Raw genomic sequence first — 72,089 nt, forward strand, 5'->3', positions numbered from 1 at the left:
AAAACAACGCAACAAGACACACAACTACATAAAAGTTAACATAAACACCCACCTCAGTGGATTCCCCACGTTCCTCACTGTGATGGAAGGCAATAAAGTCTAATCTTCCCTCTTTATTCTCCCGTGGTCGGGGCGATGGAACCATCTGCAGTTGGGGCGATCGAAGCTCCCACGTTGCGGCGGTCGAAGCTCCTGCGGCCTGGAGCCCCCGAAGTCGGTCTCTAACCAGGGATCGCGAGCTCCACGATGTTCAGTCCGCAGGCTCCCGCGGTTGGAGCTCCCGAGGTCGGTCCCCAGCAGAGGCCGCCAGCTCCACGATGTTAGGCCGCAGTGCGGACGGAGATACGATACGGAAAAAGTCGCATCTCCGTCGAGATAAGATATTTAAAAAAGTTTCCCCCAACCCCCCCTCCCAAAGACGTGCAGGTTTGTCAGTTAGTTGGCCTGTGTCAATTGTCGTTAGGGTGCATGTGAGTGGGTGAGGCAGTGGGATAACGCAGATCTAGTGGTGAATGTGTGATCGATGGTCGGCGTGGACGCGAGGTCTAGACTCGAGGTTTGGTTTAGTTCACGCCTCGGCATGGACGCGAGCTCCAAAGGGCCTGTCTCTGTGCTGCATCTTTAAAGTGAACTAGACCAAACAGCTGAAATTGCATAGGAAAAATAAAAACTGCAGATGTTGGTTAATACCAGTCTGAAGACCCGAAACGTCACCCATTCCTTCTCTCCAGAGATGCTGCCTGTCCCGCTGAGTTACTCCAGCATTTTATGTCTGTCTGAAATTGCATGCATCTTTGCCGTGCTCATCACGTACCTCTGTCTGTCAAAGCAGTAACCTGGTTCTTTTGTGGCCCCACAGTGTGTGATAGACTTGGAAAGGCAGGTACTGTCGCTGGGCAAGTCGCAAACACAGCTCCAGTTCATCACCGACCCCGGGGAACAGCAAGCCAACGAAGAGGAGGAGAAAGAATGAGGACAGGCTCAATCAAGCGTCTGGTCTATAGAAGAGCAAGGCTGAAACAACAAATGAACACCACGAAGCTAAGGCTCTCCCCCTCTCCCTCTTTCTCTCTCGCTGAGTCTTTGTGCCTGTGCTGTGATCTTCGCCTTACATCGCTGCAGGGATTCGACAGGGAAGACGACGACTATCCCTCACTATGGCACTGGAGGAGGCCCATGACAGAAAGGTCAGACTGGGAATGGGAGGGGGAGTTGAAGTGCCAGGGAGAGTTGAAGTCTCCCAGTGGCCGAGCACTTCAACTCCCCCTCCCATTCCCATACTTGGCCAATAAACTTATTCATTCATTCATTCATTCATTCATTCATTCATTCATTCATTCAAGATGTGACCTTGGCGTATATGATCACCACTCAGTGTTCTGTCAGTGCAGCAGTGTTACGCCAACTAAATTGTGTACTTGCAGTGGATGGAGCATTAGTTTAGTAATACAGCGTAGAAACAGGCCCTTCGGCCCACCGAGTCCACACTGACCAGCGATCCCCGCACACTAACACTATCCTACACACACTAGGGATAATTTACATTTATACCAAGCCAATTAGCCTACAAACCTGCACGTCTTTTGCGTGTGGGAGGAAACCGGAGCACCTGGAGAAAACCCACGCAGGTCACAGGGAGAACGTACAAACTCCGTACAGACAGCGCCCGTCGTCAGGATCGAACCCAGGTTTCAGTTTCATTTTAGTTTATAGTCATGTGTGGAGTGAAAGGTTTTGTTGCGTGCAAACCAGTCAGCGGAAAGACAACACATGATTACAATCGAGCCATTTACAGTGTACAGATACATGATAAGGGAATAACGTTCAGCTATTCTAACAAGGGAGCTCTGGTGTTGTAAGGCAGCAACTCTACCGCTGCGCCACAGTGCCGCCTCTATTCAGGAAATGACATTTCAATGCTATATCTCCATCTTGTATAACAATCATCCAAACACAGGCTTGCCGATCGTTTCGCTACCAAAAGCAGGCTCGCCGATCGTTTCGCTCAACTCCTTCGCTCAGTCCGCCTTAACCAACCTGATCTCCCGGTGGCTGAGCATTTCAACTTCCCCCTCCCACTCTGACCTTTCTGTCATGGGCCTCCTCCAGTGCCATAGTGAGGCCCACCGCAAATTGGAGGAACAGCACCTCATATTTCGCTTGGGCAGCTTGCAGCCCAGCGGTATGAACATTGACTTCTCCAACTTTAGATAGTTCCTCTGTCCCTCTCTTCCCCTCCCCCTTCCCAGATCTCCCTCTATCTTCCTGTCTCCACCTATATCCTTCCTTTGTCCCGCCCCCCCTGACATCAGTCTGAAGAAGGGTCTCGACCCGAAACGTCACCCGTTCCTTCTCTCCCGAAATGCTGCCTGACCTGCTGAGTTACTCCAGCATTTTGTGAATAAATACCTTCGATTTGTACCAGCATCTGCAGTTATTGTCCCATACTACCCCTCTCCCAGATCACTGCTGCACTCCAACCTTGCATCCACGTTGGAACAAGAAACCTGTTCCTCTCCATCAGCTCTCCTGGAGTTCTGCCCTCTGCTCCCAGAAAACATTTGCTTTTAATAGAATCATCTCTGCGTTGAATAACTAAAATGACTTCTAGCAGTGGGGTGCATGAAAGATGACTTCCTCTCGAGGCTGTTTTTGGCATCAAGACCTACATGGATATTTGAGATGATGGTGTCTCAACAAGGCTGGGGAAGCGGAGAACAAAGAATCTGAATATTTTTGAACTGTTGCTTAATATTTCTATCCTGCATCAATGTTCATCAAATAAGTTTTGATTTTAAAAACACTAATCAATTCCTGTAAATCTTTCTATTTAAAAACAAAAGCTTGCTATCATCAGCAGGGGCATCTTTTAACAAAGCTTTGGCTTCACTGTGATCTGTCGAAAATGCCAGCTCGCGCTAATAACCATTAGAAACATAGAAAATAGGTGCAGGAGTAGGCCATTCTGCCCTTCGAGCCAGCACCGCCATTCAATATGATCATAGCTGATCATCCAGAATCAGTGCCCCATTCCTGCTTTCTCCCCATATAGACAATAGACAATAGGTGCAGGAGGAGGCCATTCGGCCCTTCGAGCCAGCACCGCCATTCAATGTGATCATGGCTGATCATTGTCAATCAGTACCCCGTTCCTGCCTTCTCCCCATACCCCCTGACTCCGCTATCCTTAAGAGCTCTATCTAGCTCTCTCTTGAATGCATATCCTTTGATTCCACTGGCCCTAAGAGCTAAATCTAACTCTTAGAAATTTGAAAACATCCAGTGAATTGGCCTCCACTGCCTTCAGTGTCAGAGAATTCCACAGATTCACAAGTCTCTGGGTGAAGAAATTTTTCCTCATCTCAGTCCGATATGGCCTCCCCCTTATTCTTAAACTGTGACCCCTGGTTCTGGACTCCTCCAATATTGGAAACATTCTTCCTGCATCTAGCCTGTCCAATCCCTTTCGGTCTGGCATCAGTAATTGAGAGATGGCAATCAGCTTTCTCTAACTTCTAGTAACTGCTGCATTCCATCCTCCACCCTCCCTACACTAGTGGCCAACCAGTCCCACTGTTCGTATCCTTGTGTCCCTCTCGTTACCACATCGTCCCCAGCCAACATTGGCCCATTGTGGACTCCACCCTTCCTGAGGTCACTTGTTGCTGGTCCTCTTATGTTTTGGCCTTTTCTTGCTCCCAGTTTCCCCCACCCCACCTCGATCTGTCAAACAGAAGAAGAATTCTGACCTGAAACGCCACCTAATCCTTTTCTCCAGAGATACTGCCTGAACCACTGAGTTACTCCGCCATTTTGTGTCACTCATTCCTTCTCTCCAGAGATGCTGCCTGTCCCACTGAGTTTCTGAGTTACTCCAGCATTTCGTGTCAAGCTAGAATGCTCTTGCATATGGATTAGTATGGATTAAATGGGCCAAATGACCTCCTACTGCTCGCCATGCCATTATTATCTGTTGGAAAATAACTGCAGATGCTGGTTCAAATCGAAGGTAGACACAAAATGCTGGAGTAACTCAGCGGGTCAGGCAGCATCTCAGGAGAGAAGGAATGGGTGACGTTTCGGGTCAGTCTGAAGAAGGGTCTCGACCCGAAACGTCACCCATTCCTTCTCTCCTGAGATGCTGCCTGACCCGCTGAGTTACTCCAGCATTTTGTGTCTACCTGCCACTATAATCTGATCAGCCTACACTGGAGGTGTATGATTGGGTTTTGAGCTGCATCTTGTATTAAAAAGGTGCAGTAATGCCCTGGAAATATTTAAGGGACATTGCAAAAGACTCCTCCAATAATCCCCTGAGTACACAGATTTCAGTAGAGTGCCTGTTTTTGTAGACATTCCTACAAGCCAATTTAAAGCCAAGCTTAAAACTGCAGGATAATATTTTCATGAGTGAGACATTAAGAATTAAAAATTCAGGGTTGGCACGGGTGCTTGGGCTGACAATAAAATGATGCTTTTCTGTGGCTGAGATATTGACCCCTGTTACCACATCTTTTCATGCTCCATGATCCACTTTCCATTAACAATAATGGCAGCACTGTGTTGGCACAGCGGTAGAGTTGTTAGGTCACCGCGCCAGAGACACGGGTTCGATCCTGAACCTATAGATATGAACCTGCAATTAGGCCAATTAACCTACAAATCCGCACGTCTCTGGGATGTGGGTGGAAACCCGAGCAATAGACAATAGGTGCAGGAGGAGGCCATTCGGCCCTTCGAGCCTGTACGCACCGCCATTCAATGTGATCATGGCTGATCATTCTCAATCAGTACCCCATTCCTGCCTTCTCCCCATTCCTGCCTTCTCCCCATACCCCCTGACTCCGCTATCCTTAAGAGCTCTATCCAGCTCTCTCTTGAATGGATTCAGAGAATTGGCCTCCACTGCCTTCTGAGGCAGAGAATTCCACAGATTTACAAATCTCTGACTGAAAAAGTTCTTCCTCATCTCCGTTCTAAATGGCCTACCCCTTATTCTTAAACCGTGGCCCCTTGTTCTGGACTCCCCCAACATTGGGAACATGTTTCCTGCCTCTAACGTGTCCAACCCCTTAATAATCTTATACGTTTCGATAAGATCTCCTCTCATCCTTCTAAAGGATTCATTCTTCATTCTAAAGTTTCATTCTTCCACCCGGATGAAACCCACGCAGTCGCGGGGAGAACGTGCAAACTCCACACAGACAGCACCCGAGGTCAGGATGGAACCCGGGTCTCTGGCGTTGAGAGGCAGCGGCTCTACCCGCTGCACCACCGTGTCAATCTGAATAAAGGGACTGCTGTTATAATTAACAAAGCCCACCAATAACAAACCTATAGTTGTGCTGTTTGAATGATTTAAATAACCAAGTGTTTGCTTCAACGTTATATATAATCAATGCAATTCCCACTTCTGTTGTCTTTTGATTTTTATATATCATAAACATTGGAAAGAAAAGTGGAAGAAAAGACTAGAATGAAAAGAAGTCACTGTTGGCTTTGATCTTTGGGGAGGAAAATTAAATGCAAGATTTCCTTTACTTTTCAGTTCATTTGTTCCACAATTAGTAAGTATTGAGATAGAAAGAAAAATCAAAATTACTTGAAAAACACATGATGCCCAGATGTCATGAAGAACACAAACCGCTGGAGTGACTTGGCAGGTCAGGCAGCATCTGTGGAGGGAACAGACAGGCGATGCTTCGGATTGGAGCCCAATCAGCCCCGACCCGAAATGTCACCTACCCATGTGCTCCAGAGATGCTGCCTGACCCGCTGAGTTACTCTGTGCTCTACGCAAGATTCCACCAACTGCAGTTCCAGGTTCCCCCATGCCTACGTGCCAGTGGGTTTAGTCTAGTCTAGTTTAGTTTAGTTTAGAGATACAGCACGGAAACTGGCCCTTCGGCCCACCGAGTCCGCACCGACCAGCGATCCCCGCACACTAACACTATCCTACACCCACTGGGGACAATTTACACTTACACCAAGCCAATTAATCTACAAACCTGCATGTCTTTGGAGTGTGGGAGGAAACCGGAGATCTCGGAGAAAACCCACGCAGGTTACGGGGAGAACGTACAAACTCCGTACAGACAGCACCTGTAGTCAGGGTGGAACCCGGGTCTCCGGCGCTGCAAGCGCTGTAAGGCAGCAACTCTACCGCTGCGCCACCGTGCCGGGCATTGGAGGCGATGCTAGGCAGCACGTACTTGCTGTGTTTTACTTTGCGTTGCTACCCAGGCCTGTTGTAGCTAGCTCCTGAACAACTGCCCCGTTGCACAATGTATTCTGGCGGGGCGGACAGGGCACCATGCACAGGTCAACTCAATATATATTCAATGAGCACTGTCTCCTTACTGTTGTTGCATGTATTCTTGCTATTCTGGTGTACACTACTGTTCACAATAAACTGCCGCTGTCAAAGAGCTTCTGTCTTTGAATAAATACACATGCAGTCCCAGGGAGGACGTGGAGACTCCACACACAGGCAGCGCCCGAGGTCGGGATCGAACCCGGGTCTCTGGCGTTGTGAGGCAGCAGCACTACCAGCTGCGCCACTGCTCCGCCCCACTGTGGGGTGACACAGCCTGTAAAGTTTCAACCACTGCACAACTGCATTCTGCTGGGTAGGGTCGGCAACTGTCCCATATTAGCCGGGACATCCCGTATTTTGGGCTAAATTGGTTTGTCCCGTACGGGACCGCCCTTGTCCCGTATTAGTAGGGTTGCCAACTTCCTCACTCCCAAATACGGGACAAAGGGTGACGTCACCGCCCCGCGCTCCACGTGACCTCACCCAGCCAGCGGCCACCATTGGTGGAGCGGGAGCGCATGGCCGCTGGCTGGGTGGGATCACGTGGGGCGCTTACGTCACCTTGTCCTGTATTTGGGAGTGAGGAAGTTGACACCCCTACTGTGCTGTGTCTAGTGTGAATTATTACACTTTAGGAAATATGAAAGCCCTGGAGAATGTACTGACAAGATTTATTAGAAAGGTGTCTTGGACGTGGGATTTACAATGTGTGGGTGGACTAGAATATCGAGTTGTTTTCCCAAAGGCATAGTCACTGAGACACTAGTTTGACGGATTTACATTAATTAAACAGAAGGTAGACACAAAATGCCGGAGTAACTCAGTGGGACAGGCAGCATCTCTGGAGAGAAGGAATGGGTGACGTTTTGGGTCGAGGCCCTTCTTCAGACTGATGGGACCTTTACATTAAACAGTTTCCATTAACAAGAGATGAAGGATCAGAGAACAGCTTTGCAAAGGATTGGTGAATGATCAAAGGCGATGTGTGGAACAAAATCCTTTACATTGCAAGTGCTTAAGTTATGTTGTGTGTCATCTGAAATGACGGTGAATTCTAGGTCAACTTTGACGTTCAAAAGGAATTTAATACATACTTGAAAGTTTTTTAAAAATTGAAGAAATAGCAAGGAAAATGAGTGGTATATCAAGACCAGCATGAGTCCGGAGAAAGGTCTCGACCCAAAATGTTGCCTCTGCTCCCAAGATGAGACTTTCCATTCTAGGACATCTAAGATGTCCTCTTTTATTACCTATCCCTGTTCTCCAGAGATGCTGCCTGACCCGCTGAGTTACTCCAGCACTCTGTGAAACGTCACCTGTCCATGTTCTCCAGAGATGCTGCCTGACCCGCTGAGTTACTCCAGCACTCTGTGAAACGTCACCTATCCATGTGCTCCACAGATGCTGCCTGACCCGCTGAGTTACTCCAGCACTCTGTGAAACGTCACCTATCCATGTTCTCCAGCGATGCTGCCTGACCCGCTGAGTTACTCCAGCACTTTGTGTTTTTTTTGTAAACCAGCATCTACAGTTCTTTGTGTCAGCGTGATGTAACTCAGCGGGGCGGGCAGCATCTCTGGAGAGAAGGAATGGGTGACGTTTCGGGTTGAGACCCTTCTTCAGACTGAAGGTCAGGGGAAAGGGAGACTAGAGATATGGAAGGGTAAGGTGTGAAAAGGACAGATCAAAGCAGACGATGCTTAAGGAAATGTAGAATTGTTCATTGTGTTGACTGAGGGGAAGGTGGCAAGGAGGCAATACAATCAGTAAAATTAATCAGGCGGACAGTGAAACTAGTTGGGGAACTGGGGGGGGGGGGGGGGGAAGGACGGAGAGAGAGGGAAAGGCAAGGTTACTTGAAGAGAAATCAATATTCGTACCGCTGGGTTGTGAGCTGACAACTTTGTGGCTTTTTTTGCAATTGGATAGGTATAATTGTAAATTGTCCCTAGTTTTTATTATTTTGTATCATCACACAGCTGTTTGCCAACAGCGAGCAAATGTTAGTGCCACGTGGTTGGCCTCTGCCAGATCCTTTACAGTGCATGTGTCATGCAGCACGTCACAGCTCAGATGTTCCATAGTCTGGAGGCCCCGTCCACACTCGTAGTCTGCTGCATCTTCAGTATATCCCCACTTCAGCATGTTGCTCCCCCCCACGCCTGTCCGCCTGTTGAGACTGCGCCAGGTTATCCACGGTTGGTCGGAACCTGGCGGGAGTTTCTCAGAGGGATCGATTGCCATCTGAATGTCTTCCGGAGATTTCTCTAATCTCCTTTCCCAGAGTTTGAGCCTTCTGGACGATGCACTGCAGTCCAGAGAATGGACAGAAGAGGGGAAACTTCTGCGTGATTTCAAACGCTGAGGTAGCAAAGGGTGGTTGTCTGATTGTCTGAGGCGTTCTTTTTGACAGGCTACAGCTCTTCTGATTCCAGGAGGTGCAATGCCAGAGAGTAGGTGGATGTTGTCAGTCTTGGTAGGTTCCATGCACCCACTGATGCAACGACAGCTTGTGTTTAGCACAGGATCAATCTTCCTTGCATGAGCTGAGGCTCCCACACTGCACAGGCATACTCGGCAGTGGAGAGGCAGAGAGCCAGAGCTGGTGATCGAGTTGTCCGTAGTGTGTGTAGGATAGTGCTAATGTGCGGGGATCGCTGGTCGGCGCGGACCCGGTGGGCAGAAGGGCCTGTTTCCGCGCTGTATCTCTAAACTAAACTAAACTAAGCACTTGATTCCCTCCTGAGGAAATGTGGATTTAGTCTGAAGGATTTGTCATTTGTGGGAGCTTTCAACAAAGATAATGGAGCGTTTTTGTTGTTCTAAGAAACATCAGAGTGTGCTAATACTGCAACGTCAGGCTGTTCACATTCACTCACGGTCAGATTAACAAGCATTGAGGCATGCATAACCTTGGGGAGGGAGCTGCTTACTCAATCATAGGATAGTTAAACAATCACATCTCTTTCACCCCAGGACATTGTGAGTCCAGGAATAACAGCTTCAGTCTCTGCACACTTCTCTTCCAGATTCCAGATTCAATTTAATTGTCACGTGTACCAATTAAGGTACAGTGAAATGTGAGTTACCGCACAGCCACACTAAGTGAAAAGCAGCAAGTCACACAGCCACATCAAATAAAATAATGTCATAAACATCCACCACAGCGGGTTCCACATTCCTCACTGTGATGGACGGTCTTAAGTCATTTGGGTGCAGATGCACAAGTGTAAATTGTCACTGGCGTTTGTGGTTTTGTCACTAATGGATACAGGGGATGGTCTGCCTTAAAATAAACCTGCACAGTTCTGCTTCCAAACCTTGTGATTTCAAGTAATCGTTTCTGAATTAAATGGTCCGGAGGGCTACATTTGTTCACTTGGAAATAAATTCACCGTGTCAATGGAGTTGAGCATCAGGAAATTAAAGGACATTCTGCGTCAACAGCAATGATGAGAAACGGATTCACAGTCTGGGGATGGGAGAGCAGAGAGTCATTGCCTGTCAGGGGCTTCTGAGGAGAAAACTCCTGGCAATGAAACAGTCCAACTAGATTTTGCAAACATTGTAGATTATGCTGTCTCTGGAGAGGGTCCAGAGAAAGTTTTACAAGAATGATCCCAGGAATGAGTGGGTTAACCTATGATGAGCGTTTGTCGGCCCTGGGCCTGTACTCACTGGAGCAGCAAGTCTACTCTGCCATTCAATCATGGCTGATCTATCTCTCCCTCCTAACCCCTTTCTCCTGCCTTCTCCCCATAACCTCTGACACCTGCACTAATCAAGAATCTATCTATCTCGGCTTTAAAAATACCCACTGACTTGGCCTCCACAGCCTTCTGTGGCAAAGAATTCCACAGATTCACCACCCTCTGACTAAAGAAATTCCTCCTCATCTCCTTCCTAAAAGAACATCCTTTAATTCTGAGGCTGTGGCCTCCAGTCCTAGACTCTCCCACTAGTGGAAACATCCTCTCCAGATCCACTCTACCCAAGCCTTTCATTATTCTGTATGTTTCCATGAGGTCCCCACCTCATTCTTCGAAACTCCAGCGAGTACAGGCCCATTGCCGACAAACGCTCATCATAGGTTAACCTACTCATTCCTGGGATCATTCTTGTAAAACCATCTCTGTACTTTTCAATGAGGTCCCCCCTCTGGTAAATCCAGTAAAGTCCGATCAAAGATAGCCAGAGGGTCACCAATGAGGTAGATAGTAGTTCAGGACCTCCTCTCGAGTTATGGTTTGGGCTTTATCCCGGAAAAGAAAAGGAAATTACTCCAATCATCCTGAGGTGCCTCAAAAATAGTATTTAAAGAACCTTAAATACAGGTTACATTCTGACTAGAAATGGCCCTCACAGAACTCTGAGAGGGTAAGGACAAAGATGCCATCAAAGTGGGTCTCACTTAATTCAAATGAAGCAATTCTGTTTGGAATGGAGAAGTGCTCAGAAGTTGAATTGTTTCCCAACTCAGATCACTGGATCGATGCTGCATTGTTAATCTCTCCCTAATTTATGCTGCTGCAGTTTCCACACAGTTTTTGCTTGTGATGTGTGTGAGCTGTTTAATGCAAGGGCTCACCATACTGAGCTGAAGGAGTGTGTACAAAATCATGAGAGGAATAGATCAGATAGACACACAGAATCTCTTGCCCAGAGTAGGGGAATCATGAACCAGGGGACAGAGGTTTAAGGTGAGGGGGGAAAGATTTAATAGGAAGCTATGGGGTAACTTTTCCACACAAAGGGTGGTGGGTGTATGGAACGAGCTGCCAGAGGAGGTAGTTGAGGCTGGGACTATCGCAACGTTTAAGAGACATTTGGACAGGTACACAGATAGGACAGGTTTAGAGGGATATGGACTAAACGTAGGCAGGTGGGACTAGTGTAGATGGGGCATGTTGTTTGATGCGGGCAAGTTGGGCCGAAGAATCTGTTTCTACACTGTAAGACTCCATGACAGCTTACAGTATATTTCTGAGTTGCAATGGCTGCAAAGGGACCTCCTCAGTAGAGTATGTGCCCACAGTGCCCCTCACACCCTCCCCACATCTTGTAACTGAGGTTACAAACTATTCTTCCTTGGTGAAGCACGGAATGTGGCTGGGGCAATTGTTCCTCGTTACGTTTCCTGTTCTTTAACTGATACAGCAGGGAAACAGGACCTTCAGCCCGCTGTCCATCAAACGCCCGTTCACACTATTTCTATGTTATCCCACTTTCCCATCCACTCCCGACAAAGGCCAATTAATCTACAAACCCGCACGTCTTTGGGATGCGAGAGGAGACCCGTGCGCCCGGGGGAAACCCACGCGGTCACGGGGAGAACGTGCAAACTCCACCCTGCCAGCACCCGGGGTGGGGATGGAACCCGGGTCTCTGGCGCTGTGAGGCAGCAGCTCTACCCGCTGCGCTACACTAGGCCAACAGGCCTTCATGATCAGGTCAAGAACCCCGCACTTACAACAACTGGGACTCGAAAAGGTCGCCAAAAACTGGCGACTCTGTATACTGACTCAGTGTACTACCGCTGTGCACTTGTAGTACTGCTGAGATATTTATGGAAGATGTATCTAAGTGCTTATGTATAGTGATACTGTATATTAAAATGAATTTCACTCCCTTGGTACATGTGACAAATGAAGAAGGGTGGTAGCTCCCATTCACATTCATATTTTCTGATGACATAGAAAGTGACCATTCAGTCCATATGATCGCTGCTAGCTCCCACTCCATTCCCATCAATCCCCTCCTACCTATTTCCATGCACAAAGCTCATTGCTCAGAACCATTCTAGGCATATACTCCACAGTCAAAAAAGGCCCAACAGAGGATGTACTTCCTGCGGCAACTGAGGAAACACAATCTGCCACAGGCAATGATGGTCCAATTCTATACTGCTATCATTGAGTCCGTCCTCACCTTCTCCATCATGGTCTGGTTTGGCTCAGCCACCAAGCACCACATCCGGAGGCTGCAACGGATCGTTCGCACAGCTGAGAAGGTTGTTGGCTGCAACCTTCCCCCCCCCCCCATTGACGAACTGTACACTGCAAGGGCCAGGAAGCGAGCGGGCAAGATCATCTCTGACCCCTCTCACCCTGGCCACAAACTCTTTGAAGCTCTTCCCTCTGGAAGGTGACTCCGGACTGTCAAAGCAGCCACAGCCAGACATAAACACAGCTTTTTTCCACGAGTGGTCGTTCTACTCAATAACCAAAGTCTGTAGTCTCTTTTTTGCCCTGGTTTATTTTCACCCACATGTTTAGACCGTAATGTTGTATCCTTATTGTTTTGATGTGGTTATACTTTATTCTTAATTATTAACTGCATGTTTGTGTTGCCATTTGTGAGTGGAGCACCAAGGCACATTCCTTGTATATGCACATACTTGGCCAATAAACTTATTCATTCATTCATTCATTCATTCATTCAAGATGTGACCTTTTTAAAAAAATCAAAAATATTTAAATAAATATATTAAAATAATATTAAAATAATATATACAATACAATAAAACCAAAACAGAACCCACCACCAGAATATTATACAAACAAATATACCTATTGAAACTATTATACAATTATATTACAATCCCCATCCAGGATACATCCAATCCCCCGCGGTGCCCAGCGGTCCCGGAAACCCTCCAGGGTGCCCGTGGACAGCGCGTAGTCCCTCTCCAACACCACCCTGGCACGGACGTAACCCCGGAAAAGGGGCAGGCAGCTGGCTCGGGCAGAGCCCTCTTCCGCCTGGCGCTGTGAGTCGCGGATGGCCAGCTTGGCCTGGCTCAGGAGCAACCCAACAAGGACATCTTCGGCCCTACCCTCTCCCCTACGCACAGGGTGTCCAAAGATGAGGATGGTGGGTGAAAAATGCAGCCAAAAAGCAAGGAGCAGCCCCTTTAGATATTGGAACAGGGGCTCAAGATGTGACCTTGGCATATATGATCACCACTCACAGTGTTGTGTCAGTGCAGCAGTGTTACGCCAACTAAATTGTGTACTTGCAGTGGATGGAGCATTAGTTTAGTAATACAGCGTAGAAACAGGCCCTTCGGCCCACCGAGTCCACACTGACCAGCGATCCCTGCACACTAACACTATCCTACACACACTAGGGATAATTTACATTTATACCAAGCCAATTAGCCTACAAACCTGCACGTCTTTTGCGTGTGGGAGGAAACCGGAGCACCTGGAGAAAACCCACGCAGGTCACAGGGAGAACGTACAAACTCCGTACAGACAGCGCCCGTCGTCAGGATCGAACCCAGGTTTCAGTTTCATTTTAGTTTATAGTCATGTGTGGAGTGAAAGGTTTTGTTGCGTGCAAACCAGTCAGCGGAAAGACAATACATGATTACAATCGAGCCATTTACAGTGTACAGATACATGATAAGGAAATAACGTTCAGCTATTCTAACAAGGGAGCTCTGGTGTTGTAAGGCAGCAACTCTACCGCTGCGCCACAGTGCCGCCTCTATTCAGGAAATGACATTTCAATGCTATATCTCCATCTTGTATAACAATCATCCAAACGCAGGCTTGGCGATCGTTTCACTACCAAAAGCAGGCTCGCCGATCGTTTCGCTCAACTCCTTCGCTCAGTCCGCCTTAACCAACCTGATCTCCCGGTGGCTGAGCATTTCAACTCCCCCTCCCACTCTGACCTTTCTGTCATGGGCCTCCTCCAGTGCCATAGTGAGGCCCACCGCAAATTGGAGGAACAGCACCTCATATTTCGCTTGGGCAGCTTGCAGCCCAGCGGTATGAACATTGACTTCTCCAACTTTAGATAGTTCCCCTGTCCCTCTCTTCACCTCCCCTTCCCAGATCTCCCATTGTCTTCCTGTCTCCACCTATATCCTTGCTTTGTCCTGCCCCCCCCGACATCAGTCTGAAGAAGGGTCTGGACCCGAAACGTCACCCATTCCTTCTCTCCAGGGATGCTGCCTGACCCGCTGAGTTACTCCAGCATTTTGTGATACACCCAAAACACAGGTCCTCTAACCTTATCACAAACTTGCCTTGGGTTATAAAGTAATTCTGAGACAGACACACACGTCTTATATCTGTCTGCAAAGCAGACACATCAACCTTATATTTTGATCACAGATTTTGCCCTTGTCCCTCATGCCACCGGTAACTGGCGGAATGCTGATGGAATGCCTCGTGGTATTTCATCAATTCTGATGGAGGATTATTGACCTGTAACATTAATTCAGCTGCCATCTCCATAAACATTGTCTCACCGAGAGGGTTTTGTGCAGAATTTCAGATTGCTAGTACACTCAGTGTTTTGGTTTTATCGTTGAAGAAAAAAAAGTATTAAACAAACCTAGAAGTTGAGCTGCATCTATTTTTGGTGTGCTAAAGTATTATTGCATTTAGTGCCAATGTAAAATTGGGTTTGACAATAAAACAAAATAGCAGAATTTGGCCAAAATCCAATGGGAAATTACATTAGAGCAGTTTAACTCAGAAATGAGGCACGGTGGCCCAATGGTAGAGTTGCTGCCTCACAGCGCCAGAGACCCTGGTTCGATCCTGACTACAGGTTCTGTCTGTACGGAGTTTGTACGTTCTCCCCGTGAACTGCATGGGTTTTCTCCGGGTGCTCCAGTTTTCTCCCACACTCCAAAGATGTATAGGTTTGTAGGTTAATTGGCTTTGGTGTAATTGTAAATTGTCCCTCGAGTATGTAGGATAGTGTTAGTGTGCGGGGATCGCTGGTTGCCACAGATTTGGTGGGCCAATGGGCCTGTTTCCATGCTGCATATCTGGAGAAAAAGCAAGGGAGATTTTTCGGCTCGAGACTCTTCTTCAATGTCTCCTTTTCATTCCAAATGACATTGATTTGTCGAATTGTTACAATTTGTCTGAAATGTTTCTGCACCCATTCAAGCGAACTATTTTGTTCAATTATCTTAATATATGTTGTGATATTTTCCCTGTGGTCAGGTTAGCATTTTTATAGATTCCTTCTTTTCCTTCTGCTATTCCTCTGTGTGCCTGGGTCCTGGACTTTCTCACCGCCAGGCCCCAAGTGGTCAGGATTGGGGAACACACATCTAGCTCCCTCACCCTGAACATAGGATCCCCCCAGGGTTGCGTCTTTAGCCCCCTACTGTACTCCCTGTACACACATGACTGTGTGGTCAGGTTCAGCTCAAACTCCATCATCAAGTTTGCTGATGACACTGTGGTGGTGGGCCGGATCTCCAACAACGATGAGAAGGCCTACCGGGAGGAGGTGGCTGATCTGGCACTCTGGTGTCAGGACAATAGCCTCCTCTTGAATTTCAAAAAAACTAAGGAGCTGATTGTGGACTTTAGAAGGGCTCAACATCCAAGGACGTACACGCCACTGGAAATAAATGGGTCTACTGTGGATAGGGTGAGTAGCTTTAAATACCTGGGAGTCCACATCAAAGAGGATCTGACATGGGCAACGCACATTGCCGCACTGGTGGGTAAGGCAAAGCAGCGCCTTTACCACCTTAGGCAGCTGAGGAAATTCAGAGTGTCTCTGAGGATCCTTCAATGCTTCTACTCTGGGGCTGTAGAGAGCATCCTGTCCGTCAACATTACAGTCTGGTCTGGGAACAGCTCTGCCCAGGACAGGATGGCCCTGCAGAGAGTAGTGCGTTCGGCAGAATGCACCATGGGAACTACACTCGCCCCCCTGCAGGACCTATACATCAGGAGGTGCAGATCCAGAGCCAGCAACATTATGAGGGACCCCTACCACCCCAGCAACGGACTGTTCCAGATGCTACGATCAGGGAAACGCCTCCGCTGTCACGCTGTGGAAACGGAGAGGATGAGACGGAGTTTCTTCCCACAGGCCATCAGGACTGTTAACTATTATAACTCCACGGACTAAATTTTGTCTTTTCTGTATTAACTTTATTTATATGCTGTAACTGTAATTCTTTTTTGTGCACAATCCGCGGGCATTGCCACTTTCATTTCACTGCACATCGTGACAAATAAACTTGACTTGACTTGAGTCTAACCGGCATTGATTTGTCTTATTCTGTCATGATAATTCAATCCTTTCACACTAGATGTATATGTGCTCCTTTGTAAACCACTTTCATGATATTAATTTATCCGTTACACTGTTGTTGACCCAAAACTGTGCAGAGTACTCAATGTTAAATTTTATCTGCGGATTCTACATTTAAAGCGTTTTTTAATCATTTGATCTACAATATAATGAAACAATGTGCTCACTTTGAATGTGGTTAGTCCAGTGGATAATGGCACAGTAAATGCATTATCACAATCAAGATCCTTTTAAGCATCAGCTTGTTCTGTTTGTACGTCAGAATAGCTCTCTGAGCACGTCTCCCAATAATTACATTGCTAAGCAATCTGAACTATCTTAATAAACTGTAGAAACAAAGAACTACAGATGTTGGTTTATAACAAATATAGACACAGAATGCTAGAGTAACTCAGCGGGTCAGGCAGCATCTCTGGAGAAAGTGGATGGGTGACGTTTCGGGTCGGGACAGGAAGTCTGAAGATTGGTCCTGACCTGAAACATCACCCATCCTTGATTATCTGGCTGGCTTTGATTTGTTCTTTTCACAACTTTCATTCATTCGTTCTTTGTACCGTTTTCATGCCTCTAGTTTCCCTCTCCCCTGACTCTCAGTCTGAAGAAGGGTCTCAACCCGAAACATCACCTATTCCATCTATCCAGAGATGCTGCCTGACCTGCTGAATTATTCCAGCACTTTGTGTCTAACCTTGATAATCTGTCTGCTTCTCTAATTCTCATTCATTTAGATAATTTTTGCTCGGCCATATTCCACACACAGTACGGAATGTTCCAGATTGGGTGAATTGTACCGAAACTTTCCTGTTTTATGATTCTAAATAATGATTTTTTTGGGGGGTCTTTATCCACAAGTGATGATACAGATGACTAACAAAGGAAATATCGTGGGATACTGGATATAATTTTATTTTTGCACAGTTTGTTAAAACATTCCTTTGTATTAGCTTTGTGTCGATTACATTGGGCCATGAGTCGCGTTGAGCACGATGAACAGTCAAACACTTTTTTCTCTTTTCAGAGAAAGTTTATAATTGTTTACTTGCGGTCTCAGAACGCCTCGAAGCGGCCGGCGTGCGACCGCGTTGGTTTATGAGGTTAGCAGGATTAAAAATCATTACGTTTCCTTTTATTCCTCCCAAAGAGCTTACGGTTCATTACATAGCTCCAGCTCCACGTTTTATCAGCTGCTTATCCTCCGTGAGACAATGTCTTCAAGCTGATCGGGAAAGTAGAGGGTGTGGTGGAGAACAGCCTGGACAGCACTGGTGTTACCTGCGTCTGCAATACAGGGACACAACATGCGAGTTACATCCAGATTTTATTTAATTTGCTGGTCACAGAATAGATAATAGACGATAGACAATAGGTGCAGGAGAAGGCCATTCGGCCTTTCGAGCAAGCACCGCCATTCAACACCGCCATGGCTGATCATCCACAATCAGTACCCTGTTCCTGCCTTCTCCCCATATCTCTTGACTCCGTTATCTTTAAGAGCTCTATCTACCTCTCTCTTGAAAGCATCCAGAGAATTAGCCTCCACTGCCTTCTGAGGCAGAGAATTCCACAGATTCACAACTCTGTGAAAAAGCTTATCCTCATCTCTGTTCTAAATGGCCTACCTCTTATTCTTAAACTGTGGCCCCTGGTTCTGGACTCCCCCAACATCGGGAACATGTTTCCTGCCTCTAGCGTGTCCAATCCCTTAATAATCTTATATGTTTCAATAAGATCCCCTCTCATCCTTCTAAATTCCAGAGTATACAAGCCCAGTCGTTCCATCCTTTCAACATACAACAGTCCCTCCATCCCGGGAATTAACCTGGTGAACCTACGCTGCACTCCCTCAATAGCAAGAATGTCCTTCCCCAAATTTGGAGACCAAAATTAGTTTTAGTTTTAGAGATACAGCATGAAAACAGGCCCTTGTACCCAGCGAGTCCATGTCGACCATCGGTCACCCGTTCACACAAGTTCTGTGTTGCCCACTTTGTCATCCACTTCTAACACATTACACTCTAACTAGATCGATTGTAATCGTGTTGTCTTTCTGCTGACTGGTTAGCACACAACAAAAGCTTTTCAATGTACCTCGGTACACGTGACAATAAACTCAACTGATTACTTGACGCAATTTATTGAGGCCAATTAACCTGCAAACCCGCTTGTCTTTAGGATGTGGGAGGAAACTGCAGCACACACTCATGCCGTCACATGGAGAACGTGCAAACTACACACAGACAGCATCCAAGGTCAAGAGCGAACCCGGTCTCTGAGGCTGTGAGGCAGCAGCCGTCACAAAACCTATCCCACCCTGTAAAGTTGGAAACAGAAGTCAGATCTGCCCATGTCCTCCAGAGATGCTGCCTGAGCCACTGAGTCATTCCAGTGCTTTGTGTTCTCCCAAGATTCCAGCATCTACTGTTCCTCATGTCTTCAGGAGATTAACATTCAGTGGGGTGGAAATTGTTCAGTAACTCCTCTCTCACCACCGTACACCCAATGCTTTCAACATTTTGCTTTTGGAAAGTCAGTCTTGGCATTATTCAATGCGTTTTGTTCTCCAAATGGAGAATGGAGCCTTTCACAGGGCTGATTCTGGCTATGTTTCTGTTTGTTCCAGAAATTGTTTTTCTCTGTGCTTAAGTAGTCCTACCTTGCGACCATTATGACACATGGCATGCTTGCAATGCCACACGTCGGTTCAAACATTCATGAAACATTAACAGCATGGAACATTTAAAAATATAACGTTAAACAGTCTGGGTCCGCGTACACTTAGTCACCCATGCTTAAGCCCTGTGGCGTGCTATTTTCATTTTATCTCTCTGTTAAATATATAAACTATAAAGATTTTCTTATCTTGTTTGCCATGCATCTGGCAGCTTGTTGGCATTTCTTGTAAGCACTGGCTAGAGGAATTGATGGGAGATCGTGGGCAGTGTGCCAGTACTTTTCCCCGATAAATTATCTCACAGTATGTGAGACCTTGCCACAGTGTGGGATCTCAAGAACAGTTTTCCACAAATATCCAGACCTGCCAAGATTTCCTTCCCTTCCCTTATCATCATCATATCATATATATACAGCCGGAAACAGGCCTTTTCGGCCCACCAAGTCCGTGCCGCCCAGTGATCCCCGTACATTAACACTATCCTACACCCACTAGGGACAATTTTTACATTTACCCAGCCAATTAACCTACATACCTGTACGTCTTTGGAGTGTGGGAGGAAACTGAAGATCTCGGAGAAAACCCACGCAGGTCACGGGGAGAACGTACAAACTCCTTACAGTGCAGCACCCGTAGTCAGGATCGAACCTGAGTCTCCGGCGCTGCATTCGCTGTAAAGCAGCAACTCTACCGCTGCACTACCGTGCCGCCCGTACCGTACCTTCTCCCAACTCTCATCTCCAAGAGAGATGTCAGCGTGTTCCACTTTGGAGATGTGGGTAATTGGGGTTGTTTTCCCAGGCTCCAAAGAATTGTTGCCCGGACATGGATTTCACTATAAATTCCCACCACTCACCGTAACCTGACCCACAAAGAAATAATGGAATGTCCAGCCAACATGATGAGCATGGTTCTCCTAACCTGCAATTGGGTTTTAAGTTAATTTTCCTTTTAAAGTGTTATTAAAGACTTACAAGCAATCTTTTTGGAACCATGATGTGATTTTGCTGTTATCATGCAACTGAACCATCCTGTCACCAACTAGAGAGTGGTCCTGAGCTTCTATCCACCTCATTGGCGACCCTCGGACTATCTTTAATTGGACTTTGCTGGACTTTATCTTGCAATAAACGTTATTCCCTTCAGCATCTGTACATTTTGGATGGCTCATTTGTAAACATATATAGTTTTTCCACTAACTGGTTAGCCTGCAACAAAAGCTTTTCACTGTACCTCAGTACACGTGACAATAAACTAAACTATATCTTCATCTTGATTTATCAGACATCAGAGTGGCTGTAAGATGGGGTGCTCCATTACATACTTGCGTCAGCAGTGAAGTTCCTTTTATCCATTTGCCATTACTTTTGTGGCTTTTCAGCCTCAGAGATGGTTGGTCACAGATTAAGATAACCAGTGGAGAGGCAAGGAACTGCAGATGCTGGTTTACAAAAAGATATACAAAGTATAGGAGTAACTCAGCGGGCCAGGCAGCATCTCTGGAGAACATGGATAGGTGACGTTTAGAGTCAGGCCACTTCTTCAGACTCTACCGTAATCAGTCCGAAGAAGGATGCTGACCCAAAACCACCTATCCATGTCCTCTGGAGATGCTGCCTGACCCGCTGAGTTACTCCAGCACTCTGTGAAACGTCACCTATCCATGTCCTCCAGAGATGCTGCCTGACCCGCTGAGTTACTCCAGCACTCTGTGAAACGTCACCTATCCATGTCCTCCAGAGATGCTGCCTGACCCGCTGAGTTACTCCAGCACTCTGTGAAACGTCACCTATCCATGTTCTCCAGAGATGCTGCCTGACCCGCTGAGTTACTCCAGCACTCTGTGAAATGTCACCTATCCATGTCCTCCAGAGATGCTGCCTGACCCGCTGAGTTACTCCAGCACTCTGTGAAACGTCACCTATCCATGTTCTCCAGAGATGCTGCCTGACCCGCTGAGTTACTCCAGCACTCTGTGAAATGTCACCTATCCATGTCCTCCAGAGATGCTGCCTGACCCGCTGAGTTACTCCAGCACTCTGTGAAACGTCACCTATCCATGTTCTCCAGAGATTTAGATTTAGATTTTAGATTTAGAGATACAGCGCGGAAACAGGCCCTTCGGCCCACCGAGTCCGCGCCGCCCAGCGATCCCCGCACATTAACACTATTCTACACACACTAGGGACAATTCTTTAAAAACATTTTACCCAGTCAATTAACCTACAAACCTGTACGTCTTTGGAGTGTGGGAGGAAACCGAAGATCTCGGAGAAAACCCACGCAGGTCACAGGGAGAACGTACAAACTCCGTACAGACGGTGCCCGTAGTCAGGATCGAACCTGAGTCTCCGGCGCTGCATTCGCTGTAAGGCAGCAACTCTACCGCTGCGCCACCGTGCTGCCCATGCTGCCTGACCCGCTGAGTTACTCCATCACCTTGTTTTCTACGCAGGATTACAGCTTTTGCAACTCTTTGCGTCCATGTTGGGTTGCTGTTATGAAAAGCAAGATTATGAAGGCTTTCAGGTCGATGTTTTCTACATCACTTTGATCTGAGACTTTATGTCCACAGAAAAACTGGTTCACTAAATTTTATTTGAACATGATAACAATTTAGAAATGTAGTTCTTCTTGACCATGTTTAAGGGCTATGCTTCCTTCCGATTCAAACTTCAACAACATATTTCAGCAGACTCCCAAAGGACCCAAACCGTGGGGACAGCTGTTTTTTCATTAACAAGGGGCAAATGTCAGACAAGGCTCTTGTTCCCACAGTTAACATTTTTAGATAATGCAGCAATCTATCCTGGTTTTTTTGCAGTCTGAAAAATTAGTAATATCTCCAGGGAATGCCTTGAAAAGCTACACAGACTTTTGATAACCCTGTGCCAAGTGTTTCTCTTCTTAAATATGTCTGTGTCTCCAAACAGGACATAACAACCTAGCATTACTCCGAAGGTTCATCTGCCACTGCTATGAACAGTTTTTGTATCTGAAAGAAAGACACTGAGTTGATTTTGATTCTGATGTGCCTCTTCAGCAGAGTCCGTATGAGTACAGACACAAAATGCTGGAGTAACTCAGCGGGACAGGCAGCATCTCTGGAGAGAAGGAATGGGTGACATTTCGGGTCGAGACCCTTCTTCAGACTGACCTGTCTGTATGTATGTTGTTCTGTACGAGCCTGGTCCATGAAGGGATTGCCCAGATGTTGACATTCTGGTTCCATGTGCGTAGAATGGAGTACAGTTTAGTCTAGAGACACAGCGCGGAAACAGGCCCTTCGGCCCACCCAATCTGCACTGACCAGTGATCCCTGCACATTAACACTACCCTACACACACTAGGGACAATTTTACATTGATACCAAGCCAATTAACCTACAAACCTGTACATCTTTGGAGTGTGGAAGGAGACTGAAGATCTCGGGGAAAACCCACGCAGGTCACGGGGAGAACGTACAAACTCCGTACAGACAGCACCCGTAGTCAGGATCGAATCCGGGTCTCCGGCGCTATAAGGCAGCAGCTCTACTGCTACGCCACCGTGCCCATAGTACAGACTGTCAGATCACAGACAGTGCTGGCCCAGCCAGCAGCAGTGTTAATTGCTGGGGGCGATGCTGTAGGATGGGTGATCCCAGGGTGGTGATGGCTCACGTTATTCTTGGGTGGTCTCAAGGAACATTCTGCTCCTGAATGCTCCAGAAATACACTTTAAACATAATTTTGCTGGGAATCTGACTCCAATCCCTCCAATTAGTTCCAAACCAAAACATTGTTATTATTTTGCATGGATACATGAATGAAGATGATGAACTCACACTCAGGGCAGCACAGTGGAGCAGCGGTAGAGTTGTTGCCTTGTAGAGCTCTTAATGATAGCAGAGTCAGGGGGTATGGGGAGAGGGCAGGAACGGGGCACTGATTGTGAATGATCAGCCATGATCACATTGAATGGCAGTGCTGGCTCGAAGGGCCGAATGGCCTCCTCCTGCACCTATTGTCTATTGTCTATTTACGGGTAACATTTTCAGTAAACCCGGGTTCGATCCTGACCACAGGTGCTGTCTGTATGGAATTTGTATGTTCTCCCTGTGACCTGCATGGGTTTTCTCCAGGTGCTCCAGTTTCCTCCCACACTCCAAAGACGTACAGGTATGTAGGTTAATTAGCTTCGGTAAAATTGTAAATTGTCCCTAGTAGGTGTAGAGGCAAATAAATACATGATGGGTCTTTGTCGCAAACATTATGGAGGGCACTCACTGTACATTACCTTCATGATAAACCTTTCGGTTTCGCAGCCTTTTGAGAAGCCTGCAATAACCGATGGAAGATTCTGAGCAATAAGATGTGATTTTGGCTCCAATGCTCTGTTTTCTCCCCCACAAGTTCAGAGCTGCCCCTGGTCTAATTTCATTCCATTGCAGCTGGTTGAATGTTCAACACCAGGAAAGTATCTGCTGATAAACCTCAGCAGGAGGGAGTTTCTAATTAATCGGGGCCAGGAAAGGTTATCGCCTCAAGGGTGGGAAAAGTAATGAACTAGGGAAACCTGTTGCAGACTTTTGGAAAGCCAGCCAGATTTCTGTTATCTGCCCTTCTTGAACTTTCTCCTGCTTTTATCGATTCGCTTGTCAGAATCTGACAAGGTGGAATTCTTTGCCACAGAAGGCTGTGGAGGTTGTCAATGGATATTTTTAAGGCAGAGGTAGATAGATTCTTGATTAGTACGGGTATCAGGGATTCTGGGGAGAAGGCAGGAGAATGGGGTTAGGATGGAGAGATAGATCAGCCATGATTGAATGGTGGAGTAGACTTGATGGGCCAAATGGCCTAATTCTGCTGCTATCACTTATGACTTAACGTCGGTGACATGATGCTTGTACAAAATGGCATTTTGAACTTGTTTTCCCCTAATTACAACCAGGTTATCCTGTTGCATTAAAGCTCAGACCGCTGCAGCAGGATGTAGAGGAGGGAGGGGAGTGTTTGGAGTGTTGTGGACAATGGGGAAAACTGCAGCAAAGCAGGGAGGTGGGTTGGCCATGAGGTGCCCAAAGCAGGGAGGTGGGTTGGCCATGAGGTGCCCAAAGCAGGGAGGTTGGTTGGCCATGAGGTGCCCAAAGCAGGAGTTTTAGAAGTTTGTCTCAGGTCTATTCACCTCAAATATTAAGGAACCCTTCTCTCTCTCCATAAATGCAGTCTAAGGGCCACACAGTGGTGCAGCGGTAGAACTGTTGCCTTACAGCGCCAGAGGCCCGGATTTGATCCTGACCGCGGGTGCTGTCTGTACTAGAAGTTGTACGTTCTCCCCATGACCTGCGTGGGTTTTCTAGGGGTGCTTCTATTGATGCTAATTGGCTTTGGTAAAATTGTAAATTATCCCTGGTGTCTGTGGGATAGTGTTGGTGTGCATGGATCGCTGGTTGGTGCCGAGTCGGTGGGCTGAAAGGCCTGTTTCCTCGCTGTAGCTCTAAACCAAACTAATCCAACAAGTAGTTCACCATTTCTGTCTTATTGTAGATATGTCATATCTGCAGCACAGTAAAACTGATGATCCTCCATTCCATTGTTTGGAAATCCAACGGATTTGTATCTTGCTCACTCCATTCTGTTTCCCACGCTCTTTTCAAACTACAGGAGCCTCTTTGCTGCATTCCTTTTAAACAAACTAGGGTTCCTGTGATATACCAAGGTCATTGATTCATACAGCGCGACACAGGCCCTTCGGCCCAACTCGTCCATGCTGACCAAGGTATATATTTGGACAGGTACTTTGATAGGGAAGGTCAGGAGGGATATGGGCCAATGGCATTCATGGTCCTGTTTTCCTGCCCCATCTAAACTCACCTGGATCACCAGAAAATCTATCTGACTATTGCATACTATCTAACAGAAGTTAATTAAATCTCAGTTGGTGTATTAAAAGGAGTAATAAGAAATAGAAGACCCTAACATTTAAGGTGGAAGATGTTACATTAACTCTACTGCAATACAACAGACTGCAGGAGCAATGCACACACAAGGAACTGCAGACGTGGACACAAAGTGCTGGAGTAACTCAGCAGGTCAGGCAGCATCTCTGGAGAGATAGCGAGATATAGAAAGTAAAATATGGCATGAAAAAAATAATCATGGCATTTTCAGATGATGATTCAGAATCAACTGTTAATTGACCTCGGGCTGCACATCCAAGATATATAGTTCCTCTCAACATTGGGAAAGGCAACTATAGAAATACTAGATAGGCACAAAAGTCTGGAGTAACTCGGCGGGACAGGCAGCATCTCTGGAGAGAAAGAATGGGTGGCGTTTCAGGTCGAGACCCTTCTTCAGACTGAAGTCACGGCAAAGGGAAAAGAGAGATATACTGTAGAAGATGATGTAGAGAGATAAAGAACAATGAATGAAAGATATGCAAAAAGGTAACGATGATAAAGGAAACAGGTCATTGTTAGCTGGTTGTTGGGTGAAAACAAGAAGCTGGTGCGACCGGGGGGGGGGGAGGGGTGGGGGGGGGGGGTAGAGAGAGGGAATGCCAGGGTTACTCGAAGTTGGAGAAATCAACACTCATATCACTGGGCTGGAAGCTGCCCAAGCGAAATATGAGATGCACGAGATATGAAATATGAGAAACACTTACCGACGGATGTTGCTTGTAGTAAGTCCCTGAACTCGTCTGTCTCCAGCACCTTCAGGATGTTGGTGGACTCCATTCTCTCCAGCTCCACCCTCCAGTACACATAGATCTTGTGGTTGAAGCTGACGTACACCAAGCAGGGGCTGTTGCGACCGTGTTTACATGCATACATGCCTGGATGTGCCACAGCACACAACACAGAGAGGTGAAACGTGAATATGAGCTTTCCATTACATCTAAGAAACTTGTTTTATGGAACAGGAACAAACAGGAAACAGACCTTTTTCTATTAGGGAAGAATTCATTTTAATTCAGTGGCATCTATCAATAATTGCCGTTTTGAACTTTGTTACTCCAGACATTACTTTCTACAAAGAAGAATCAGGCTTTGAGTAAGTTTGACATACATAGGAAAAAGTAATCATTTTGAGAACAAAAATAGGGACGAGGATTTATATCGCTGCTGGCATAAGATTGGGCCACCTTACAGTCAAATAATTTGTTTTCAAGTTAAGCTTGCATTTAAAACTTAGAGAGGTAATAGATTTAATCCACATGGGTTTCTTCCTTCAAGCAAATGGAGAGTGGTTGCCCCCTGTTGAACAAAAATATATCTGCATCCAATCAGTGATAACCATGAATCCAGTACAGGACCACACTCAGACTTTACCTTTTAGGACTTCAGGTATTTTTGACGTATATGTACTGATTTCCTGTGGACATTATGAACCAGAAACATAAACCAATAAAGTAACATAGTTTTGTTTTTTCAAACAATGAATTCTATTGTATGACTGCTGGGAATAAGAGCAAAAGACAGGAACTAATGAATTATCAGGGTCACTGTCGTTCAGATACATTGTCAAACTCACTACGGCCACTCCTATCAGGCGGAGTGACATGGGTATTTACAGAGGCCTTTAATGCCTTTTACTGCTATGATGAAAGATAAACATTTCACTGTCCGAAAACATTTAACTACAAATTAAATGCCTGAGCTGCAGAGTAGTTTAGTTTAGTTTAGAGATACTGTAGTTGAGACGTAGTTCCAACATTATCTACAGCACGGAACCAGGCCCTTCGGCCCACCGAGTCTGCGCCGACCCGCGATCCCTGCACGTTAACACCACCCTACCCACTCTAGTGACAACTTTTACAATTATACCAAGCCAAATAACCTACAAACCTGTACGTCTTTGGAGTGTGGGAGGAAACCGAAGTTCCCGGAGAAAACCCACGCAAGTCACGGGGAGAATGTACAAGTGCCGTAAAGACAGCACCCGTGGTCAGGATCGAACCTGGATCTCTGGCGCTGTGAGCCAGTAGCTCTATCGCTGGCCTTAAATATTTTAATTGTGTGTCTTGCCAATTGATAATTTGTGAGAGCTTTTAAATATTTTTAAAAGTATCAAGTTGAAAGCACTCCAGCTAAATTTGAGGATGTGTTTATCCAATTGATATTTTTGTTCTGTTTCTGCGGGCAAGACTAGTCCTAACCACTCCACATGATGGCACTCTTTAGCCTGTTAAAGGCTCCTCCTACAACAAAAGTGGCCCCATCGCACATCGCGGGGCTGGAAACGGGAAGTGCCTTGAGCTCATTCTGCTACCACCATCATCTACTGTACAAGTGATGGCTCCCACTGATTGTCGCCGGAAGCTTGTGCCCTTTTCAGGACGGACGATGACAGTGATGTAACATTTGAAACATGGATGATGGACACGAAAGAAGAAGGAGACAACAAAAGTGAAGGAGACATTGGGGAAATGTCTTCCTGCTTCTTGTCCAGGTCCTGACTCAAGACCGGTGAAAATTAATGAGCAGATTTTAACCAAAATCAGTAACAAATGCTGTCAGCTCATTAACACTATTAAATTCCGGCTCACCGTCCTGTCTAATAAAGCCATTTATTTGAGGATTTGAACCTTAAAAGGCAACTCTAGAACAACGGTGAGGTTTAATTGATAGATGATGCTGGAACCCATTATTAAGCAAGCTCGTGACAAGTCACATGGAATCAGAATATGATTAGACATATTTAATGTAATTTTATGAAAAGGAAGCCACGCCGACAAACCTACTTTTTATGATAAAATAAGACACAAAGTGCTGGACTAACTCAGGGGGTCAAGCAGCATCTCTGAAGGACATGGATAGGTGACGTTTCAGCACTGTGTGTCTTTTTTTGGTAAATCAGCATCTGCAATTCCTTGTTTTTCAACTTTTTAGGGTGTAACCACTACAAAAGGCAGAGGATCTTGAATATCAGATTTTTTTTAAAGCATTGGTTAAAAGTGCCACCTCTCAGATTATTGTGCAAAGTAACAGTACCAGAAACAATTCTCATTATTTTGTATTTGCCTGCTCCCCTGATGAATCTGCTAACAATTATTTTTTAACAAAGGAACTAGAGCATTATGATAATGCAGTAGATGATTAAAGAAAGTTGAAGCCCATGTAAACAAAGGACAAAGAAGTTGCAGATGCTTTGAATCTAAATTGAAAACCAAAGCATTTTCGAACAAAAATGGGCGTGCAACAAAAATAATTTATTCATTTCACAAATACTAATTAGCTTGCTCAGTCTTTGCAACTATTTCATTTATTCAGGTCAATAATGGCAAGTTTCTAAATAAAACGGACTTGACCACAGTCAAGCTCACCGATCTAAACATTTTCTCTGTGTTCCACCTGGGCTCGCACTTATGCCCCTCTCCCCCCTCCCCTAGTTCCCTTCCACCTATAATCCTTTCTCCGGCTTCACAATTGGCAGTTCTTCTCCCCTTATCTCATTCTTTTTGTCTTTTCATCTCTGGCCTTTGTCCAATTGACCCCCCCCCCCATCCTCACCTATATCCACCTATCACTTGCCTGGTTTTATCCCGCCCCCCCACCTCCACCCCCACAATCAGATTGAAGAAGCATCCTGAAGTGAAACGTCACCTATCCATGTTCTCCACAGATGCTGCCTGACCCGGAGTTACTCCAGCACTCTGTGAAACGTCACCTGTCCACGTCCTCCAGAGATGCTGCCTGACCCGCTGAGTTACTCCATCACTTTGTTTGTCCTTTTTAAAATAAAAATGAACACTTACCAGCACAAAACGCGCTGACGTTCTCGTCAAACTGAAAGCGAACCACAGACCTATTTTGGTCAATGATGTAGGTTTGACCGTCCCACGCACAGGCCACGACTTCTTCTCGCCCGTCACCCTGAAGGAAGTGCAGACGACAGTTACGCCTGCCTCAACGCACTTACCAACACCAAACAGTGCTGGTTTCTGAAGTATCGGGCGGCTCACCTGCTGTGGCAATGTGGGCTCTGAGGAGTAAAGTCTGGCAAGAGTATTTCAAACATGACCCATTGCATTTTAGTGTCTCTCATTATGGAGGAGCACTGATTCCTGGATTGAATGGCGGAGTAGACTTGATGGGCCCAATGGCCCAATTCTACTCTTATCACATATGACCTTGTGACCTTATGATCCATTAGCAGGCTGGGGACAGTAATAATCAGGAAGAGATGTCCTTGTCCATGTTTGATCTGATGCCATGAAACTTCACAGGATCTGGAGTCCAATTTTGAAGACTCCCAGGGGTTTTCCCTCCTACCTTATTCTCCTTTCTCTAGTGGGCTTGCAGTATGAATGGGACAGGAAGAGATTGCCACGGAGATGCTGGAATCGTGAGCAAAAGACAAATTGCCGGCAGAACTCAGCAGGTCAGGCAGCAGGAGGGAATTGGACAGATAAAATCTAGGGAGGGAAATGGACATGTTACATTTCAGGTGGGAACCCTTCTTCAGAGTCTGAATTCCTTCAGCAGTTTGTTTTTTAACTCAAGGATTTCCATGCAGTGTTGTCAGAAAGGTATAATACTGTGAAAACAATACGTCAAACTACTCATGGGTTAATCTAAGGTGCAGCTCTTCCAGTTTTGAGACAGAGACTCTCACACAAAAAATAAGAAGCATCTGGACGAGCATTTGAGTTGCAACCTCATAGTCATGCTGTGGACCAAGAGTTGGTAAATAGCATTAGTAGAGATAGGTACTTGATGCTTGGCACAGGCATGGGGGGCCAAAGGGCCTGTTTCGGTGCAGTATGTCTCTACTACAGAGTGGTACAATGGCGTAGCAGCAGAGCTACTGCTTTACAATGCCAGAGATCCGGGTTCCATCCTGACTACGGGATGCTTGTCTGTACGGAGATTGAACATTCTCCCCGTTCTCCAGTTTCCTCCGACACTCCAAGGCCGTACAGGTTTGTAGGTTAATTGGCTTGGTATAAATGTTTAAATGTAAAATTGTCCCTTGTGTGTATAGGGTAGTGTTAATGTGCGGGGATCGCTGGTCGGTGCGGACTCAGTGGGCCGAATTGCCTGTTTCTGTGCCGTATCTCTAAACTAAACTAAACTTTGAGTTTAGCTTCACAGTAATCACTGCGGCCATTCAAACTCATGACGATCACAACATTCCCTTTGCCCACTTTAGAGGCTTTGGCAGCTACTCAGTGGCAATGAATTCCTGGGCCTCATTCCTATGAGGTGTTGTGATTCTCAATGGGAAAACTCTAATTGTATTAAGGACACAAAAGTGAAAAGGAAGAAGCCTGATACTTGGTGATTGCTGGAAGATTAAAAAATAAGCAGTTGTGAGAAGCGTCAGTGAACCACAATGCTAATACTCACCGTTACATCTAACTTCTCCAAGGCAAAGAGTTGATGATCCACTTGAACAGACCATAGAAGTTTATCTGACCCATCCATCAGTTTCAGGGTTCCTGTTCAAAGAAACAATCAACAAAGCTTTACTCAGTGGCCATCTGAACTCGAGTTAGCAATGTATTAAAATCTTTGGACAGAAAGATGTTGATAAACTAATCCAGAAAACAAAAAGGTTTACATCGCCTTTACATTGTCAAGATCCGGCAACCGTTTTGCTGAACACTTAAGAGTCATACAGTGATACAGTGTGCCTGCCTAACTGTTTCTTAAACGATGGGATAGTCCCAGCCTCAACTACCTCCCCTGGCAGCTTGTTCCATAAACCCACCAACCTTTGTGTGAAAAAGTTACCCCTTGGATTCCTATTAAATCTTTCCCCCTTCACCTTGAACCTGTGTCCTCTGGTCCTCGATTCCCCTACTCTGGGCAAGAGACTCTGTGCATCTACCCGATCTATTCCCCTCATGGAGAGAATATCTGCATTTAATTTAATCAAAACTGATCATTAATTATGAATGTTCTCAAAATTAGTTTAGAGTTAATCAATTCGGCACTCGATGCTTGAGTGTCACAAATGCTGTTCTAGGAAAGGGTCATCTACCTGAAACATCTATTCTGTTTCTTTTTCCACCGATGCTCCTATCTGCTGAGTGTTTTCAGCATTTACGGGTTTTATGTCACGTATCCTTTCCAGGGATTAACTTGCTTTACATCATTAAGACTGTAGGGAATGGAAATTCTCATTATGAGTCTAATATAGGGCTTTAAACACTGGAATGACAATAATTACATGGATATGTATGCTGGGTATCGTCATTGTGAGATCAGAATGTCAAGTTTAAGTTGTTTTAGAAGGTCCAAGTCTTTTCATTTTTATCCTCATCATTTGAAAGAAGTCTAATACACAGCAGCAATTGCTGGACATTCTGTTAGTTGGACGCCATTGTCCCTGCCCCAGATCATTATAACTGACATGAATTTATTTTTCTCTAGTTCAAAGAGAAATATATCAAGCTCTCCGAAATTTCTGTTCCACTGAGTTCTGAATAGAAAAAATGGTAATTGAACTAATTGAGACACTCAAATTGAGCAATTCATTGCAGCCCACAATATTAATATTTGCGATGAAGAGGAATGCTGTGTGAAGCCAGGAATTGCTCTGCAAAACAGACCATTGAATGGGAGGAGAATGTCAGAATAACCCTGTCCAAGACAGGGTAATGGTTGACAACTGTATGTCAGGTTGGAGGCCAGTGTCTAGTGGAGTACCCCAAGGATCTGTGTTGGGTCCACTGTTGTTTGTCATTTACATTAATGATCTGGATGATGGTGTGGCAAACTGGATTAGTAAGTATGCAGATGATACTAAGATAGGTGGTGTAGTTAATAATGAAGTAGATTTTCAAAGTCTACAGAGAGACTTGGGCCTTTTGGAAGGGTGGGCTGAAAGATGGCAGATGGAGTTTAATGCTGATAAGTGTGAGGTGCTGCATTTTGGTAGGACAAATCAAAATAGGACGTACAGGGTAAATGGTAGGGAATTGAGGAATGCAGTGGAACAGAGGGATCTGGGAATAACTGTGCATTGTTCCCTGAAGGTGGAATCTCATGTGGATAGGGTGGTGAAGAAGGCGTTTGGTATGCTTGCCTTTATAAATCAGAGCATCAAATATAGAAGTTGGGATGTAATGTTGAAATTGTACAGGGCATTGGTGAGGCCGAATCTGGAGTATGGTGTGCAGTTCTGGTCGCCAAATTATAGGAAGGATGTCGACAAAATGGAGAGGGTACAGAGGAGATTTACTAGAATGTTGCCTGGGTTTCAGCACTTAAGCTACAGAGAGAGGTTGAACAGGTTGGGTCTTTATTCTTTGGAGCGTAGAAGGTTGAGGGGGGACTTGATAGAGGTTTTTAAAATTTTAAGAGGGACGGACAGAGTTGACGTGGGTAGGCTTTTCCCTTTGAGAGTGGGGAAGATTCCAACAAGGGGACATAGCTTCAGAATTGAGGGACAAAAGTTTAGGGGTAACATGAGGGGGAACTTCTTTACTCAGAGGGTTGTGGCTGTATGGAATGAGCTTCCGGTGGAAGTGGTGGAGGCAGGCTCGATTTTATTATTTAAGAGTAAATTGGATAGGTATATGGATGGGAGGGGATTGGAGGGTTATGGTCTGAGAGCAGGTAGATGAGACTAGGTCAGAGAAAGTGGTTGGCGTGGACTGGTAGGGCCGAACGGGCCTGTTTCCGTGCTGTAATTGTTATATGGTTATATGGTTATAAGCAGAAGCCTCCCCCCTGCTATAACAGACCCCCTGCTACAACAGACCTCATTAAACAAGAGCCACAAGCATATGTGGATGGCAAGGGAAACACTTTTCTTTTTGAAATAGCTAATAATTAAGAAACTGCATACACAAAAAAAGAAGGCTCTTTGGCATTTCAATCCACTTTGCTCGAATTGAAATAGGTTTTTTGAACTATTCTGCATTTAAATGCTTAAGTAAATAAAATTGAATCAACATAATTACCATCACCACGATACTCTTTATCAATATCCTGGGGATCATAGTTGACCAAGGTGGCGCAGCGGCAGAGTTGCTGCCTTACAGCACCAGAGACCCGGGTTCCATCCTGACTACGGGTGCTTTACCGACTACGTTTATACGTTCTCCCCATCACCTGCGTGGGTTTTCTCCAGGAGCTTCAGTTTCCTCCCACATTCCAAAGTCGTACAAGTTTATAAATTAATTGGCTTGGTAGAATTGTAAGTTATCCCTAGTGTGTGTAGGATAATGTTGGTGTGTGGGGATCGCTGCTCGGCACGGACTCGGTGGGCTGAAGGGCCTGTTTCCGCACTGTATCTCTAAAATAAACTGACGTTTAACACCATCCAAGACAAAACAGCCCATGAATGGCACATTTGTTCCACACAGCTATTTATTCCCCTCACAGCGACATGCAGTGGCTGCAGCATGCGCTATCTGCAAAACGCATGGCAGTGACTGGCTTTACTACCCTGACAGTATCACTCGAACTTCTGACCCATACCGCTAAGGACAAGGGCAGCAGACACATGGAAACGCAACCAAGAGCAGGTTCCCCTCCAAGCCAGACATTGCCCAGACTTGAAAGTATTCTGCCATTTCTTCATCGACACAGGGCTCAATCTTAGAACTGCTGCTGTAGAACATAACACGTAGAAATGTGCAGCACAGGAACAGTCTCTTTGGCCCACAATATCTGTCAAACATAATGCCAAGATAAGCAGATCTCATCTGCCTGCTGATGATCCATCCCCCTCCATCCCCAGCATGTAGCAGCACCGCGAGAGTACTTCAGCAGAAGGTTCACAGCAGTTTGAGAGAGTGTCTCACCATCACTTTACTAAAGGCCATTAAGAACACGTATGAAATGCTGCCTTGTCAACAACACCGATATCCTGAAAAATTAACTTTAAAAACCCGGTAATCCATTTGCTTACGCTTGGCCACCATCAGATTACGTCCTCAACCTCCATACGATTCTTGCCAAAAACTGATAACCACTTGCCACTGTTGGGAATCGCATTCTCCCAGGTTTTCTGGACGACAATACTCATCTGCATGGACACTCCACTTCAGCCAAACACAGGATTCATCTGACATAATCCAGGCCATTCTTTCCAAACCAAGTATCTGTTTGTTCTCACCTTTTATTTTCTCTCGATGTCGATTTTATAATTACCCATCGTGACATTTTAAAATCAGATTTGGGTAAAATGCACACGTCTTTAAAACTAACAAGAATGGCAGACACAAAATGCTGGAGTAACACAGCGGGACAGGCAGCATCTCTGGAGAGAAGGAATGGCTGACGTTTCGGGTTGAGACCCTTCTTTAAAACTAACAGATTGTCTGGGAGGCTGGCTTAACTATAACAGAGCAAATGACTAAGATAACACCTGGTAGTATAAGAAAATAACTGCAGATGAAGATAACACCAGAATCAGTCTGAAGAAGGGTCTCAACCCGAAACGTCACCCATTCCCTCTCTCCTAGATGCTGCCTGACCTGCTGAGTTACTCCAGCATTTTGTGATACCTTCGATTTGTACCAGCATCTGCAGTTATTTTCCTACACTAAGATAACACCTGAAATATGTTTCATTTTTGTACCTAATAAATATTTTTGTAAACTATTCACTATTTTCATACACACCTCAAAAATGTAAAAATTAGTTATATAATAACACTAAGATTGATTTATGTGTAAATATTATAATATTATTCTTACCATCCAGTGTGCATAGTGCAAACAAACCGGACTTGGATGCATCATCGCAAGAGCCTATGGAAAAATAATAGGAAATTAGTTCATATCAATTCAATTGAATATTCCTTTTGATGTCCATTGGGTTACTAATGCACGATACCATGGTTACAATCAAGTTCTAATTAAACAATTTGATGGTTTACATGGAGAATGCTATCCAACAGCAACATGCCGACTGAAATATAAAAGTGTGGTTCAAGTGGCCACTGCAAAGTGCTCGAAGCCTCTTGCATAATTAACAATGCTGCTTAAACTTTCCATTATATTCTAGCCATTATCTAATAAATCCAGAGAACAAATTAAAATTATTCTCAAGAGATTGCTTGAATATTTGTCCAGAATAACTCAGGGTATTGCTTAAATCATGACACATTGAGCATTAAGTCAAAGAGCTAGAGTAATATATTTGAATGAGACACGAGGAATTGCAGATGCTGGTTTACAAACAAAATAAAGACACAAAGTGCTGGAGTAACACAGCGGAGTCAGGCAACATCTCTGGAGAACATGGATAGATGATGTTTCGGGTCGGGAAGGTGGGGAATGACGTAGGGTCCTAACCCGAAACATCACCTATCCATGTTCTCCAGAGGTGTTGCCTGACCCACTGAGGTATTTTAGCACTTTGTGTGTGTGTGTGTGTGTGTGTGTGTGTGTGTGTGTGTGTGTGTGTGTGTGTGTGTGTTTAAAAAAAAATACATTTCAATACTCATTTGGAGCATATTAACATAGAAACATAGAACATAGAAACATAGAAAATAGGTGCAGGAGTAGGCCATTCGGCCCTTCGAGCCTGCACCGCCATTCAATATGATCATGGCTGATCATCCAACTCAGTATCCCGTACCTGCCTTCTCTCCATACCCCCTGATCCCTTTAGCCACAAGGGCCACATCTAACTCCTTCTTAAATATAGCCAATGAACTGGCCTCAACTACCTTCTGTGGCAGAGAATTCCACAGATTCACCACTCTGTGTGAAAAAAAACTTTCTCATCTCGGTCCAAAAAGACTTCCCCCTTATCCTTAAACTGTGACCCCTTGTTCTGGACTTCCCCAACATCGGGAACAATCTTCCTGCATCTAGCCTGTCCAGCCCCTTAAGAATTTTGTATGTTTCTATAAGATCCCTCCTCAATCTTCTAAATTCCAGCGAGTACAAGCCGAGTCTATCCAGTCTTTCTTCATATGAAAGTCCTGCCATCCCAGGAATCAATCTGGTGAACCTTCTCTGTACTCCCTCTATGGCAAGAATGTCTTTCCTCAGATTAGGAGACCAAAACTGTATGCAATACTCAAGGTGTGGTCTCACCAATGCCCTGTACAACTGCAGCAGAACCTCCCTGCTCCTATACTCAAACCCCCTCGCTATGAATGCCAACATACCATTCGCTTTCTTCACTGCCTGCTGCACCTGCATGCCTACTTTCAATGATTGGTGTACCACGACACCCAGGTCTCATTGCATCTCCCCTTCTCCTAATCAGCCACCATTCAGGTAATAGTCTGCTTTCCTGTTCTTGCCACCAAAGTGGATAACCTCACATTTATCCACATTATACTGCATCTGCCATGCATTTGCCCACTCACCTAACCTATCCAAGTCACGTTGCAGCCTCCTAGCATCCTCCTCACAGCTAACACTGCCCCCAGCTTCGTGTCATCTGCAAACTTGGAGATGTTGCATTCAATTCCCTCGTCCAAATCATTAATATATATTGTAAATAGCTGGGGTCCCAGCACTGAGCCTTGCGGCACCCCACTAGTCACTGCCTGCCATTCTGAAAAGGACCCGTTTATTCATACTCTTTGCTTCCTGTCTGCCAGCCAGTTCTCTATCCACATTAATACTGAGCCCACAATACCGTGTGCTTTAAGTTTGCATACCAATCTCTTATGTGGGACCTTGTCGAAAGCCTTCTGGAAGTCCAGATATAACACATCCACTGGTTCTCCCTTATCCACTCTACTAGTTACATCCTCGAAAAATTCTATAAGATTCGTCAGACATGATTTACCTTTCATAAATCCATGCTGACTTTGTCCAATGATTTCACCACTTTCCAAATGTGCTGCTATCCCATCTTTAATAACTGACTAGCATTTTCCCCACTACCGATGTTAGACTAACTGGTCTGTAATTCCCCGTTTTCTCTCTCCCTCCCTTTTTGAAAAGTGGGGTTACATTAGCTACCCTCCAATCCTCAGGAACTACTCCAGAATCTAAAGAGTTTTGAAAAATTATCACTAATGCATCCACTATTTCTGGGGCTACTTCCTAAGCAATCTGGGATGCAGCCTATCTGGCCCTGGGGATTTATCTGCCTTTAATCCATTTAATTTACCTAACACCACTTCCCGACTAACCTGGATTTCACTCAGTTCCTCCATCTCATTTGACCCCCGGCCCCTGCTATTTACGGCAGATTATTTATGTCTTCCTTAGTGAAGACAGAACCAAAGTAGTTATTCAATTGGTCTGCCATGTCCTTGTTCCCCATGACCAATTCACCTGTTTCTGACTGCAAGGGACCTACATTTGTTTTAACTAGTCTTTTTCTCTTCACAGAGAATACAGTCCTTTATTAAAAGGCATGTCTTGCTGGTACGATTTGTTATTTTATCACACGGTAAGTATTTACAATGTAATGTTCAGCACCAAAAAATGGTCTAACTTTAAATCCAAGTACACATTAGCCAGCCTGAGGGGACCTTTTGGCTGGCCAAGTTACCATTGGTTATTAAGATTTAGTATCCATAAGAACGATTAAGTAATATCTATGTATAACTGCATTTATTAACTATACAAAGGTCAGTATCTAGCAGCCTTCAGCTTAATTTGATTGCTGGTAAGGCCATGAAATGGTCCACTGACTTACCTCTGTTTATGCTGCCGATCAAATGAGTGGAAACATTCTTATTATGAATCCGGCCTGAAGTCTGATGTAGAATGACATCCCTAATGAGCCCCTCACTGCAAGGGTAAAACAGATATTGGGAACGCTCAAATGAGGTCATTTAACAAGAGAAAAAATAGTTCTGTAATGAGCAGCACTGCCACAAGGAAAAAAAGTTTCATTCTCCCCTGTCTGTATTCAGTAGGAAAAAAACTGCAGATGCTGGTTTCAATCGAATGTAGATACAAAATGCTGGAGTAACTCAGCAGGTCAGGCAGCATCTCGAGAGAGTAGGAATGGGTGACGTTTCAGGTCGAGACCCTTTTTCAGACTGCCCCCTCCCCTGACATCAGTCTGAAGAAGGGTCTCAACCCAAAATGTAATTCATTCCTTCTCTCCCGAGATGCTGCCTGACCTGCTGAGTTACTCCAGCATTTTGTGTCTACCTCCCCTGTATTTACATAAATTAAAATAATAGTCACAGAGAACAACATAGTCATACCACATGGAAACAGGCCCTTCGGCCCAACTTGCCTATGCATTTTGCGCAAACCTTGTTTCTTGTTTCCTTGTTTCTACATTCTACGGTTTAAGATTGGTTTCTGTGAAACTCTCAATTCTTGGGATGTTGTGACTATTGTAATGAGGAGGGATTGGGGTGGGGGAGGTGGGGTGGGGGGCCTGTGTTTATAGGGTTGTTGAGAAGAATGAGAAGGGATAGCACTGAAATACCTCTGGTATTGTCTGTGTGCAGTTTGCACATTTTCCCATGTTTAAACTCCACAATGCCTCAGCGTGGCGATGCAGGCTCAGAATGCTGTCAGGCCCGATTATCGCCCTGTGATTCAGATTCACAATGCTGTCTGTGGATCACTGAATGCAAATTACAGCAATCCAGTAACATGTCATCCAACAGGTTACTGATGTGGCATGAAGGGAGGTTACTTATGTGGCATGTAGGTCACCACTCTGCGTCGCAAGTCCCAGCCTCTTCAGCCTTTCTTTGTCACAGCCCTCTATTCAGTAGGTCAGGTAGCATCTGTGGAAAAGATTTGGCAGGCAACGTTTCAGGTCAGGATTCTTCTTCAGTCCATTTCCTCCACAGATGCTGCCTGACCAATTGAGTTACTCCAGCACTTTGTGTGTTTTGATCATCTGCAGTTCATTGTGTCTCCATAGTATTAATGGAACTCTTCTGCCATATAGTGGCAGGGGAATGTTACTGCAATGTAATGGAAATCACTGCTGTAAAGGCTTGGATGCATAGGATAGAACAGAATCCATTACCCAAAGGTTTACTTTAGATAGTTCCTCTGTCCCTCCCTTCCCCTCCTCCTTCCCAGATCTCCCTCTGTCTTCCTGTCTCCACCTATATCCTTCCTTTGTCCCACCCCCCTGACATCAGTCTGAAGAAGGGTCTCAACCCGAAACGTCACCCATTCCTTCTCTCCCAAGATGCTGCCTGACCTGCTGAGTTACTCCAGCATTTTGTGAATAAATCGATTTGTACCAGCATCTGCAGTTATTTTCTTATACCCAAAGGGTATCCCTCTTAACTCACGGTTTTAAAACAGATTCAGCACAGCAGGCGAGAAACACAAGAGCAGATTTTAAAACTATAGCAAGGTGCAGTGGGAAAGAAAGCTGGCAATTTATTTATCGCAGCATTGAGAAGCAGACTACATTTTTCATCAGTTGTTTGTCGAGCAATACTGTCAATTCCCTTTGAGTTTTGCCTATACAAACTTCTAGCTACTTTCTGGACTTTCAAAGAAAATGAAAAGAAAGAGTTTTTTTTTTTTGGACGCGTAACATTCTCATCACATTCCAAAGTATTTCTCCAGTGATAATTTGTGAACAATGTTTTAGTTTTGAGCACACCAAGACCCCATAACTATCCATTAAACCCGACATCTACGGGTGCTGGAGGGCATTCCCTTTCAGCGAAGGTCATACACACCCTGGACTGCGTAGTAGCTGCAAGTGTTCAGGAAACAGTGTTGCTGATTCTGTGAAGGCAGATCCTAAGAACTGGGCTTCTTAGGCTCTTGCAAGGACCCAACTATGCTCCGATGGTAGCTTAACGGATAGGAAGAAGGGTCCCGACCCAAAACGTCATCTGCCCATTTCCCTCCACAGATGCTGCCTGGCCCACTGAGATTCCAGCGGCTGCAGTCTATTGAGTCTCCTGATGATCTTGTTATGTCGTTTTTCATACATGACAGCGTTAATTAAGTACGACATGACTGAGTGTCATTCCATGCTGCTCATTTTTATTAGCTTCATTCAGATTTATCCATGCTCTTTATAATGTTGTCCTCCTTGATAAGGCCAGTCTTGTACGCTCCAAAGGGAAAAGCCCGAGCCTCAACAGCTCCCTGTAACGCAAACCCAGGCCACATGCTGATTAATCTTTTCTACACTCTTTCAACTTAATGACGTCCTTCCTAAAGCTGGGCAACCTGAAATGCACACAGTACTCCAAGTGTGGTCTCACCCATGACTGGTACAGTGCAGCGTGATGTCCTAGCTTTCCTATTCTATATCTATCCCAATGAAGTGTTCCAAATGCCTTCTTCACTGCACTGTCCACCTGTCTCGTTACTTTTATGGAATCATGCACTTGTACTTCCAGATCTCTCTGTTCTGCAACACTCTCCAGAGTCTGAAGAAGGGTCTTGACCCGAAACGTCACCCATTCCTTCCATCCAGAGATGCTGCCTGTCCCGCTGAATTACTCCAGCGTTTTGTGTCTATCTTCGGTGTAAACCAGCATCTGCAGTTCCTTCCTACACGTTCCAGAGCTCTCCCATGTACTTTGCAAGTTCTGCCCTGGTTTGATAAAACCAACCCTTGTGATTTTAGAGGTGGAGTGAGTGCCACTACTAAGCCAAAGCCTCACTTCTGTAGTTAAAGGGAATTGGTTAAAAGTAATAACCCCATCAGCAAGCTTCAGAAATGAACATTTAATGTATGTTAAATCTGAGGAGGAGAAACTGCATGGAAGGGGAAAACCAATGTGGAATTATAAATCTGACATGGTAAAATACACACGATTGCATGGAAATTGTAATGTTTCTCATTTCAGCATGTTCTCCTTGAAAAGCAGTTGTACACTCATAGAAACATAGAAAATAGGTGCAGGAGGAGGCCATTCGGCCCTTTGAGCCTGCACCGCCGTGCCTGCCTTCCCCCCATATCCCTTGATTCCACTAGCCCCTAGAGCTCTATCTAACTCTCTCTTAAATCCATCCAGTGATTTGGCTTCCACTGCCCTCTGTGGCAGAGAATTCCACAAATTCACAACTCTTTGGGTGAAAGAGTTCCTTCTCACCTCAGTTTTAAATGGTCTCCCCTTTATTCTAAGACTGTGGCCCCCTGGTATGTGTGCATCTTGAAAGCACAATTGCCTTTTGAGGAGAGCACTCTGAAATGGGAAATATTACGACTTCCACACGATTGATGTCTATTTCATCATGCCAGCTTTATAATTCCTCTTTGGAGTTCCCACCCACGTCATTTCTCGACCCCAAGTTCATCTCTGCAGCTGACAGGAACAGTTCTGTGCTTGAGGAACTTGCATGGAGAGAGAGCCTTCACAGCAATACCGATGGCTAACAGATGGTCCAAGATCATTTCACAGAGAGTTGCTGATTCAAGTGAATCTTGTGCCTCATGCATACTCATATGATAGCAAGGCATGTCCTTGAGATGTATCTTGCCACATTTATCTTCCGAGCCCATGAATTTCATATACCGTTAACTACTTCCATGTATCATAATTTGCTGACTGCTTCCTGACTGCAAGGGAAATCTTAGAAGCGAAGAACGTGCTATCAGTTTGGATTGCTGCAATTCTCAATGTCATGTCAGTAAAACGAAAAACATATAAGTAGTTTAACAACAAAATAAGTGAAAAGCTCCTGGGTAAATGTTAATAAACCAAACCAAAAAGCCTTAAAAATGTCAATAAACCTAAGCAAATGAATTCTACACTGGGAAATCATTGTTCCTAGCGATGATTGCACAAACATGATCTTATGTTCTTGCCAAAAAAACATCAAATTGCAAGGAAATAGATTCCTATTTAACTTTCATGAACTTTGTAAGTTAAGTGGACTTCCATAAATACAGCTACCTTCTATGGCACCATTGTCTTGTTGGAAACAGTTGCAAAGTATTGTCCCATGTACAATACCAGAGCTCAGACATTAAATAGGATAACATTAGGAAAACATTAGATTATTTTATCTTCTAGCTAGAGGAAAAGAAGAATGAAAGGTATGAACTTGTGCTTTACACTGAATTTGATCTTCTGCCGATCCATCTATCCTATGGAGAGTTACCTGTTTGATGCTCCCGATGGATTTCGTTTTGGTACTTTGTCTTGATCCAGTTTCCAGGTGCAGAGGAGAACAGCATAGGCACAGCCTGGCTGTGAGACCATCAGCTCCGGTGACCCATCACACCCTGGATTCACTGTGAGGCTGTCGACCTGTCACAACACAGGCAAATTATTCAGGCAACGTAAAACAACTATGTGCTAGCAGTATTTTCCTCACTTTACCTCACTGCCTGCTGGCTGGGGAAAGTAAATCATGAGGACGTTTCACAGACTCCCCAACAACTTGAGTCAGTGAGCCACAAAACCTCGGGTGCATGCATTTCTTGTTCCCCCTTTACTTGGGCAGCACGGTGGGTGGCGCAGCGGTAGAGTTGCTGCCTTACAGTGAATGCAGCGCTGGAGATTCAGGTTCGATCCTGACTACGGGCGCCGTCTGTACGGAGTTTGTACGTTCTCCCCGTGACCTGCGTGGGTTTTCTCCGAGATCTTCGGTTTCCTCCCACACTCCAAAGACGTACAGGTAATTAGGTTAATTGACTGGTTAAATGTTAAAAAAATATATATATATTTTAAGATTGTCCCTAGTGTGTGTAGGATAGTGTTAATGCGCGGGGATCGTTGGGCGGCGCGGACTTGGTGGGCCGAAGGGCCTGTTTCCGCACTGTATCTCTAAATCTAAAAATCTACTTCATTATTCTGCTCCAACATCTCTAGAATCTTCCCTTCCTCCCATTCAATTTGCGAGAAGGCTTCCAATTGCCTAGGTCTCACGCTTTGGGATTTCTTTCCGAATGCACTCCCTGAGTGTTTGGCCTACCTGTGTGCAAATGCAGTCTTACTTCTTATAACAGTGGCACAGCTGGTGGAGCTGCTGCCTCACAGCGCCAGAGACCTGGGTTAGACCCTGACCCCGGGACCTCGAGTTTACACGTTCTCCCTGACTACGCGTGTTTCCTCCGGGTTTTCTGGTTTCTTCCCACATCCCAAAGACATGTGGGTTTGTAGGTCAATTGGCCCTCTGTAAATTACCCCTAGTGTGTGGAAGAGGAAGTGGGATAACATGGAACTAGTGTGAATGTGCGACCAATGGTCAGCGTGGACTCGGTGGGCTGAAGGGCCTATTTCCATGCTGAATCTCTAAACTAAACTAAGCACTTAATTGGCTATATGGAATATTAAGATGACCCAGGTTTGGAAATGTTAATACATCGTTGCATTATCTTCTTTAAAATTAACTTATTTAATCAAACTTTAGCATGTTTTCCTAAATTATTCTTCTAACAAGAACCTTGACTGCCCTGACCGCGGGAGAACAAGAGGAAGTAGATTGCACTTTATTGCCTTCCATCACAGTGAGGAATGTGGAATCCACTGTGATGGATGATTATGTTAACTTTAATGTGGTTGTGTGTCTTGTTGCTTTTCACATAGTATGGCTGAATGTTTCAAAGGTATCACAAAATGCTGGAGTAACTCAGCGGGTCAGGCAGCATCTTTGAAGAGAAGGAATGGGTGACGTATGTTTGGTTTTTAGTTTACTTTACTTTAGAGAAACAGCGCGGAAACATGCCCTTCGGCCCAATCGGGTCCACGCCAACCAGCGATCCCCACACATTAACACTATCCTACACCCACTAGGGACAATTTTTAACATTTACCATGCCAATTAACCTACAAACCTGTACGTCTTCGGAGTGTGGGAGGAAACCGAAGATCTCGGAGGAAACCGAAGATCTCGGATAAAACCCACGCAGGTCACGGGGCGAATGTACAAACTCCGTACAGACGGTATCGGTAGTCGGGATGGAACTCGGGTCTCCGGCGCTACATTCGCTGTAAGGCAGCAACTCTACTGTATGGTAACTCAAATTTCACTATACCTTAACTGGTACATGTGACAATTAGCTGACCTTGACCTTGAATATTCTCCTGCACCTTACGATAACAGGTTACAAATCCATACCTGTCCTTCCAGAAGCCATTTTTTCAGCAGTACCAGCTGTCCGGAACAATCGATCGAGGAGTCTTCCCATCGAAATGCTCTCACGACACGGTCAGTGTAACCTACCACCATTTCACACTTTCCATCCCCATCTGCATAAAGAAACAAGTTATTTAATTATGTAGGATCAAGGAACTGCAGGCGCTGATTTACACAAAAGGACACATTTGCTGGAGTAACTCAGCGGGTCAGGCAGCATCGCTGGAGAACATGGATAGGTGACACTTCACAGAGTGCTGGAGTAACTCAGCGGGTCAGGCAGCATCTCTGGAGAACATGGATAGGTGACGTTTCACAGAGTGCTGGAGTAACTCAGCGGGTCAGGCAGCATCTGTGGAGAACATGGATAGGAGCCGTTTCACAGAGTGCTGGAGTAACTCAGCGGGTCAGGCAGCATCTCTGGAGAACATGGGTAGGTGACATTTCACAGAGTGCTGGAATAACTCAACGGGTCAGGCAGCATCTGTGGAGAACATGGATAGGTGACGTTTCACAGAGTGCTGGAGTAACTCAGCGGGTCAGGCAGCATCTCTGGAGAACATGGATAGGTGACATTTCACAGAGTGCTGGAATAACTCAGCGGGTCAGGCAGCATCTGTGGAGAACATGGATAGGTGACGTTTCAGAGTGTTGGAGTAACTCAGCGGGTCAGGCAGCATCTCTTGAGAACATGGAAAGGCGACGGAGTAACTCAGCGGGTCAGGCGGCATCTCTGGAGATCAGGTGAGGTTTGGGGTAGGGACCCTTAGTTGTGAGAAACCTGCTGCTTACTTATTTATGTACTTTAAAATCAGTCATCTTACGCTTCCACAGGTTTGCCTCTGTTAAACCAGGTCATGAAACAAAGAGTAGCTGGTATATCTTCATCTTGTACATATTGCTTGATAATAGGTAGTACAAAAGAGTATGATCATATTGGGTGATCTTCCCTCATTGAGGCAAAATATCTAGCCCTAGTTGCTAAGGGACCCCCCCCCCCCCCAATATTAGGGAAAGTCTCCCCCCCCCACCTCCCCCCACCAGTTGCTGAGACGCCAGTAGAAAGGGGTGAGAGGAAGGGCTAGGACAGGGACTGGTAGGTGATGGGGGAGGCAAATGAGGGAGGATGGGCAAATGGAGACAAGCGGGAAGAGGTTGATGGGGGTCTAGAGACGAAGGCTGGGTAGATGTTTCCACGCTGTGCCTCTCCATCAATACTTTTGAGACAGCGCTGAATATTTAAAACCACAAGACTTTCAAATATATTGTTGGAATTATCCTGTTACTCACTGTTCCTTGCAATGAATCATTTTACAACAAATTTAAACCCTATCACCTTCTTGACTTCCGTCGGTCACAACAGTAGTCTCCTTCAACTCACCGATGTCACTAATGAGCATCACCTTGGTGTTAGCAGGGATGTGCTGGGTGTATAACGCTTTCTGTTCATCACTAAATAGGCAGTCATGGTGACCAGAAGTGTCTGACTTGGTTGATATGCTGCTGAGATCAAAGATATGGAACCAACCCTCTGCTCCCACAGCCACAACAAAATTCTGGAAGAAGGGAAAAAAATAGAATCTTATTAAAAGTTCCATGTTTAATCATCCTCTGTTATCTGTGATATACATCAATGAACTGGACTAAAAGGTAGATGGGTCGGTTGATAGTTTGCAGACAACTAAAATTGGTGGAATTGCAGACAGTGAAATTAAACAATTTTGTGATTTGATTGTTACAACTGTTGATTCATTTTCTGAATTTTACAAAAATGCAAACTTAGGTAGAAAAATCAGCACTTAATCTTGAGTATTACAGAGTAATAGTCTTTATTTATTTTAGATTTACTCCATGAAAATCCCCTTCTGTTGATAATACAGCATCTTTAATTGTTAATTGCCTTTCCACAGACACTGCCTAACGTATTGTCAAAGAATCATACAGCATGAAGCAGGCCCTTCGGCTCAACTCATCCATACCAACCAGGTTTTATAACTGAACGTGTCATTGCCTGCATGTGGCCCATATCCCTCAAAACCTTCTCTATCAATGTACCTGTCCAAATGTTTTTAAGAGAGAGTTAAATTTACCTCTTAGAGCTAATGGAATCAAGGGATATGGGGAAAAGGCAGGAACGGGGTACTGATTTTGGATGATCAGCCATGATCATATTGAATGGCGGTGCTGGCTCGAATGGACGAATGGCCTACTCCTGCACCTATTTTCTATGTTTCTAATGTCTTTCAAACATCGCCATTGTACTCACCTCTACACCTTCCTCCGGCAGTTCCTTCCATATAAACATTACCCTCAGTATGACAAACTTGCTCCTCAAGTCTCTTAATTCTTTCCCCTCTGATCTTAAACCGATGCCCTCTAGTTCTGAACTCTTTTACCCTGTAAAAAAGGCTGTGACCATTCATCTTACCTATGCATCTCAGGATGCTATAAATCTCTACAAGTCCACTCCTTAACTTCCCACGCTCCAGGGAACAAAGGCCCCGGCTTATCTAGCCTTTTCTTATAACCCAAGCCCTCGAGTCCTGCTAACATCATGGTGAATATTTCCACCCTGTTACAGCTCAATGACACCTTTCCTCTAGCAGGGCAAACAGAACAGCACACAATACTCCAAATGTGGTCTCACCAATCTCGTGTGCATCTGTAACATGACCCCCCCAACTCAATATCCTTACTGATGAAGGCAACTGTGCCAAACATCTTCACCACGCTGTCTCCCTGTGTTAACATGTTCAAGGATCTGTGCACCTGTACCCCAAAGGTCTCTCTGCTCTGCAACACTCTCCACTCTCCAACCATTTACTGTGCAAGCCCTGCCCTGGTTTGACTTACAAAAAGACTTCCCCCCACATTTATCAGTGTTAAATTCCACCTGCCATTCCTTGGCCCACTTCCCTAGTTGATCCAGATCTGTTCGTAAACATAGATAGCCTACTTCACTGTCCACAATACCACCAGCTTTGATGCTAAAGGCACTTTTACTATCCACATCAACTACATTGTCCATCCAAATCATTAAAATGGATGACAAACAACAGTAGAGCCAGCACAGATCCTTGCAGCATACCACCCCAATCAGGAAAACAAGGCTCCATTATTACCTTCTAACTCATTCCACCAAGCTAAGTCTGAATCCAATTGGCTAGAGCACTCTAAATCCCATGGGATCTAACCTTCCTGGCTAGTCTACCATGCGGGTCCAAATAGTCACTGTCCACTGCCCTGCCTTTGTCAATCCATTTATTAAATAAATTCATGATTTACCCAATTTTGTTATAGAAAATAATTCCCCTGCTAGCTTCATCTCTGAAACCATCACGGACCTGAAAATGACATCTTTCTCAAATAAACATTCAATTCAAGGCATGCGACATACCTTCCCTTTGTTGCAGATGTCACCTACACCTACGCAAGTCACCTGGTAACAAACAAAAGGTTAACAAGGTAGATGAAGTCACACTTCTCCACTAACGTTAATTCAGAATTAGGTTTCTTTAGCATATCTACATTTTATTATATCCAATCTACCAAATGTAGAATGTTTGAAATGACAGCTCTAAATCTGCCTGTGTTAATAACATTTTCACCTTTCTTGAACAACTCTTTAAAGATGCATACCTAATCTGAACAATTCTAAAGACAACCAAGAACAAATTGATATAATTCTTTTTTAATTACCATTTGTGTGCCAGCAAGTTTGTGTATTTAAAATTGCACATTCAATATGAAAACTTTGTTGTTTGAGCTTAAAGCCCAAAAAAGTGTTAACTTTAAATCTAAAATATTAAAGATATAATATATTCTGTAGATTAAGTTATTGCAGCCAGAACTCTGGTTAAAATAAAGTTGATTTTTATTTAAAAGAAAATAATTCTATCAGAGCTCTATTTGTACTTGAAACACTTCAACATAATAATAATAATTATATTCTACACCTTTTATTTCAGTTTGGTGGAAGAGTTGGATCTTCTGCCCCACAGGAGTGTGGAGAAAATGGAATGACCAGGGTGGAATAGGTCCTTCATTATATTGGCTGGATTCAATGGAGTCTAGAAAGGGAAGTCTGGTTTGTGAGATGAACTGGGCTACATTCACAAGTCTCTGCAATTTTTGGTGGCCTTCCCTCATCCTCTTAGGTAATGTATTCCAAATAAATCGACATTTCCCATGGGTCTCTTGCCAATTAATTCAATATGTCATCTGCCTACCCATCCTCTCAATGGAAACAATTCCCTTCCCATCGCCTCCAATCAACTCTATCAAAATCCAAATTATTTTAAGCCCTTTATTTAATCTCCCCATACCCATCTCTGTCTCATAAAGAACAATTCCAAATTCTCTAGGGTCTCAATTCCAAATTCTGATTACTATCCTACCAAAGCTCCTCTGCTAATTTAATAGGGTGGTGGGAAGGTGGACAGTGTTGGAAAGAAGAACATTAATTGGATTGACCCATCTTTCCCATTTCAAAGTTTTAGCACATTTGTTTTAGCACATTGATGATTACAAAGGGAAGAAAAGGGAAGAAAACGAGTCAGCTTGTTTCAGTAAAAAAGAGGAAAAAGTGAACAAAAAATCTAATTCTTTTTTTTTTTTTTTTTTTAAATAAAATTTTATTGGGGATAGGTACATAACCTGTTTACATCTTTACAGTCATACATTTTTGAATTGATAATATTGTCAATTATTATTATATACCTTTTACCCCTTTTTTTTAATTTATTTTATATAAACTAAATAAAGCTAACGAAGTAGATGAAGTGAAGAAAGAAAAGAGAGAGAAAAAAACTAAAAACAAAAACCAATTTAAAAGAAAAAATAACTAAAAACAAAAAAAATAAAATAAAAATAAGGAAAAAATTAGTTAAAGAAGAATGGAAAAATTTATTAAAATAACAAAAACTTCATTCGAGATATATTCGTACATTCCAAAGTATAGCATTTCATTCATTCTTTAGTCCGAGTGCTAGTCAGGTTCCTGTGCTGAACTATTCTGACCCTTTAAGTAATCAATAAAAGGAGACCATGTTTCAATGAATAATTCCTGTTTGTCCAACAGGGAAAATCTGATTCTTTCCACGTTTAAGGTCTCCGTCATTTCTATAATCCACATTTTAATTGTGGGGGCCGTAGGGCCTTTCCAAAATTTTAGAATTAATTTTTTTCCTGTTATTAAACTATAATCAATAAAGTTTTTTTGTGTTGTTCTGAATGTTTTATTTAATTCTAATTCTAATATTCCGAGTATAATTAATTTTGGATCTGGGTCCAATTGTGTGCTGGTTATTTTAGATATTATACTAAAAATATTTACCCAAAATTTTTTAATTTTTATACAGTTTGCAAACATATGAGATAATGTAGCTTCTAAATGTTGACATTTATCACATTTAGGTGAAATATGTTGGAAAATTTTATGTAGTTTTGTTTTGGAATAATGTAACCTATGTAATACTTTAAATTGTATTAGAGAATGTCTGGCGTTTAGTGAACACTGATCTATATGTTGCAAACTTTCTTCCCAAGTATCTTTCGTTATTACTTGATTTAATTCTTTTTCCCATTTTTGTCTATATAAATCCGTAGAAGGCATGTCACTGTCTAATAAAATATTATATATATAAGATATTAATTTTTCTGTATTAGGATGTTTGTTCCAACATTCGTCAAGAATTTCTGAATTTCTAATTTGAAAATTTTGGGAGTTCGACTTTACGTAATCTCTAAGTTGAAGATATCTGAAATAATCATTTCCACGAAGACCATAAATCTGTTGCAACTCCTGAAATGTCAGAAAGGTGCCTTCCTTATAAAGTTGTCCCATATTTTTAATTCCATAATTCTTCCACTGTGTAAAACCCCGGTCTAACCATGAAGGCTTAAACAAAGGATTATTCACAATTGGAAGAAAAAGCGATAAATTATCTAGTTTTAATGTCTTTTTTAATTGTTTCCAAATTCGTATAGCACTAAATATTATAGGGTTTTCCCTATAAATTTTTTTGTTTAATTTAGACGTGGCAAATAATATCGAACCAATATCAAAAGGCAAACAATCTTCCTTTTCCATTTTTAACCAGTCTGGTTGAAGATCTATTTCTTCCAACCAGAAATTCATATTTTTAATATTAACTGCCCAGAAATAAAACAAAAAATTGGGTAAAGCCAGGCCTCCATTTATTTTTGATTTACACAAGTGTCTTTTATTTATCCTATGATTCTTATAATCCCAGATGAAATCATTAACAATAGAGTCCAATTTTTTTAAAAAGTTTTTTGTCAAATATATCGGAATTGTCTGAAAAAGGTATAATATTTGCGGTAAAAAAATCATTTTTATGGCATTAATTTTGCCTACCATTGAGATGGGGAGTGTTTTCCAGTATTGAATATTCTTATGTAGTTTGTTCAGTAACGGGGGGAAGTTTGCTTTAAATAATGATGTATATATCTTAGTTACATAGATACCTAGATATTTAAATTTTTCATTTACTATTTTAAATGGAAATTGTTGTATTATCTGTTTGTTATGTTCCCTTATTGGCATAATTTCGCTTTTATTCCAATTTATTCTGTATCCTGAAAGTGATCCAAATTGGGTTATTAGCTTTAATAAGTTTGGAATACTAATTTCTGGTTTTGTGATGTAAATTAATACGTCATCTGCATATAGAGAAATTTTGTTCTCTGTGTCCTTTGTGTTATATCCATGTATTTCCGGATGCCCCCTAACTCTTTCTGCCAGTGGCTCAATAGCAAGCGCAAATAATAATGGGGATAACGGGCATCCTTGTCTACAACCTCTAGCTAGGCTAAATTTCGATGACAACCTTTGGTTTGTAAATATTCTAGCCGTGGGATTTGTATATAACAGTTTTATCCATGTACAGAATTTCTCCCCTAGCTGCATATTTTCCATCACCAAAAATAAATAAGACCATTCAACCTGATCAAATGCTTTTTCAGCATCTAGTGAGATTATTGCTAGATCTTCATTAATAATTCTCTTGGAATATATAATATTAAATAATCTTCTTAGATTATAGTATGAGTATCGTTTCTGAATGAAGCCTGTTTGGTCAGGGTGTATTAATTTATTCATCACCGTACTTAATCTATTCGCTAGTATTTTAGTTAAAATTTTTTGATCTGTATTTAAAAGTGCAATTGCTCTGTATGATCCCGGGTCTTCCGGATCTTTATCAGCTTTAGGAATCAGTATTATTATAGATTCATTTAAAGTATCTGGAAGTTTCTGTTGAGTATATATATACTCATACAGTCTATGTAAACGTGGGCTAAGCAAATCATAGAATTTTTTATAAAATTCGGAGCCTAAACCATCTGGTCCTACTGCTTTACCGTTTTTTAAAGAACCAATAGACTCCTCAATATCCTTTATCGTAATCTCCCTTTCTAATAATTCTCTATCGTTTGAATCTAAACCTTTTAAATTACATTTTTTTAAAAAGTCTGCTATTCCTTCTGATTGTGCTACGGTTTTAGTTGAATAAAGGTTCTGATAATATTGAAGAAATCTATCATTTATGTCCTTGGGCATTTTTAATAATTCTCCTGTCTCTGTTCTAATTTTATGAATTATTTTTTCCCCTTCCATTTTTCGTAATTGACGTGCTAATAGTTTTTGTGGTTTGTCTCCAAATTCAAAATGTAATTGTTTTGTTTTTTGATAAAGTTTTATTACTTGTTCTGAATACATTTTATTTAATTTATATTTCAATACAGCAATTTTATTATGTTTTAAAGTAGATGGCATTCTCGCATTTTCTATATCTAGTTGTTTAATTTCACTTTCCAATGTATGTTGCTTAATCCTGTTCTCTTTATTATAAAATGCTTGAGCAGAAATTAATGTACCTCGAACATACGCTTTAAACGTTTCCCACATAAGAGAAATAGGTGTGTCAGGGTTGTCATTTACCTCCAAAAATATTTGAATCTGTTTAATAATATATTCCTGGGATGACTTTTCGTTCAAAATTTGTGGGTTAAATCTCCAATATGCTTGTTTCTCGGACATTCCATTTAATTTAATCATGAATGTTACAGGTGCATGATCCGAAATTATAATGTTATGGTATTATAACTAAATACCATATGGTTATATTATGGTATTATAACTAAATATGGTATTAAAAATCTAATTCATACCATCCCAATGCAAGACCGTGTGATCCATGGTTTACAGTCATCGTTTTTGTATACGTATAGTTTCCCATTGGTATCCCCAACCACCAGTTCATTCAACTGTAACAGAATCAAAAGGAAAACAGAAGGAATCAACACAAGCTTTGATGGAAATGGATACTACTCAAAGGCTTTAACTTGCGTTTTAAATCTGTGTTTGGAGAAGTTAATCAGTAATGCCAGACACAAAACACTGGAGTAACTCAGATGGTCAGACAGCATCTCTGGACAGAAGGAATGGGTGACGTTTCGTGTCGAGACCCTTCTTCAATGATGCAGCGAGTTGTCTGGACACAATTTTAATATAAACACTTTTAATATCTGCCTTCTGTATTAGCTGTGGCTCTTAATTCAAAAAGCATCTGCAAAGAGATGGGCTTTGGTTTGTCATTGGTATAGTTCCTCAATATATCTTTATATATCAATATAAAGAGGGTCCATCTGTCTCCTCAGATTCTGGTGAACTTCTACCGCTGCACTATCAAGAGCATCCTTACTAACTGTATCACAGTATGGTATGGCAACTGCTCTGTGTCCGACCGGAAAGCACTGCAGAGGGTGGTGAAAACTGCCCAACGCATCACCGGTTCCTCACTCCCCTCCATTGAGTCTATCCAGAGTAGGCGATGTCTGCGAAGGGCGCGCTGCATCGTCAAGGACAGCTCTCACCCCAACCACAGATTGTTTACCCTCCTCCCATCTGGGAGGCGCTACAGGTCTCTTCGTTCCCGGACCTGCAGGTTCAGGAACAGCTTATTTCCTGCGGTCGTTACCTTACTTAACTCTGCGCTTCGGTGATTGCTGCCATCCCCCCCCCCCCCCCCCCACCCCCCCACGGGCACTCCTCCCATCAGTGATTGATCTCGCTCACCGGAATTTCCACTACCGCTACTGAATTACTGTATATATTATATGTTTTACTATTCCATCGCATGCACTCTGGTTAAGATGCTAACTGCATTTTGTTGTCTCTGTACTTGTACACTGCACAATGACAATAATGTTTGTATTGTATTGTATTGTATTGTATTGTATTGTATACAAGGGTTTCCGCCTTTCGGTGGTACAGGCTGTAAAAAGGGTTGCCAGACTGTCATGGGTACTACTTGTTCAGAGAGGATTTTGTGTGGCCATGGTAGAGTTCCTGTAAATATTAAGGGATTCGGACCAGACACTGGAGCCCTTTCCTGCAGGACCAGTATCATCTGGTCTGGACGGACACTGGTATATTTCTTACAAACATTAATGGATCTTGCCTGACACTGGTAGTGTTCCTGTAAATATTAAAGTACCCAGTCTGACACTGGTACAGTTCTGTAAATATGGCCTGGGACAGGCACTGTTCCTGTTAATATTAAGGGTTCTAAAGTGACATTGGTACAGTTTCTGTCAATATTAAGTGGTCCTAGCTTGTCTTTGAAACTTTTCCTGTAAATATTAAAAGGGCTGGTCCAACACAGCTACAAATCCAGTGAACAGTGGTATTCTGTGTTGATAATGTTATAGCTCCTGTCAATGTTGAAGGAGAATAACTGGGCACTGTTACCCATTTCTATTAGAAATGCCACACCAAAATTGGCATCGTCTTGTAAATGTTGACTGCTCCTTTTTGACATTGGTTTACTTCCTGGCAATATTGAGGCATTATGTTCTGCCATTAACACCCTTCCTGTGAACGTTATGGACAGTTTTGACTTTCACACTGTTTCCTTACACAGTAAGGACAAATTTTTGATTTTTCTGTGATCATTAGAGGCGCCTATCCAACATTGGTCTTGTTCCTGCAAAGATCAGGTGATTCAATGTGTACGAAACAACTGCAGATGCTGGTTTAAATCGAAGATAGACACAAAAGGTCGAAGTAATAGAAAAAGGCTGGTGATTCAGGCCTGTTGCTGGTACGTTTTCTGTAACCATTAAAGGGGATCAGCCTCACACAGGTACCTTGTTCAGTCAGATAGGTACAGATCATTTAAACATTGATACCACTGGCCCAGTCCCTGTGCTAATGTGGTGCTGAATCCAGGTCCTGGGTGGTTATCCCCGGGTCCAAAATCATTTTGAGGCACAAAGAACTGCAAAGGCTGATTTGCAAAACAAAAAACACACACCAAGTGCTGGAATAATAACTCAGGGGATTCAGTCTGAAGCAGGGTCCCGACCAGAGGCGTCTCCTGTCCACCAACTCCACAGACGATGAGCCTGCCCCCCCCCCCCACCACCCAACAGTTTGTGCAGGAAGGAACTGCAGATGTTGGTTTGCACCGAAGATGGACATAAAATGCTGGGGCAATCCAGCGGGACAGGCAGCATCCCTGGAGGGAAAGAATGGGTGACATTTCGGGGCGAGACCCTTCTTCAGACTATGAGTGTGGTTTTTGTTTGAACGGTGGGCCGAGGGACTCACCCCGTCGTTGTCGGCGTCTCCCAGGCAGATGGCCTGTGTGAAGAGGTTGCCGGTGAAGTCCAGCGCCGCTCTCTCCACATAGCTGACGGAGCGCATCGCAACGCAACGCAGGGCTCAACGCCGCCAGGCCCGCGGCCTACCTGGGCCCGCCCGCCGCCGCCGCCGCCGCCGCCGCCATGACAGCGGGCGTCGCCATGGCAACGGGCCTGCTTCACCACGCCGCGTCCACAGCCCTGGGTTTACAAAAGTGTATGGGGGGGGGGGGGGGGGGGGTCAAGTTAAGTCCATTTGTCACATACACATACAAGATGTGCAGTGAAATGAAAGTGGCAATGCCTGCGGATTGTGCAAAAAAAATTACAATTACAGCATAATTTTTTTAATTAATACAGAAAAAAAATGTAGTCCCTGGAGATATAATGGTTAACAATCCTGATGGCCTGTGGGAAGAAACTCCGTCTCATCCTCTCCGTTTTCACAGCGTGACAGCGGAGGCGTTTGCCTGACCGTAGCAGCTGGAACAGTTCTTTGCTGGGGTGGTAGGGGAACCCCATAATGTTGCTGGCTCTGGATCTGCACCTCCTGATGTATAGGTCCTGCAGGAGGGCGAGTGTAGTTCCCATGGTGCGTTCTGCCGAACGCACTACTCTCTGCAGGGCCATCCTGTCCTGGGCAGAGCTGTTCCCAAACCAGATTGAGATGTTGCCGGACAGGATGCTCTCTACAGTCTCAGAGTAGAAGCAATGAAGGATCCTCAGAGACACTCTGAATTTCCTCAGCTGTCTGAGGAGTCAGGCAGATCTCCAGCACCAAAAGCAGTTCCAACTCATTTAAAGCTCACTTATTTTTTATCGTCTTGTGTAAGTTTGGAGAGAATCTTTGGAATTCTCTACCCAGGTTTAGGTTTATTATTATTGTGTAAGAAGGAACTGCAGATGCTGGTTTACACCGAAGGTAGACACAAAATGCTGGAGTAATTCAGCATGACAGGCAGCATCTCCGGAGAGAAAGAATGGGTGACGTTTCGGGTCGAGACCCTTCTTCAGACTGATTAGGGATAAGGGAAATAAGAGATTATAGACGATGATGTGGAGACATAAAGAACAATGAATAAAGTCTCGTTTTCATACCTTACCCTTCCATATCTCTAGTCGCCCTCTCCCCTGACTCTCAGTCTGAAGAAGAGTCTCGACCCGAAACGCCACCTATTCCTTTTTTCTAGAGATGCTGCCTGTCCCGCTGAGTTCCTCCAGCTCTTTGTGTCTATCTTAGGTTTATTATTGTCACGTGTGCCGAGGTACAGTGAAATGCTGTAGATAAACACAAAAAACGCTGCACTAACTCAGCGGAAAGCAAGGGTTACTTGAAGTAAGAGAAAACAATATATCGCTGGGTTGTAAGCTGCCCAAGCGAAATATGAGGTGATGTTCCTCCAATTTGCCCCAATCTGACAGTGGAGGAGGCCCAGGTCAGAAAGGTCAGTGTGGGAATGGGAGGGAGGTCAGTCTGGTCTCCAGCAGCAAAAGCAGTTCCAGCTTATTAAAGTTCACTTATTTTATTGCCTGCAGCAAGTGTAGGGTGGTCAGGCTAGTCTCCAGCACTAAAAGCAGTTCCAACTAATTAAAGCTCACCTATTTATCGTCTGTGTAATTTTGGAGAGAATCTTTGGAATTCTCTACCCAGGTTTAGGTTTCAGTAGAGACCGTTCCCTCCTCCCTGGTTTACTCGTCCCTTCCACCCAAACCAGCTCCTCCCCAGTTACTTTACCCTGCAACCGCAGGAGATGCAATACCTGTCCCTATATCTCCTCCTTTGGCTCCATCCAGGGACCTGACAGTCCTTTCAGGTGAGGCAGAGGTTCACTTGTATCTCTTCCAACCTCATCTATTGTATCTGCTTTTCCAGGTGTAGACTCCTATATATCGGCAAGACCAAGCGCAGGCTCGGCAAATGTTGCGTTGTACACCTTTACTCGGTCCACCTGGACTTACTTGATCTTCCGGTTGCTAAACACTTTAATTCCCCTTACCATTCTAAACTTTTTGTCCTGAGGCCAAACGCAAGTTGGAGGAACAGTACCTCATATTTTGCCTGGGCAGCTAACAACCAGCGATATTGGAGTTTATTGCGGACATTGGAGTTTATGTCTGGAACTGATGCCCATCAACGTTGAGAACTATATTCTGCACTCTGCATCTTTCCCTTCACTCTCCCTGGTTTCCATAAATTCATTAACTGATTTGATGGGATGGCATGTAAAGCAAAGCTTTTCAGTCTGAAGAAGCGTCCCGACCTAAAACATCACCTTTCCATGTCCTCCAGAGATGCTACCTGACCCGCTGTGTTATTCCAGCACTTTACGTCTTTTTTTGGTAAACCAGCATCTACAGTTCCTTGTGTCCAACATTTATCACTGTAGCTTGGCACACATGAACCCAAACGCTTAGAATAATGGAATCATATGGAACGGAAACAGACCTTTGGGTCCAACATACCTATGCCCAACCATGATGCCCCATTTCTCCCACCTGCCTGCATTTGGCCCATCTCCCTGCAGTTTAGTTTATTGTGTTTATTACACTGTATCACTCTATAACTCTATGTTAGACAGGTACATTCTATAGGACAGGTTTGGAGGGATATGGACCAAGTGTAGGCAAGTGGGACTAGTGTAGCTGGGACATTATTGGCTGGTGTGGGCGAGTTGGGCTGAAGGGCCTGTTTCCAAACGGTATCACTCTATGACTCTTATCACATGTACCGAGGTAGAGTGAAATTATTTCTGTTGCGTGCTATCCAGTCAGTGGAAAGACTAACGTGATTCGATCGATCCATCCATAGTGCACAGATACAAGATAAGGGAATAACGTATAATGCACGATAAAGTCCATTAAAATCCGATTAAAGATAGTCCAAGGGTCCCTAAGCCTTTCCTATCCATGTACCAATTAATGTCTTTCAAATGCTTTTATAGTACCTGCCTCAACGGTAGCGCAGCGGTGGAGTTGCTGCTTTACAGCGAATGCAGCGCCGGAGACTCAGGTTCGATCCTGGCTACGGGTGCTGTACTGTACGGAGTTTGTTCGTTCTCCCCGTTACCTGCGTGGGTTTTCTCCGAGATCTTCGGTTTCCTCCCACACTCCAAAGACGTACAGGTATGTAGGTTAATTGACTGGGTAAAATGTAAAAATTGTCCCTAGTGTGTGTAGGATAGTGTTAATAGTGTTAGTGTGCGGGGATCACTGGGCGGCGCGGACTTGGTGGGCCGAAAAGGCCTGTTTCCGCGCTGTATCTGAAATATGAAGAAAAGAAAAAAAAGGAAAAAAAACTACCTCCTCTGGCAGCAATTTCCATATACCCACCACCCTTGATGGCAATACGGTTGGAGAAATCTGTTATTCACATTATTCCCTTTATCATGTGAATGGCTAGATTGTAATCTTTTATTGTCTTTCCGTTGAGTAGTTCGCACGCAACAAATGCTTTTTACTGTACCTCAGTACACACGACAATAAACTAAACAAAAAATCCATGCAGTTTATTAATATTGTCTTTTAAACTCTTTTTTAATATTGTCTTTTTACCTTACTAATGTCATTTTTTAATCTTATTTATCCCTGGAATATTACTGCTGAGGTGACCCGTTGTCTTGTCAAATACACATTTAATTGTACTGTTGACCCTGTGCCAACCTACATAATTCTGCACTCTACATAATTCCTTCTCTCCCAAGATGCTGCCTGACCTGCTGAGTTACTCCAGCATTTTGTGAATACATAATAATAAATTTATTTGTGATATGTAGGTTGGCACAGGGTCAATGGTACAATGAAATGTATTTGGCAAGACAACGGGTCACCTCAGCAGTAATATTCCAAGGATAAATAAGATTAAAAATGACATTAGTAAGGTAAAAAGACAATATATCAACATATGACAAATACAATTTATTATTATTATTATTAAATGAACCCCCTTTCTGTATTTGCCCAGGACTTAATAAACCCCATGTATTTTTCTTCTCCAAACAAATTGCAGTGAAGGGTTTATTTGTGGGGAAACGTAGAAATGTAGATGCTGTTTTTTTTAACCAAAAAGATGGGCAGGAAATGCTGAAGTAAATCAGCAGGTCAGGCAGCATCTCTGGGTAAAATGGACAGGCAATGGTTGTTCTTCAGAGATGCTGCCTGGCTCTTTGAGTTACTGCAGCATTTTTGTGTTTGTGTGTGTGTGTTATTTGTGAGGAGGCTGGGGGTGAAGAGGAGATGTTTCCAGAGCGGCCATGACATGTGCTTGGTGTGGGGTGGAGAGAGGGAGGAGGGAGGGGGGGGGGGGAGGGAGGAAGGCGGGTCAGGGCGCCTCTCGAAGCTTCTCTCCCGCCCTCCTCCCCTGCTCCTCCCTCTCTCTCTCTCTCTCTCTCCCTCTCCCGCCATCACACGCTCGGCGGCGGCAGCAGCAGCAGCTCCACACACATACAGACTCTCGCCTCCTGCAAGGAAGGCGCTGCCGGCTCCACACACAGCCACCATGACCGCGGGCGAAGAGAAGGCCGAGCTGCAGGTGGCGGCGGCGGAGGAGAAGGAAGAGCAAGAGGAGGGCGACGACATCAGCCCCAAGGGCGATGGCGGGGTGCTGAAGGTGAGGCCGCATTGCCGGGCCGGGTTGGGCAGGGCAGCGCTCCCCCTCCGCTCTTTGTCCGTCTCAGCAGGCGGGCGGCCTGTACTTCAGGCCCCGGCCCGGTGGCGGTGCTGAGGCCCCGGCCCGGTGGCGGTGCTGAGGCCCCGGCCCGGTGGCGGTGCTGAGGCCCCGGCCCGGTGGCGGTGCTGAGGCCCCGGCCCGGTGGCGGTGCTGAGTCCCCGGCCCGGTGGCGGTGCTGAGGCCCCGGCCCGGTGGCGGTGCTGAGGCCCCGGCCCGGTGGCGGTGCTGAGGCCCCGGCCCGGTGGCGGTGCTGAGGCCCCGGCCCGGTGGCGGTGCTGAGGCCTTTCTGGGCCCCAACCCCGCATTGTTCCCGGCTCCTGCTATCCCCATTCCCCCTCACTGCGGGCTGAGCGGCCCCCTCCCAGCCACAACTATCCGGTCCCTGCATTCTCCCTCTCCCACCCCCTCTCTCTCTCTTCCTCAGCCTCTCACCCCCCTCTCTCTCTCACTTCCTCAGCCTCTCCCTCCCCCCTCTCCCTCCCCCCTCTCCCTCCTCCCCCCCTCTCCCTCCTCCCCGCCCTCCTCCCCCCCCTCCTCCCCCCCCTCCCTCCCCCCCTCCCTCCCCCCCCTCCCTCCCCTCCCCCCCCCCCCTCCCTCTCGCCACCCCCCTCACGCCCTGCCTCCCCTCTCCTTTTCCCTCCCCACAGACAACCTCATCCACACCCTCCATACTCGGGACCCTTGCAAGAGTATTGCAGCATGTCCATGCCGACCAAGTTGCCCTATCTACGCGCCTCCCGTACCCCCCACAGAGGCTGCCTAGCCCCCTGAGTAACTCGTGTTTTGTCTCATCTACGCTAGTCCCACCTGCCCATTCCTGGCGCATATTCCTCTAAACCATTCCTATTGTGTACTTGTTCAAATATCTTTTAAATGTTGCAATAGCACCTGCCTCAACTACCTCCCCAGGCAACTCATACCCACCACCCACTGATGAAAAAGTTGCCCTTCAGGTTTCTATTAAATCTTCCCCCTCACCTTGAATATTCAAGAGAGGATTTATTTATGAAAAGAAACTAGTGTCATAAGTACAGTGAAAATCTTCCTTGCAGCAGTATTACAGGCATGTAGATTTAGAGATTACACAAAGCATAAATTACACTGGACATGGGGAAAATGGACATGAGTGCAAAGCACAATTGGAGAACAAGTCCACGAAAGTGCAAAAGGTGGTCCATTGTGTTCTGTTGCAGAGGTGGGATTAGAGTTGTGCAGGTCTGTTCAAGGCCTGGTGGTTCTAGAAAGTTCTGGCTAGTTCTGGACTGCCGCCTCACTTGTTCAGTGATTGTAGATGCACGTTGCTCAGTGATGTTGCGAGGGACATCTGTGTCCCATGCACTTCTGGACCGTCACACTTACCATGCCTCTGTTCTTGTCTTTGAAAAAATCTATCGCTTTTTTTCTGCACAAGAAATAAAAACTGAAAACGCTCAGCTCAGTCTTTGTGGGGAGAGGAACAGCGTCAATGTTTCAGTTTGATGACTTTTTATCAGTTTAATATTCAATGCACCATCTGCCTTTTATTTTCCATTTATTAATAATAATGCATTACATTTATATAGCGCTTTTCATAGACGCTTTACAGGGATTTAAAGAACATAGGGAAGTGAATAAATAGATAAATAAGTAAACGAACAGAGAAAGGAGACAGAAGGTGAGATGGCCTTCAGTGGTTGAAGGCAGTACTGAACAGGTGAGACTTCAGTGATGTTTTGAATGTGGTGAGTGAGGAGGAGTCTGACGGTTTGGAGTAGTGAGTTCCATAGGGTGGGAGCAGCGATGGAGAAAGCCCTGTCCCCCCAGGATCTGAGTTTGGTCCGGATGTGGGGGGATAGGAGATTGGCAGCAGCAGAGCGGAGGGTGCAGGTGGGAGTGGAGGAGGTCGGTCAGGTAGGATGGGGCCAGGTTATGGAGGGCTTTGTAGGTCATGAGGAGGATTTTGTACTGGATTCTCTGGGGGATGGGGAGCCAGTGGAGTTTGTAAAGGACGGGGGTGATATGGTCACGGAGCGGGGTGTGGGTGAGTAGACGGGCAGCGGAGTTTTGAATATTGAAGTTTACTGATGATTTTTGAGGGTGCGCCATAGAGGAGGCTGTTGCAGTAGTCCAGACGGGAGGTGATGAAGGCGTGGATGAGGGTTTCTGCAGCTGTGGAGGAGAGGGATGGACGGAGACGGGCAATGTTTTTGAGGTGGAAGAAGGCTGTCTTTGTGATGTGTTTGTCGAAGGAGAGGGTTTAACACAAGTTTAAGCTTGTCTGCTAAGTTCAGACAGATTCCACAGTCCAAATCACCTATAATTTGGCGTAATTTAGTAATCCACTTTGGTTTCCTTGAGTGTGAAATGGAAATGGTACAGGAAAAGTTCTGATTAGGGCATAGAACGTAGAACATGTCTTTCAGCCCACACTGTCTGTGCTGAACATAATGCCAAGACCACCTTTACCTGCCTGCACATAATTCAGATCCTTCCGTTCCCATCGTTTAGTTTAGATATCCAGCGGCCCACCGAGTCCGCGCTGACTAGGGATCCACGCATACTAACACTATCCTACACACATTAGGGACAATTTACAACTTTACCAAGCCAATTAACCTACAAACCTGTATGTCTGGAGTGTGGGAGGAAATGTAAGATCCCGGAGAAAACCCACTTGGGTCACGGGGCGAAGGTGCAAACTCCGTACAGACATGGTTAGGATCGAACCTGGGTCTCTGGCGCTGTGAGGCAGCAACTCTACCGCTGTGCCACCGTGCCGCCCTTTGTCAATCCAAAAAATAAATTTCTCCAAAGAGTGATAGTTAAAATAGCTTGACAAACTCGGATCTAATCTGTATTTCCCAGGGTTTTTTTCAAACATTTCATTTCTGAAGATTTTCATCCTTTGTCAGCTTCAATCAATGTAAAGTCTTCTGTTGTAAGAGTTATCATTTGAGAATAATTGGAACATGAAAAAGTAAAATATTTTTATTAGGGTAGAAGTAATTTCCTCAATAGCTTTTCAACATTCAAACTTTCATGAATGGAAACATTAACAATAACGTGAAAATATATTTAACTGATAATCTTTCCTGTTTTCTCACAGCTGGTGAAAAAGGAAGGCACTGGAGATGAGACCCCAATGACAGGAGACAAGGTGTCTGTCCACTACACTGGTGTACTCTTGGATGGGACTAAATTTGACTCGAGCAGAGACCGGGATGAATATTTCACATTTGATCTTGGAAAGGGTAAGAATATTTAACATAAGCGTTCCTTGCATCGAAAACAACACAAGCCTGAATTGCCTCAGCTTCACTTATGTAACTTGACAAAAACATGTCAAGAAACTATTTGCATAACTGTTCAAAATAATTATCAGGGGCAGCTGATGTTTTGTGAACATCTTTTCAATTTTGTGTGGAAGTTGGGTAGGTTACGCAATGAATATTTAGATGTGATGTACTTTAGGTTTTAAAACAATCTTAATTTTGTTATATTTATTATTTTTAACTACAACTTGGGTGGTGAATCTATGGAATTCATTGACAGTGATGGCTGTGGAGTCAATGCATATTATTAAGGCGGAGATTGACAGATTCCTGATTAGTAAGGGTGTCAAGGGTTGAGAAGGAAAGTAGCTAGTGGGGTGCCGCAAGGCTCGGACCCCAGCTATTTGCAATATATATTAACAATTTAGACGAGGGAATTAAATGTAACATCCCCAAGTTTGCGGATGACACAAAGCTGGGTGGCAGTGTGAGCTGCGAAGAGGATGCTATGAGGCTGCAGGGTGACTTGGATAGGTTGGGTGAGTTGGCAGATGCAGTATAATGTGGATAAATGTGAGGTTGTCCACTTTAGTAGCAAGAACAGGAAGGCAGATTATTAACGGAATGGTGTCAGATTAGGAAATGGGGAGGTGCAATGACACCTGGGTGTGCTTGTACATCAATCACTGCAAGTAAACATGCAGGTACAGCAGGCAGTGAAAAAAGCTAATGGCATGTTGGCCTTCATAGCGAGAAGATTTGAGTTTAGGAGCAAGGAGGTCCTACTGCAGTTGTACTGGTGAGAACGCACCTGGAGCATTGTGTGCAAGTTTGGATTCCTAATTTGAGGAAAGACATTATTGCTATTGAGGGAGTGCAGCGTAGGTTCACCAGATTAATTCCCGGGATGGTGGGACTGACATATGATGAAAGAATGGGTCGACTGGGCTTGTATTCATTGGAATTTAGAAGGGTGATGGGATCTTATAGAAACATATAAAATTCTTAAAGGATTGGACAGGTTACAAAAATGTTCCCGGTGTCGGGAGTCCAGAACCAGTTTAAGAATAAGTGGTAGGCCATTTAGGACTGGGATGAGGAAAAACATTTTTGCCCAGAGAGTTGTGAATCTGTGGAATTCTCTGCCACAGAAGGCAGTGGAGACCAATTCACTGCATGTTTTCAAGAGAGAGTTAGATTTAGCTCTTGGGGCTAAAGGAATCAAGCAATATGGGGAACAAGCAGGAACGGGCTACTGATTTTAGATAATCAGCCAGGATCATATTGAATGACGGTGCTGGCTCGAAGGGCCAAATGGCCTACTCCTGCAACTATTTTATTTTCTATGAAAGATAGATCAGCCATGATTGAATGGCGGAGTAGAATTGATGGGCCGAATGGCCTAATTCTGTTCCTTGAACTTATACTTATTTGGTTCTTGATCCAAACTGCATATAAGCAGCAAATTGATATATAATGGGTGCAGCAGCCCCAAATGGTTACAGAACTAGAGGGAACATATTTTCTAGGGCTATCTAGTTTGGCACAATCTAATCCAATAATTTGTACTACAAGGTCAGTGCCCAATTTGCATTAAAATGACATAAGTGGGTAGGTTGTGGAGAAACTCACAATATTTAAGAATTATCTAGGTAAGCATATGAATTGCCAATGTAGAAACCGATGGCCAAAATAGTAAATGAGATTAGTACAGATAGGTACATAGAACAGAACATCAAAGGAACAGGCCCTATCTCCCCACGATATCCATGCTGAACATGATGCAAAGTTAGACTGATCTCTGGCTGCCATTGATCCAAAATGCTTGGTAATTGACATGATTGATTACTGGTACATCAACATGGACACAGTAGGCTGATGGGCCTGTTTCTGTGCTACATAACCATATGGATTGAATATTATAATTGGAGTATGCATACATCCGCACATGAACTTTTTTTGTTTGTGACTAGGCCAAGTTATTAAGGCATGGGATATCGCAGTGGCCACCATGAAGATCGGAGAGATCTGCCAGATCATCTGCAAACCAGAATATGCCTATGGCTCAGCAGGCAGCCCACCAAAAATCCAACCAGACGCCACTCTTGTATTTGAGGTGCGCTTTCTTTTTGATCATCAGTCTCCATTTCATCACAAACGATGTCTTGATATTTGTACTATGACAGTTCGTTCTCTTTTTTAAAGAATTTTAACTGCAGAATGATACAATAGCATTGTTGCAATATGATTAGCTGAAGAACTGCATGCCAATCACAGCATGATGTTCTTGTTTGCACAACAGTTACAGTTTTACTGCTGCATGAAGGGGCAGTTATGTAAATTTAAATAGCCCTTTGGTCACATTTGGAAATGCGTTGAGAATGGAGAAAATCACGGGTGTCTGAAATAAATATTATAGTCTGCTATATTAAGCATGACTAGCCAGATTTAGAGTCATAGTGGCATACAGTGTGGAAACAGGTCCTTCGGCCCAATTTGGCCACATTGACCAACATGTCCCGTCTACACTGGTCTCACCTACCTGCGTTTGGCCCATATCCCTCTAAACCTGTCCTATCCATGCCTCTTAAACATTGTCCCTGCCTCCACTGGCAGCTTGTTCCATACACCAACCACCCTTTACGTGAAAATGTTACCCCTCAGATTCTTATAAAATCTTTTCCCCGTCACCTTAAACCTATGCCCTCTAGCTCTCGATGGTGTCCATCCGATCTTTTCCTCATGATTTTATACACCTCTATAAAATCACCCTTCATCCTCCAGTGCTCTAGGGAATAGAGTCCCAGCCTACTCAACCTCTTCCTTTAGCTCAGACCCTCGAGCCCAGGCAACATCCTTGTATATCTTCTCTGCACCCTTTTCAACTTTACAACATCTTTCCTATTACATGGTGTCTAGAACTGAATACAATTCTCCAAATATCCAAATACACAATAACTGACATATGAGATAATTTCCGTTATTATTCTTGCTTTTAAGATTGAGCTGTTTGAGATCAAAGTAGAGGATCTGTCTCAGGATGAAGATGGTGGAATCACTCGCCGAATCAGAAAGAAGGGAGAAAGTTATTCCAAGCCCAATGAAGGAGCCTCAGTTGAAGGTAAGGCTCTTGATTTTATCCTCGTAAACAGTTTGCACCAGGCTTCTCTCGGTAAGTCACCTGAATCACCTATGAAAAGTTATCAATCGGAAAACGATGGTCTTTCCAGGAAAAATAAGAATCCACACAAGAATTTGTTGCCTTTCTTCCCATAGAATCATATTTTGGACTAATCCTTTTTCCGAAGGACTTTACAGAGCAACAAGTTTATTTGGCCAAAAATTCCATTTGATATGCTTATACAGAAACAAATAAATCAAATCACAGTATCAAATCTTGTGTTTGACCTGGGATAGTTAATCTACACTACTGCCCACTTTTTCCCTCAGAGTGCGCGAATCAGAGAGTCATACAGCACGGAAACAGGCCCTTTGAACCAACCAGTCCATGCTGACCAAGATGTCCCATCTACATTAGTCCCATTTGCCTGTTTTGGGCCCATGTCCCTCTAAACCTTTCCCATCTGTATACCTTTCCAGTGTATTATATCTGCCTCAACTACCTCCTCTGGCAACTCGTTCCATATACAAGCCACCCTCTGTGTGAAAAAGTTGCCCCTCAGATTTCTATTAGTCTCCTTAAATCACTATGTCGTCTGGCTTCCCCTATCCTGGAAAAAAAAGACTGTGTGCATTCACCCTATCTTTTTATTGTTGCCTTTATTATACTATAACATATGTACTATAACAACATTTAAAAGACATTTGGACAAGTACGTGGATAGGAAAAGTTTAGAGGGATATGGGTCAAATGTGGGCAGGTAGGACTAGTCTTGATGGGACATGTGTATGAAGGAACTGCAGCTGCTGGTTTAAACCAAAGACAGACACAAAATGTTGGAGTAACTCAGCAGGACAGGCAGCATCTCCGGAGAGAAGGAATGGGTGACATTTCGGGTCGAGACCCTTCTTCAGTATAGATGGGGCATCTTGGTCGGCAAGGCTGTTTCCATTCTGTATGACCGTGATTTCTTTTCTCTTCCCTATAATCTTAAGCCACAGTTAAGAATGTGCATTTGCTTTGAGCTCAAAAGCTTTCTTAAATAGTTCTGTTTCTGCATATCCTTTCTTTCAGTCCATTTGGAAGGCAAATGTCAGGGTAAGGTCTTTGACAATCGCGATGTCTCTTTCATCATTGGAGATGGTGAAGAACATCACATTCCTCCAGGCATTGAGAAGGCACTGCAGGATATGGAAAAAGGAGAAGAAGCTATTATATCTTTAAAACCAAAGTAAGTTTAAATGTTAGTCCCAAAATTTTTATTTACAGTCCTTCTCCAATTATTTTATCAAGAAACAAAGATAAAGGGCCAAGATTGTAGACACAAGGAACAGCAGGTGCTTCATTTACAAAAGAAACACACAGTACTGGAGTAACTCAGTAGGTCGGGCAACATCCCTGGAGGACATGGGTAGGCAGCGTTTTCGGTGGGAGGGGAAAGCTGGAAAAGAGAGGTGGGAGGGCAGGACAAAATATGTAGGTAAGAACTGCAGTTGCTGGTTTAAATCGAAGATAGACACAAAATGCTGGAGTAACTCAGTGAGACAGGCAGCATCTCTGGAGAAAAATGAATGGGAGACAGGACAAAACTTGACAAGGATACGGGGGGGGGGGGTGATTGGCAGATGGGTGGACAAAGGCCAGAGATGAAAACAAAAACGGCTGCGAAATAGAGAAAGAAGAGAAACGTGAAGCCAGAGGAAGGGATATGTGGAAACCAAGATTGGTGACTTATCAAGGTTGCAAAAGATAGAATGATCAGGTGTGAGTACAGGTGCTCCCTGCCTTACGATGCTTCGACTTACGATATTTCGACTTTGAGATGGTGCAAACGGCAGTGACCCGTAGCGATCCGCCGCTCGCTTCCGGCCACGTGATCAGGTGTATTCAATGCATTTGGACACAATATTTTTGGTTTGCGATGGATTTCTCGGAACGTATCCCCATCGTAAGTTGAGGAGTACCTGTATTAAGCGCCTGATCCACAACTGTGACAATTTCTAAAAGAAGCCACCTTGACCAGAAGTACAGAGCAAATAAAATGAAGTTATTCTGATTGGATCATGAAGAGACTCTCCCTGAAATACCTTTTTATTTTTGTCAAAAAGAGTAGTGACCACAGAATACAAATCATTACAGTGGACAAAGACAGGAAGTTGTGTGCATTGATGGGGCTGATCTGAAGATATTGCTCTGTTGAGGCTAGATTTATTAACATGTAGATAGAAAGATGTGGAGTCCACTGAGTTGCAAGTTTTAATGTATTGAACGGCACAGTGGCGTAGTTGGTAGTGCTGCCTCACGGCATCAGAGTTCTGGGTTCCATCCTGGCCTCGTTTGCCGTCTATACAGATTTTTCATGATCTTCCATGTGGGTTTCCTTCGGGTGCTCCGGTCTCCTCCCACATACCAAAGACGTGCAAGTTTGTAGGTTAATAGGTCTCTGTTAATGGCCCCTAATGTGTAGGAAGCAGGATAACATTGAACTAGTGAGCAGGTAAGAAAATAACTGCAGATGCTGCTACAAATGAACTAGTGTGAGCAGGTAGTGTAAGAAAATAACTGCAGATGCTGCTACAAATCAAAGGGATTTATTTCACAAAATGCTGGAGTAACTCAGCAGGTCAGGCAGCATCTCAGGAGAGAAGGAATAGGTGATGTTTCAGGTCAATTGGTCGGTGTTGGCTCAGTGGGCCCCTTTCCATGCTGTATCTCTAAACCTATAATTGATGGCTTATATGAAAATAAAATAATCGCTGAAATTGAAACATCTTTATATAATTTGATGATTACTGTGAATGTATCTTTGACCTAGTGTTGTTTTCGTAGGTACGGATTTGGAGAAGCAGGGAACGCAAAATTGAACATTCCACCAAGTGCGAGCTTAGTGTACGAAGTTGTGCTGAAGAACTTTGAAAAGGTTTGAAACAGCAAGATTAATGTTTGTGTCAACAGATGCTGTGTTGCGGTCAGAAATAGAGATCATGTCACTGTTAACGTCATTGGAAACAGCCAGCTTGCGTTGCAGTCATAATTGTAGTCAAAGTTTTATTCTGTAGAGGGACAGTCAAGTAAATCTTTAACGTTTTTAAACCTAAGTTATTGTGATATTATGCCCAACATTTTATTTAAACGGGGTTTTGGTTCTAAACTTTAAAATTAGTTCTTGTGGGTGGGAGGGAGGGTGTTGGAATTTGAGGTTCAACCAATTTAAACAAACTGTTTGTGGGGTGGGGAGATTGTCAGAGCGAAGATTGTTCTTGCTTAAAGTTAAAATGTCTTGCCTAAAATTAAAGTGTGAATGCTTTTTAATAAGATGCTGCTGGATAACGTAGGGGGAGAAAAAAACTTTTTTTTTAAAGCCTAGCTATTCCTACTTAATTGCTTAGCATATAGTCTAAATAATTTTTTGATTTATCAGGCAAAGGAGTCTTGGGAGATGAACATAGATGAGAAACTGGAGCAGTCCGCCATTATCAAGGAGAAGGGCACCTCCTATTTCAAGGTAACAACATTGCAGCTAAAAATTTCAGCCTGGATAAGTTATATAGACCCTGGTTTACAAAAGGAAGAATTGCAAAGTATCATTTAATGTAGAATAGATTTTTTTTCCTTCCATCATTAGTGTTCAGGTTTGCATTTGGTAATTTCTGTTTTCTGAACTCTCATTGCGGCATTTATGATACAAAGGCCTGGGATATTTCCTCCATAACGGAGATTGCTGACAAATAATTTGAAGTAGGCTGCAAGACTTTGTGGGTCAGAAGCTGTCTCGCAAATCTGCTAAGTTTTTTGTTGATGAAATAATGAGGGTAAGTCAGTAGACAATGTCCACGTGGACATTAGCATGGCCTTTGAGAAGGTCCTGCATGGTAGGCTGCGCTGGAAGGTTAGGTTGCATGGGATCCAGGGAGAAGCTAGCTCATTGGATATATAATTGGTTGGATGGTGTAAAGCAGAGGGTAATGGTGGAAGATTTATTTTGTGGATTGGAAGCCTGTGACTAGTGGTGTGCCACTGGGGCTGGGCCCATTGTTGTTCACCATTTATATAAACAATTTGGATAAAAATGTACAAGACATGGTGAATTAGTTTGCAAATAGACAATAGGTGCAGGAGGAGGCCATTCGGCCCTTCGAGCCAGCACCACCATTCAATGTGATCATGGCTGATCATTCTAAATCAGTACCCCGTTCCTGCCTCCCCCCCCCCCCCCCCCATACCCCCTGACTCCGCTATCCTTAAGAGGTCTATCTAGCTTTCTCTTGAATGCATTCAGAGAATTGGCTTCCACTTCCTTCTGAGGCAGAGAATTCCACAGATTCACAACTCTCTGACTCAAAAGGTTTTTCCTCATCTCAGTTCTAAATGGCCTACCCCTTATTCTTAAACTGTGTGGCCCCTGGTTCTGGTCTCCCCCAACATCGGGAACATGTTTCCTGCCTCTAACGTGTCCAACCCCTTAATAATCTTATACGTTTGGATAAGATGACACTGGAGATATTGTCACAGTGAAGAAGGTGATCAGAAATGACAATGGGATCTTCATCAGCTACATAAGTGGGCCAAGGAATGACAAATGGCATCTAATTTAACTAAGTACCAGGCGCTGAATCATGGGATATCACACTAGGTTAGGACGTTTGCAGTGTAGGGCCCTATGAAGGCAGAGAGTGATACAGCGTGGAAACAGGCCCATCTTGCCCACACCGGCCAACATATCCCAGCTAAACAAGTCTCACCTGCCTGTTTTTGGTCCATATCCCTCCAAACCTGTCCTATCCATGTACATGTATAACTGTTTCTTAAATGTCGGGATAGAGCCTGCCTCAACTAACTCCTCTGGCAGCTTGTTCCATACACCCACCTTTGTGTGAAAAAGTTACCCCTCAGATGCAGTGGAGGTTGGTATATTCATCTTCGGAAGCTTGCCCATTTTAATCTTTATATGCTGTCAGCTGCAGAGTGAGAAGTGTTACCATTGACACTAAACCCTGCATCAAAGTTTGTAAATGACGCATTGTTTAGAGCCAATATTAATACAATTACTCATTATTAAGGCCATGCATTATAACATGCAAGGTATTTTATTATTGGTGTATGCAAAGTGATTCTTCTCAGCCATGCCAATGCATCAGGAGACTTGGGAATCTCCACATTTAAATTCTTTTTAAGTACAAGCATTGGCATTTAAACAATAAATACTGTGAGGTAATAGTTTTGAAGCTGGATAATGCAATCGCTGGCTGTAAGATCTTTCTCTCAAAGGTGAGTATCTGGGAAATGGTTGAAATCTTCACAGTTGTTTAGAAAAACGTGCTTTTATCAGAGAATCCTTGCAGTTATATTACATTTTGGTGTAATACACCTGACTGAAGATTATGACAATAGGAGGTAACATTGTGCGGGCAGAAAGTTAAATGGGATTCCATATTTATATAAATGCAGAAGTGAAGAAGATAGACTAGTTTCTCTGTGGTGTTAACGCGTACCACAAACGTCAGTCGCTCATTTTCCACGTGTGATGTATCGTGTTCTCTTTGTCGCCAGGATGGAAAGTACAAGCAGGCCATTATCCACTACAAGAAAATCGTGTCTTGGTTGGAACATGAGAGTGGGCTGGCTGAGGAATTACTAAAGCAATCCAATGTCCTGCGGCTAGCAGCCCACCTAAACCTTGCGATGTGCTACATCAAAATGGATGAGAATTTGCAAGCTGTAGAGAATTGTGAAAAGGTGTGTGTACTACCAGAAACCATGAACATGTTATTAAAGATCTATGGCATGTTCCCTTCATTATCTCAGCCAATGCTCCACTGGGATGTGGCACTAACCTAAGTTAGACAGCCCTTGGGTAAAATCCATTGACCATTTCACAGGGTGCCATCTGATGTGAAGGACAAGACACTTCAGCTAAGTTTAATACAACTCAATCTTGTTTCATACTTTTGGCAGCAGTTTGTACAGTTAATTTCACTTGCTTCACATTCAGCTTGCTTCTCTCCACTCTTTGTTAATTCTTCACTCCCTTAAAACACAGTGCCATGTAATTAATCCTCAATATCTTTACATTTACTTTCTTCTAACATCACCGATGTTTAGCAATATCCGATTGTTGGTCCTAAGTTCTGGCACAGACCAGGGTTGGGGAAGGAGTTAAATCATGTTTCTCGGACTCATCGTCTCCCTACTCCTGTTATCCTTCAGTGAGATTATACCATATTGATAGTCCTGGTTCGGCCCATTTTTCCATCTTTGTCCTGTAACCACAGGACTATTGGATATTTCGCTGTCATCTCCAACTTCTACTTCACCAGTTATGAAGTCTCCTACTAATGGGCAGTGAGACAATCAAGTAGACCAAAACCAAAGACTGGTTTCTCCTGACAGTTTGGACAAAAACCACGTCT

At 44.1% G+C, this 72,089-nt stretch overlaps 3 protein-coding genes across 3 annotated transcripts in view; 2 read left to right on the top strand and 1 right to left on the bottom strand.

The window, feature by feature from the left end:
* The window catches only part of nrip2 (nuclear receptor interacting protein 2), a 21,305-nt gene extending 17,212 nt beyond the window's left edge, over positions 1-4,093 (top strand). Inside the window, exon 6 of the mRNA XM_078416770.1 lies at positions 860-4,093. Within this exon, the coding sequence (XP_078272896.1) occupies positions 860-973 (114 nt within the window). The 3' untranslated portion in view covers positions 974-4,093. The remainder of the gene's footprint in view (positions 1-859) is intronic.
* Positions 4,094-16,449: 12,356 nt separating this feature from the next.
* On the bottom strand, positions 16,450-54,813 carry itfg2 (integrin alpha FG-GAP repeat containing 2). Its single transcript, XM_078416470.1, has 12 exons — positions 54,610-54,813; positions 52,167-52,262; positions 47,371-47,412; positions 45,355-45,529; positions 43,956-44,086; positions 41,994-42,142; positions 37,630-37,724; positions 34,713-34,766; positions 30,406-30,497; positions 28,812-28,929; positions 25,719-25,889; positions 16,450-17,677 (listed from the first exon to the last, which is right to left on the bottom strand). The coding sequence occupies exons 1-12, from the start codon at positions 54,703-54,705 to the stop codon at positions 17,580-17,582; spliced, it is 1,317 nt and encodes a 438-aa protein (XP_078272596.1). The 5' UTR covers positions 54,706-54,813; the 3' UTR covers positions 16,450-17,579.
* A 4,163-nt stretch (positions 54,814-58,976) lies between these two features.
* Positions 58,977-72,089, top strand: part of LOC144603503 (peptidyl-prolyl cis-trans isomerase FKBP4-like) — a 17,125-nt gene continuing 4,012 nt past the window's right edge. Inside the window, exons 1-8 of the mRNA XM_078416771.1 lie at positions 58,977-59,247; positions 62,393-62,537; positions 64,532-64,674; positions 65,559-65,679; positions 66,754-66,910; positions 68,509-68,599; positions 69,101-69,184; positions 71,230-71,415. Coding sequence (XP_078272897.1) covers positions 59,137-59,247; positions 62,393-62,537; positions 64,532-64,674; positions 65,559-65,679; positions 66,754-66,910; positions 68,509-68,599; positions 69,101-69,184; positions 71,230-71,415 — 1,038 coding nt within the window. The 5' untranslated portion in view covers positions 58,977-59,136. The remainder of the gene's footprint in view (positions 59,248-62,392; positions 62,538-64,531; positions 64,675-65,558; positions 65,680-66,753; positions 66,911-68,508; positions 68,600-69,100; positions 69,185-71,229; positions 71,416-72,089) is intronic.

The sequence above is a fragment of the Rhinoraja longicauda genome, chromosome 20 (assembly GCF_053455715.1).
Source record: "Rhinoraja longicauda isolate Sanriku21f chromosome 20, sRhiLon1.1, whole genome shotgun sequence".
Classification (NCBI taxonomy): Eukaryota; Metazoa; Chordata; class Chondrichthyes; order Rajiformes; family Arhynchobatidae; genus Rhinoraja; species Rhinoraja longicauda.

Coding starts and splice junctions, on each gene's coding strand:
- itfg2 (XM_078416470.1), bottom strand. CDS start 54,705: ATGCGCTCCGTCAGCTATGTGGAGAGAGCGGCGCTGGACTTCACCGGC. Junction 44,087..45,354: donor GATGCTCATTAGTGACATCG/GTGAGTTGAAGG, acceptor TTCTTTATGCAG/ATGGGGATGGAAAGTGTGAA. Junction 17,678..25,718: donor ACTACAAGCAACATCCGTCG/GTAAGTGTTTCT, acceptor CCTGTATTGCAG/ACGCAGGTAACACCAGTGCT.